The following is a 72,089-nucleotide window of genomic DNA, read 5'->3' as shown; positions in this document are numbered from 1 at the left end:
TATGAATAAACAAACAAGTAGATGAAAACTCTTCTTAAAAACTTAACTGAGACAGTATTTATTTCAGTTGTGCTCTGAATAACAGTATATCACTTGTGCTCTGAAGACAAAGCCAAGCTCTTTATCTTTGCAAAAAAACTAAGCTCCTTAAGAAAAAAATGAAATTGATCTCTTTCCTCTAATTTTATTAATTAAAATCTTAATTTCCTGTAATTAAAATTTAGGCATATAAAAACTACAGTGATAGCTTAATGAATATCATACTTCTTTAGCTGTCCATACATATGTTTTTTTGTTTTTGTTTTTAGAATTTATTTATTTATTTATGAGAGAGAGAGAGCGCGCGCACAAGCAGGGGGAGCAGCAGGCAGAGAGAAGCAGGCTCCCTGCTGAGCAAGGAGCCCGATGTGGGACTTGATCCCAGGACCCTGGGATCATGACCTGAGCCAAAGGCAGACGCTTAACTGACTGAGCCACCCAGGCGTCCCCATACATATGTGTTTTTAAGATGCACTATAGGGTCCTCTTTAAGATACCATCATAAGTTGGTTTGAAAATATTTTTCTTCATTTTAAGTTGAAAGTGGGAAAATCTCCCACAGAGAAAGGGTAGCATGTCCATAAAATAACAGAGTATTAATAGAAGGTACTTAAATAAGTTATTCTAAACTGACTTTATTCTATTATTTAGTTATTACCTTTAAAATGCAATATACAATCGGGCACCTGGGTGGCTCAGTCAGTTAAGCATCTGCCTTTGGCTCAGGTCATAATCTCAGGGTCCTGGGATGGAGCCCCGCGTGAGGCTGCCTGATCAGCGGAGAGTCTGCTTTTCTCTCTGCTTCTGGCCCTCCCCGCCTCGTGCTCTCTCGCACTTGCTCTAATAAATAAATAAAATCTTTAAAAAAATAAAATAAAACGCAATATACAAATAAACCACTTTGTTTTCATAAGGTAAAAATTTCAGGTACGCACTACTGAGTAACTTCCATTTGATTTCTTGGCAGTAAGAACAATCAATTGTTGTAAAAATTTTAGGTGAATTGCTAAACCAATATAAACCACACTTTTGTTCGTAGTGAAGGGAAGAGACTTTGAAGACCCTAGAGAAGGAAAGTGACCACTCATACACTGCTGGTGGGAATGTAAAATGGTAGTAACTCTGGAAAACATTCTAGGCATTCCATAAAGCACTAAATTTGCAACCGCCAAAAACCCAGCAATCACAATTCTACACTTCCCAGAGAAATAAAAACCTAGGTTCTTGCCAAAACCGGTACAGGAATGTTCACAGCAGCATGTTTTATAATAGCCAAAAACAGGAGGCAACCCCATCCTTTTAAAGGGGGGATGGTTAAACTGACTGGGGCAACCCATACCACAAATACTATTTAGCAAATAAAAAGGAGACAGAGTATTGACACATTGGTACCACTGGGAAACTCACTTCCCAATGCAGAACACAGGTGGTCAGAGTTTATAAAGCGGGCACGCTGAATGAATTTCCAGAGAACGATGTTGAAGGAAAAAATTAATTCCCCAGAGATATATACTCTCTAATTTCTATTTATAGAGAATTCTTGAAATGGCAGAATTCTGGAAATGGGGAATAGCTTAGTAGATGCCAGGCATTAGGGGAAAGGGGCAGGAGGGAGGTGACAGAGTGATGAAAAGGCAATCAGAGGGATCCTTGCAGTGAGGAAATGAGCTGTATGTATGGAGGTCCAGATCCTAGCTGTGACACTGTATTACAATTTTCCAGGATGTTATCCATGGGGGAAAGTGAGTAAATGGGATACGGGAATATTTCTATATAACTTCTTATAAATGCATGAGAATCCACAATGTGCTCACAAACGTGGTTTAATTAAAAGAAAAAAAAAAAAAGAGTTGAACCTTCTAGTATCTGAATAGGACCTGAGTATTCGTCTAGTCACTGCTTGGAAATCTTGGTGGTAGATCGGTCCCCACCACGATTCTCCCTTAGGAATGTCATCTCTCCCCCAGTGGAGACATTCTGCAAATGCTGCGAGTTACAGGAGATGGCTCAGGAGAACCAAGACAGCAATGAAGAAATTCTCAAGCAGAGGTGGAAATGCATACAGAAAGCAACTGCCAGACGCAAAGAGGAATCCCAAATGCAACGGTGGGCCCATTAGTGAGATACTGATAAAACAAAGAGCATGAAGTGGACTGGATGCGCCCAACAGTGCAGACTGACAGCAGGCCCAACCCGAGGTGTGTGGAAAGCACGCACGGTCTGGGATCCGTTGAATGAGAACACCGAGAGCACCCACTCTACACTTCAGCGGAGCAGGGGCCCTCTGGGGTTTTGCACCTCCCCTCCGCCAGGTGGAGCGTGTGCCGCCACAGGAGTCTCCGCGGTCCAAAGATCATGTTCTGGGCCAAGGTCAGCTTTGGCTGAGGGGGTCTTGGGGCCCCGACCCCACACCACCTCCCTTCTTGCTGCTCAGGCCCCAGTGCCATGCACAAACCCACCATGCACACTTGCCCACCCCCTGCCTCTCTCTCTGGGGCACTTCTCTTCCCCTGACGCCTCTTCCTACCTGCCCTGAGGAAAAGCAGGAACGAGGCCATCCGCCATGCCCTCATTCACCGGGGCCTATCTGCGGGCCTGCGAAGTCCTGCGGCTGCTGCACCACCAGCCTGTGGTCGTCATGGGCAACTCCGTCCGGCGGGCTGTACACAAGGACCTGTTGCCCGGGCAGCAGACGCACTATCTGCCCTCATCCAAACGGCTGAAGGCCAAGGGTGATCTGAGATTCGAGCAGGAGGTGCGGCGGGAGGCGGCAGGGGGGGCCGCAATTACACGCACTACAGCCAGGTCCTCCAGGGCTGCTCCGCCCATCACCTGGCGCTTTTCTGCTCCCTCTCGCGTCGGTACCCAGTACGTAGAGAGGACGTCCGGTCCAGCGGCAGTGCGGCGAGCACGCGGGGACGTGGGCGTCACGCACTCCTGCCTCTGGGCCCTTTCCAGGGACGGCCGGGACTCCGGAGGAGCTACCAGGAGGGTCTGGAGAGGCTGTGATCGAGGCCAATCTCTTCACCTCGGCTGAAGCCAGTGGGCACGGCTTCGACGTGCTGGACCCACGTTTCCGCTTCCGGCCTGTGGGGCGGCACCGGCAGGGAGCAGGTGCGCACTAGGACGCAAACGCACCACCGCCTCCCCCCGCTGCCGCTCGCCCATCTGGCTGACGCCTGGTGCGTGGACCTCGCCTGCGGAGCCCCCTTGGGCTGATGCATCAGGAATGGCCCCGTCCACAGACGTCCAGGCCCCGCGGGCAGGAGGCGGCCCCAGGACAGCGGAGGTGATTCAGGCAAACGGTCCTTGACCTGGCTCTCACGCACGTCCTTGTGCCTCTGTGCCCCGGGGCAACCTTCCGTGCCCTTTTCCCAGGTGCGACCTCAGTTTGCATTATGCCAGTGCCCTGGGTGACCTCCCAGCCATCTTGACAGCGTGGGCAGTTCTCCAGTGGCCCTTCCATGTGTGAAGTCAGATATACTGGAGGAGCAAGCTTGATGATTGATCTTGAGCTGTGTCTTACAGAGCCTTTACCCAGCAGCAGAGCTGAGGGTCTCCCTCCCACCCCCGCCCCCCCGCGGCGTCCCTGCAAACCATGCAGACGCCAGCAAGGGCGTACAGACAGACAGCTGGAGCACGCCTAGAGGCAAGGCCTGGATAGCCAGGCCTAGACCTAGGCTCCGCCCCAGCATAGTCGGTTAGCTGGATGGACTGCCCAGCTGCCCTCCCTCAGACCTTCCCTCAGCAACCCTGCCACGGTGAGGTTTCTTAGGCTTCTTAATCTCACCAGTGAATAGCCTCACACATTCTCCTTTGCCAGAGCCTCTACCTCATTTCTTGGTGAGAGGACCAAGCCACATCACCACCCCATTCTCCTCTTAGCATTTGTGCAGAGATGAGCTCTAAATGAGAACGTATACACACGCACAAGATTAAGCCTTATCTGAATGTCTTCCAACAGTATTCTCCATAGACATTCTTCCCCCCAAAAAAGTAAAAATTTTGATCCTTAAAACTTACCAAAACATTTCTATCAAGACTTAATTATCACTGTTAGTTTTTACATATATTTATAGAACTTAATCTCCAAAGCTTTTACCATAAGTTGTCTTGCATATTCTTTAATTAAATTCATCTGTGCGTCAACATAACATTTATTCTTTAAAAAAAGCATTCCATTCACTAACACAAGATTATTCTTTTTTCTGTTTGAAACATAATCTCTGCTCTCAAACTCATCAAATGCCTAGCACAAATTTTAAAAATAGACTTCCTTTTTAGAGAAACTTTAGATTCACAGCAAAACTGAGAGGAAAGTAAAGAATTCCCATACACAGCCTCCCACACTATCAGCATCCCACACCAAGATGGTACATTTCTTACCTTTTATGAAACTACATTGACACATCATTATCACCCGAAGTCCATTTTTAACATTTGGGTTCACTCTTGGTGTTGTATACTCTATGGGTTTTTGACAGATGCATAATGACATATATTCACCATTATAGTATCATACAGAATAGTTTCACTGCCCTAAAATTCCTCTCTGCTCCTTATCTTCATCCCTTCCCTGCCCAAGCCCTGGCAACCACCTATATCTTCATAGTTTGGCTCTTCTAGAACAGTGTAAGTTAGAATCATATAGTAAGTGGCATTTGCAGATTGGCTTTTTCACTTAGTAATATGCACTTAAGATTCTTTCATGTCTTCATGGCTTGATACCTTATTTCTTTTTAGTGTCGAATACTATTTCATTGTTTGGTGTATCACTTTTTATCCATTCACCTACTGAAAGACATCTTAATTGCTTCCAAGTTTGGGCAATTACAAATAAAGCTGCTTTAAATATACATGTGCAGGTTTTTGTGTGGATACAAGTGGGTAAATTCCAAAGAATGTGGTTGCTAGATCAAATGGTTAAGAGTACATTTAGGTTTATAAGAAACTGCGAAACTATATTCCAAAGTGGTTTTACCATTTTGCCTTCCCAACAGTAATGAATGAGAGTTCCTGTCACTCCTCATCCTTGCCATCATTTGGTGTGTAAGTGTTTTGGATATTCATCATTCTAATAGGTATGTAGTAGTATTTTGTTGTTTCAATCTGCAGTTCCCTAATGACATATGATATTAAGCATCTTTTCATATGTTTATTTGCCATCTGTAGATCTTCTTTGGTGAGGTATCTGTTCTGATCTTTTGTTCATTATTAATCAATTGTTTGTTTTCTTATTGTTGATTCTTAATGGTTCCTTATATATTTTGGATGACAGTATTTTATGAGATATGTATTTTGGAGATATTTTCTCCCAGTCTATGGCTTGTCTTATTCTGAGAGTGTCTTTTGCACAGCAGAAGTTTTCATGTAGTTTAACTTTAATGAAGTCCAACTTACCAGTTGTTTCAATAATCAGGCCTTTTTTTTTAAGATTTTTTTTATTTATTTATTTGACAGAGAGAGGGAGAGTGGGAGAGGGAGAAGCTGGCTTCCCGCAGAGCAGGGAGCCCGATGTGGGGCTCGATCCCAGGACTCTGGGATCGTGACCTGAGCCGAAGGACGACTGAGCCACCTAGGCACCCCAATAATCATGCCTTTTGTGTTGTATCCAAAAAGTTTCCACCAAACCCAAGATTCTCTCCTGTGTTATCTTCTAGGGGATTTTTTTTTGGGGGGGGGGGTTGGTTTTAGTCTTTTGGGGTTTTTTAAATTTGTTTTTTGTTGTTTTTTGTTGGTTGGTTTAGTTTTGCATTTTACATTTAGGTCTGTGAGTTAATATTTGAGTTATTATTTGTGAAAGGTGTAAAGGCTGTATCTGGATTCATTTTTTTCTCATGTGTATGTCCAGTTGTTCTAGGACCATTTGTTACCTGAAGTTGGATAGTGTCAGTCCTCTAACTTTATTCTTATCCTTCAACATTGTATTGGTGATTCTGGGACTTTTGCCTCTCCATATAAACTTTAGGATCATTTTGTCAATATCTACAAATAGCTTTCTGGGATTTTCATTGGGATTGCACTGAATCTATAGATCAAGTTGGGAAAATTGACATCTTGACAATATTGGGTCTTTTTATCCATGAACATGTCATATCTCTCCCTTTATTTAGTTCTTTGATTTCTTTCATCAGGATTTTGTAATTTTCCTTATATACATAATATCCTCTTGTATATATTTTGTTAGATTTATACCTATTTCATTTTGGTGGATGCTAATTAAATGGCATTGCATTTTTTATTTCACATCCCAGTTATTCATTGCTGGTATATAGAAAAGCAGTTGACTTTTATATGTTTACCTTGTAAACATATAAAACCTCATTATAATCACTACTGCTTCCAGGAGTATTTTTGTTGATTCTATGTAGATTTTCTACATGGACAGTCATGTCATCTGCTAACAAGTACAGTTTTATTTCTTCCTTCCCAACTGTATACCTTCTATTTCCTTTTCTTGTTTTATTACATTAGCTAGGTCTTCCAGTATAATGTTGCAAAGAAGTAGAGAGAGGACACTCTTGACTTCTTCTTGATCTAGTAAGAAAGCTTATAGTTTCTCATCATGAAGTAAGATGTTAGCTATAGGTTTTTGTATATGTTTTTTTAATCAACATTCCCCTTGATTTCTGGTTCCTAAGTTTTTATCATGAATTGGGGTTGGATTTTGTCAAAGGCATTTTCTTCATCTATTGATATAAATATGTGATTTTTCTTCTGTAGTTTGTTAATGTGATGGATTATATTAATTTGATTTTTGAATGTTGAACCAGCTTTGTATATCTGGAATAAATGTCACTTGGTCATAGTATATAATTCTTTTTATACATTGTTGGATTTGATTTGCTTATTTTTTTTCTTGAGGATTATTGCATCTATGTTCTTGAAAGATACTGGTCTGTAACTTTCTTTTCTTGTAATGTCTTTACCTGCTTTTGGTATAAGAGTAATGCTGGACTCATTGAATGAGTTAGGAATTATTCCCTTTGTTTCTGTCTTCCAGAAGAAATTATAGATAATTGGTATAATTTTTCCCTTAAATGTTTGGTAGAATTAACCAGTGAATCTGTTTTGGAAGGTTATTAGTTATTGATTCAATTCCTTTAATAAATATATATACCTATTCAGATTGTCTATTTCTTCTTTTTTTTTTTTTTCTTTTTAAAAAAGCATAGTTTACTCAACAACAGGTGTGGCAACGTACACCATTATTTTCCTATTACAATAAACTCAGATATTGTGGAATGGACTATAATATTTGCATAACTTTTCAAGGATTTCAATGAAATGTAGAATTTATAGTGGAATGCTTAGGGCTGGCTGTGCCTCCAGCCCCCAAGAACAGGCAGTTTTTCTCCTCTGCCAGTCAGGTCGATCAGCAGAAAAACAGGAAAGATGGCTTGTCTGAGGAAAGCAGAAGAAACTTCTGTGGTATGTCTTGTTCAAAAACAGCTTTGCAAAAGTATTAGGGAACCATAGGCGGATTTGGAGGGGGAGGTGTTATAAAGTAGATTTACCTTGAGAAGGATCACCCTGGCTTCAGTGTAGCTCTAAAATAATAATAATTAATAATAATAAAAACTAGGGGGCGCCTGGGTGGCTCAGTCGTTAAGCGTCTGCCTTCGGCTCAGGACATGATCTTGGGGTCCTGGGATCGAGTCCTGCATCGGGCTCCCTGCTTGGCGGGAAGCCTGCTTCTCCCTCTCCCACTCCCCCTGCCTGTGTTTCCCCTCTTGCCATGTCTTCTCTCTCTCAAATAAATAAAATCTTAAAAAAAATAAAAATAAAATAATAAAAACTAGAAGAAGAAAGGCCAGTGTGGAGGTTATTTTCATAACCCAAACCCAAGATAGTCAGCTCCCCCTTCTGTTATTCTCAAATACTTTGCACTTCTCTTGCATAATATCTGGCATTTTATTCAGTGTATGTGCTACTCACTAAACTATAAACCACACGAAAGAATAAATTGTATGTTATCTATTGCTATATCCCTGGTGCCTAGTCCTATTTATGGTATATACTAGCTGCTAAATAAATGGTTGTTAAATCAATGTACAAACAAATAGAACTAAATGGAACTGCTATGAAATTATTCTCAGAGGCCTAAAATTTTTCTTTGGAATAAACTAAAAAGATAAATATCTAACTTCATGGATGATTTTATGTTCCTTTTTATTGCTGGAATTTAAACTCATGAAATGATAGTTGTTGAGTTCATCTCAATTTTATTAAGGCCATTTTTTGGTTCTAAATTTATTATCCTTTTTACAGATGAGGGGCTGAGATGCTGAGAGAGAGGTTAAGTACCTTGCCAGGGTCACCCAGTCAGTAAAGGAAAAAGAACTTGACCCTGGGCCTGGCTAGCTGGAGCCTGTTTCCTTACTCACTCTGCTAGATTTTAGACTAAACGGGCCAACTAGAGAAAGCTCTATGCAGGTCATGGCATTTAATCTGCTTCCTCAAGGGAAGGTAAACTTCCACATAACGTTTGAGATGGAGATGGGACATTCCAATTCTAGAGGAAAAACATGAGCAGAGTCCAGTGTCTGGAGAATTCCTAGTATCCTGGGAGAAGAGTGAGCAAACCGATGTGGCTTAGGTATATAGAACTTGGAGAGAAAACAAAGAGTTAAAAGTGGGACATCCAATTAGAGACATGGGTTAGAGCCAGGTGTGGTCAGGCCAATGCAGCCCAGGAGAGAAGGAGGCACTGCAGCTTTCTAAGCAGTGAGGGGAAGACTGCTGGAGCTGAATGAATATGCATTGTTCTAGGCTGGAGCTTGTAAAGGTAACTTTGGGAAAGCTAACTCCTTTGCTTATCAGTCTCCTACCTTTAAAAGAACAGCATATTAAATCAGTCCCCTTCCTCAGCTTGTTAGGAAAGTAGCCTAGTTAATTATCACAACTTTACTGAACATAATTATTATGACAGGTTTTCCTTTCAACTTCAAATTCATCAGTGGATGTAAAAAAATAAATTGCTTTCCTCTGCTGGTTTCTCTGCTTCTGGCTTTTGTGACCTCTTACTTACTGAAGGCCAAGTATTCCGCTAGTTCATGAAATCATACGCTGGACGGATGTATCATTTGTCTCTTCATTACAAGACCAGAAAAAATGCATCTGGCCTTCTTGGTTTCTAGCCATCATTAGAATCCTTTTGGCTCAGGATTCACAATTTGTTGTGGATCTTAGTGGGAAGGTTTGAAGCTTGCTTCTGGTTCTCCAGGTCTTACAGAGTTAAAAGAAATGATGTGGGGGTAGAAGATATCTGGCTCCTTCCATTTGTTCCTCTCTCCCGTTTCCTTAATGTTAGGCGTTCACCAAGCTTGCCAAAAAGCACAGGGCAAAGAAAGCAGTGAAGCCCCAATCCAGACTCGGATGGCAGTTCCCGAGCACGCCCTCTTTCCTCCACGTTCTGAAGGAGTTGGTGTTTCCTGCCGGGGAGGATGCTGCTGTGGACCTTCAACTCTTCCTCCCCCGGGAGGAGCGGCGCGGGAGTGCACCGCACGGATCTGCTGCGTTTGGAGACTCCACGCTGGGTCGGGCGCCAGAGATAGAAACGCGCGGCCACAGGCCGGTGAGCACGGAGTGCGGCCGGAGACCGGGGAGACGGGAGTGACTGGCTGCTCCTCTTTGGGGGCTCACTGAGGAGCGGGGCCCCAAGTTCTCTATTTCTTCTTTATGAGCTTTGGCAAATAGTGTCTTTCAAGGATTTGCCCATTTTACCTAGAGTAACAAATGTGTGGGCATAGGGTGGTTCATAATGTTCCTTAATTATTATTCTTTTAATGTCCATGAAATCTGTAGTAATATCCTCTCTTTCATTTTTGATATTAGTAATTTGCATCATCTCTCTTCTTCTCTTAGTCTTCCTGGCTGTTACTGATCTTTCAAAGAACCAGCTTTTGGTTCTTTGGTTTCATTGATGTGCTCAATGGATTTTCCTGTTTTCAATTTCTTTGATTTACGCTCTAATTTTTATTATTTCTTTTCTTCTGCTTACTATAGATTTAATTTTCTTTTTTTTTTTTTCTCATTCTCTAAGCTGGAAGCTTAGATTATTGATTTTTAGATGTTCTTTCTTTCCTAATATTTATAATCAATGCTATGAATCTCCCTTTAAGCACTATTTTCACTGCATCCCACAAATTTTGATAATTTGTATTTTTATTTTCATTTAGTTAAAATATTTTTAAAATTTTTCTTGAGATTTCTTCTTGGACATACATGTTATTTAGAAATGTGATGTTTAATCTCTAAGTATTTGGGGATTTTGCTAGTATCTTTCTGTTATTGATGTCTAGAGTAGTTCTGTTGTAGTGTGAGAGCAGACATTGTATGATTTGTATTCTTTCAAATTTGTTAAGGTATATTTTATGGCCCAGAACGTGGTCTGTCTTGGTATATGTTCCATGTGAGCTTAAAAAGATTTTGTTCTGTTCTTGGATGAAGTATCCTATAGATGTCATTTATTTTAAATTTTTTTTTAAGATTTTATTTATTTAATTGAGAGAGAGAGTAAGTGAGTGAGAGAGAGAGAGCACAAGCCAGGGGGAGAGGCAGAGGAGAGGGAGAAGCAGACACCCTACTGAGCAGGGAGCTGGATGTGGGGCTCAATCCCAGGACCCTGGGATCATGACCTGAGCCAAAGGCAGATGCTTAACTGAATGAGCCACCCAGGTGACCTATAGATGTCATTTATATGCAGTTATTTGATGGTGCTGTGGAATTGAACTATGTCCTTACTGATTTTTAATTGCTGGATCTGTCCATTACTGAAAGAAGGTGTTGAAGTCTCCAACTATAATGGTAAATTCATCTGTTTCTCCTTGCAGTTCTATCAGATTTTGCCTCCTGTATTTTGATGCTCCCTTGTTAGGTGCATACATATTAAGGGTTGGTAGATCTTCTTAGAGAATTGGCCCTTTATCGTTATGTAATATCTATCTTTATTCCTGATAATTTTCCTTGCTTTGATATCAGCTTTCTTTAGAGTTGGCATGATATATATTTCTCCACCCCTTTACTTTTTTTAAAAAAGATTTTATTTATTTGAAAGAGAGAATGAGAGAGAGAGAGAGCATGGGAGGGGGGAGGGTCAGAGGGAGAAGCAGACTCCCCGCTGAGCAGGGAACCCAATGTGGGACTCGATCCCTGGACTCCAGGATCATGATCTGAGCCGAAGGCAGTCGCTTAACCAACTGAGCCACCCATGTGTCTTTATATATAAAATGGATTTCTTGTACATAATATATAGTTGTGTGTTTTGATCCATTCTGATGATCTGTCTTTTAATTTGTGTATTTAGACCATTGACATCTAATGTGATTATTTATATAATCTGATTAATACCTACCATATTTGTAACTTTTTTGTATTTATTGCCCTGTTCTTTGTTCCTATTTTTGTCTTCCACTCTTTTCCTGTTTCTTTGTGGCTTTAATTGCATATTTTGTGGACTCTATTTTTTTTTACCTTTCTTAACATTAATATTACTTCTCTTTTTTTGTTTTATACTTTTTTAAGTGGCTGCTCTAGTGTTTTCAGGATACATCACAATTGATCCAAATTTACTTTCAGATAATGCTGTACTGCTTCTTGGGTAGTGCAAGGTTAACTGTACATGTCAAACACATTGTTACTATTATTATTTTGAACGAATTTGTTATATGTTCAGTCAACTATGAATAAAACAATAAAAAGTTTTTATTTTACTTTCACTTATTCCTTCTCTTATGCTCTTCTTTATATAGATTGAGTTTCTGATGTATCATTTTCCTTTTCTCTGGAAAACTTCCTCAACATATCTGCAAAGTAAGTCTACTGGCAATAAATTCCCTCAACTTTTGTTTGTTTGAGAAAGTATGTCTCCTTCACTTTAAAAGATAATTTTATAGGATACAGAATTTTAGGTTAGTTTTTGATTTTTATTTGTTTTCCTCCCAACACTTTATGTATTTCACTTCACTCTCTTCTTGTTTGCATGATTTCTGAAGAGAAATTTGATGTAATTCTTATCCTCACTCGTCTCTAGGTAAGGTGTTGTCTCTGGCTTCTTTCGAGACTTTTTTCCTTATCTTTTATTTTCTGCAGCTTGAGTATGATATGCATGCCTAGCTATAGCTTTTTGTTTGTTTTGTTTTTGTAATTTATCTTGCTTGATATTCTCTGTGCTGCCTCAATCTGTGGTTTAGAGTCTAACATTAATTTGAGAAAATTCTCAGTCTTTATCGCTCCAAATATTTCTCTTGTTTCTTTCTGCTCCTCTAGTATTCCCATTATGCCCATATCAAACTTTCTGCAGTTGTCCACAGTTCTTGGATATTCTGCTAGTTTTTTTTTTTTTTTTTCAGCCTTTTCTCTCTTTTGTTTTAGTTCTGGAATTTCTGTTGACATATCCTCAAGCTCACTGATTCTTCCCTCAGCCATGTCAGTCTACTAATGAGCCCATCAAAGGCATTCTTCATTTTGGTTACAGTATTTTTTATTCCTACAATTCTTTTTTATTCTTTCTTGAAATTTTCATCTCTCTGCTTATATTACCCATCTGTTCTTACATGTTGTCTGTTTTTTTCCTTTAGCGCCCTTAGCATATTAATCATAGTTATTTTAAATTCCTGGTCTAAGAATTCCAACATCCCTGCCAAATATCTGAGTCTAGTTCTGATGCTGGCTCTGTCCTTGCGTTTTTTTCCCTTTTAGTATACATTGTAATTTTTTGTTGAAAGCTGGACATAAGATATTGTTTAAAAGGAACTGTGATAAAATAGCCTGGGATACATTGGGAGGCTGGAGTGTTGGGGAGGAAGCTATTCTATGGTTTTATGACTAATCTTTTATTGAGCCTGAGGCCCTGGACTGTGATCTTCATAAATGCTTTTCAGTTTCCCCCCCTTAGATGGGATAAAATGACTAGAGGGAGCTGGAATTGAATATTTCCCTCTGCCACATTGGTTGGGCTCTGGAAAACACCCAGTAGATCAGAATCTGGTAAGGCAGTTTCTCTTGAAGGCAGGCCTCATTAAGGACAGAATGATCTGGGCATCTTTCAATATTACTACTTTCCCCTTCTCCTTGCCAGAACCATGAGAGGATTTTTCTCTCATCTTCACTGTGACACCCTAGTAGGGCTCCAGGAGGTAAAAACTCAATAAAGTGTGGGGACTCTCCTAGAGTTTTTAGCTTTTAGAGTTGTCCATAATGAGCTTCTAGCAATTTGTCAATTATAGTTTAGGTTTTCCTAACCTAGCACTGGTTTCTACAGAGTTTCCTGCTGTGGGTTTCTGCTCCAGTAAGTGATGATTCTTTGTGTCTGCCTGTCTTTCCAATTCTGGGAATAGTGGTTTGTCCTATGGCCTCAATTCTCTAACAAATCTAAGACGATTTGTTGATTTTCAGGTTGTTTAGTTTCTTCCTTGTTAGAATGGAGTGATGACTTCCAAACTCCCTCCTTATATGCTGGACCAAGAACCAGAAGTCTGGTCTAGCACACTTTAAAATGTCTCAGAGAACTGAATCATATTGCAGTGTAAGCTAGAGTCCTCACTAAAGAGTCTCTCACAATTTTCTTGTGTAATGTTTTATTCTCTAACACTATCTCCTTTCATAATTAATAAATTCTTTCATCATTTGGTTAAAAAATTGGTATACTTCCATATCAACTATCCTTGGTTAGAATTTTACTAGTGATTACCCTTGCTAGAAATACTACCCCCTGTATGATGAGACAAAGTAGGGATTTATCCCAGCCTGCTCTCAATCTCTGTCTTTGCACCCTTCCCCCAGCTTAAGTGTGATTATCATCTTGGGTTAGAAACCCTTCTGTCAGGATACATGCTGCAGGATGGCAAAGTAAACAAGACAAAGTGAACAACATCACGCATTCAGCTTTATTACATGTATGGGAAATTAAGAGCAACATTTCCATCACATTTCCTCAATAATCGATGTCATGGAGTTTCAATAATGAAAGAGGGAGATTAACACACTGTGATATATAGAGTGTTTTCAGGGATATTGCTTGAAAATAAATGTGGTTGAATATTTTCTCACTGTTAAGTTTATGCTAGGCCCCCTTATGTCTCACTTGTCATAATTCTCTGTAGCAGGTTCCTTTGAAAAGGGCTCCATTCTTTTCCCATACTTTGTTAGACTCTCCCTGTGCTTCCATAGGCCATAAACTCACTAATGCATATAAGTGGCAAGGACCAAGTCTCATCTCAGTGAATCTGTGTCATAGTGCACCCATCAATCCACCATGCACAGAGAGAAGACTGCAGCCCTACAACCTCTTTACTGGGGTTTTGTGCATGCTGCTTAATTTCACTGCGTCTGTCAAGCCATTCTTTATCGGAGAGTCTAACAGCCTTTGAGTGCTCGGTGCTCTATCACTTATGTAGGGGTTATATTGATCTTTCTCGTGTGTGCTCTAAAGTGGTTGGCATCAAAAGCCAGTGAGACAGCCGGTTTGAGCAGTATGGGTCATTTACAAACTTCAGGATGAAATGCCGCAGGATGCCAGGGAAAATGTTTTTGTTTTTCCAGAGGGAACCATAGTTCATGAAATGCGGTTAACGTACCATATTTGTATACCCTTAAAATCATTTTGTAACCACACTGAGTGCCTCTAAACATTAAATATATTTTATAAGTAGGTGGTTAACTAGCTGTTGTGTGCTTTAAATAGTAAATAAAATGGAAAGGCACTAAACAGTGACTATATTTCATAGAGTAAGATGCTTTTCCAGCCACTCAATAATTCTCAATGTTAAGAAAAATTGATTTTCTAACTGCTGAGTGCCTCTAAAAATTAGCATCTTATCTTCCTAAGGGGATGCTTTTCAGTTAGCCTCCTTTCTCCCAGCTTTTGACTTAATGATCTTGAAGGTTCTTTTCTTGCTAGAAAAAATTCTATAGGTTCTATTGGGCTATTTCATTTGGGCATATATGTAGTTTACTGGGCAAAATATAAAACAAGAAAAACTCCATCTTACCGTTTTGAATGTTCATTTCAAAAGAAGTAGTTCTTCACCTGCTGACTGTTCTTAACTCCCACCACCTCCCTCTCCCACCAAGAACAGGACTATATGGAGAGACCTGGGACAATGACATAGAACTCAAAAGAACTAATTTCCAAATACCTACACACAGTGCATCTGAGCAATGGATGCTTTTTGCATTTGTGAAAGCTAATAAGGGAAAGGAATTACCTAAGAAGTGGTAACAGTCACATATCTTCATGGCTAATTAAATCATTTTCTCAGTTCTTTATAAACTCTGTCTGGCATTTAAGAAAATCAAATCGCCAATGCTGAGACCTTCCAGACAGATATAATAATGGCTCATGGCATCACAAAAGTTGAAAACTGAAATAACCAGACACCCCGCAATTTCAGGAAACAACATTAAAAGAAGATTCAATTCTTAGTATTGTCTAAAACAACCAGCTGGGTGACCCTTGGGACATCACAGAGCCTCTTTCAGTAATCTATCATAACTTTGTCAATGTAACCTCATCATTGAAATGCATGGTTTAGGTTAGATTCTAGAATTTGGCTGCTGGATAATCCCCATGGGTTCCTTTTAGATCTGATAACTGAGAACTTTTTTCTAGACCCTTACCACATTCTGAGGAACCATGTGTCTCAAATGTGCTTACCAGTTCCACAACAGTAGGTGACTGGTATGTCAAAGCCTGAGGAAGAGCAAATAAGCATCAAACTTCCTGGGACATGTGCTTAAACTTAGAAAGAATGCAAAGAGTAAATAAAATTCTTCTCAGATATACTCTCAAAATTCCCACTAATGTGACTGGGAACTATACGGGATTAGATAAAGACAGATTGCTGATTTGGGGCCAAACCCAGCAATGAGCTGGCACTTAGTTATCCACATTAGACTGATGTGGTCTCCTGGGTCACAGGTTTGAGCAAAGATGTGGCCAAGAGCAAAACATCCCCAGAAGACTGTAAGCTTTCTGGGGTGAGGGTGTTGTTTAAAATCACCATTGTTTCTACAGCATGTAGTCAATAGTATTTGCTCAGTAAACATTTGTGGAGCTAAACTGAATCCCTTAAGCAGATGCAGCCTACCAGACAGAAATGTAAAATGTTTAAAATGGAAAATCCCAAAAGACTCAAGATAGCACTCATTGTGAGCCCTCTATTCAATAGTGTTACAAGAGAAACATCATGAAAATGATAATTGTCCAAAGAATGAATCATTTTGGTGATTGAATTTAATCCAGACACTGCTTTTCCAGCCAAAAGGCAGAGTAAAGTCTCACCCGTCCTCCCATACACACACGTCCCAAAATACAGAAGAGAGAAACTGAGAACACCGATCTGAAATTTGTAGCATAAAGTGTCACCTTACTACCAAAGTAAGCAATAGTAATTAACCTTAATTGATGATGTGCTGTAGGCCAGCTACTGTTCTAAGAGCTCTGTATGTATTATCTAATTTAAATCTCACTCCAGACCTATTAGGTAGACATTATTATTACCGCTTCATAGATAAGGAAAGACAAAGCACTGATGTTTTTGAAAAACTTCAAAGTTTGGGCAATTTAGAAGACACATCACTGAATCTATAGCAATAGTCATTAGAGATAGCTCTGCATTTACAATCTGAACTTCTAGTGGTCAACCATATGCAAATAAGAATATTCTTTAAAGTAAAACTCCATGATGTGAGAAAGCATCATAGAAAAGAACAATATGAAACACAGGAAATGAGTCAGCAAACCAGAAGTCAAAAATGATGTGGCTAGGAAAAGGAGCAATTACCATAGCCACAATTGGAGAAAGATTTTATCTGTCCTATTGGGTATGATCTCAGCGAGTACAATCCCAGGAACAGGGTATGTATATATTCACACCTTTCGATGCATTAGAAAAAGAAAGAGGCCAGCACTTAGGTATACAAAAGGGCATATTTTTTCCATGACTGGCCCTAGGCAAAACTGTTGACTGTGACAGACTAATAAGTTTATGTTACAGATCTGAATACAAATTGTGGTTCTGTTACCAACTGGTCACATGACCTTGAACGAGGTCACTAAATCTCTCTCAGTCTCAGTTTCCCTCAGATAATAAAATGAAGGACATGGGCTAAACAAATGCAAAGTCTCTAACTCTAGAAGTCCATATTTGGGATGGTTGGTTTATCTTGGTGTCCACTGAGATCCGATTTCTGACCTATCTCTGACCCCATGCTTCTGCTCCTTCTTTACAGTCTCCTTACAGTTCTCTTCTCATGAAATGTGTATCAGTCAGAGTTCTAGCAGGAAACATATGGCACTTTCTTTTTTTTTTTCAAAGATAACCCAAAAAGATTTAGTAAAGGGACTAGGAACAAAGGTGTAAGGAAGGTGTACAGATGACGTGCTACAGTTTCTTGGATGAAAGAGTAGTTATCAGGATCCAAAAGGAGAAAGATGTGTAGAGATGGCCACTTTAAGAAAAGCTTGACTTTGGAATCAAGGAAATAGATAACCAAAACTCATACATCTGCCTTCTGGTATCCTGCTGGGGCTCTACCTTGGACGAATCCAACTGGACACCAGAAAAAAGGAAGCTTGTTGATGTGGTTCATATAAATGAACCTCACAGGGCACAGAACAGGGTGCAGAGTGTAAAAAATAGATCTGGAGGACAAATGGGAGATATCCAACAGACTCATTGTTAAGGAAGGCTCTGCTATTGATCCATCTATTATATTTTAGGGTAAATTATGTCAATAGGTTGAAGATGTCTCATATATCTTTTTCCTTTCTTAAAAATATCTAATGGATATACATAAAAAATAAAAGAAGCCAACAATGTCAAAGAGAATAAAAGCCTTTTTAGTAAAAATTCAGTCTTCCTCCCACACCTAACCCCAAATGCCCAGCCTGTCCTCCTCTCTCCCACACTTCTGATTTGATCACTTTAGTTCCTTTGTGAAAAGTAGAAAAACCCTTTGGGATGAGCTCCAGGACAATGCAACCCCAAGTTAGAACTTATCTAGCTAACCCTGGCAGGATTTCACTTATGCCCCCTCAGCCAACCCTTGTATGCAGGTCACGACCTGCATAGATGTCCATGGCTGTCCTAACGTATCTCCTTCCTGAAGAGTAAACATGGCTAACTAGTATATTTTAATTCTTCCTTTTTAATGTGGGATACAAACCCCTATTAATAAGATTTGGGGAAAACAGTTGTATAAGTAAAAAGAGAAGAGAAGCATGACTTTTGAGCCTCCAGTGGTAATGGCTAGTGCCGTCTACTTCACCTATGTAAAAGACCAACCACGATTACTATTTTACTCAGTGTTTAGTCAGCAAATGTTTGTTGAAACATACAGTGTGTCAGGTGCTGATCTAGGCTCTGGGGATAAATCAGTGAAAAAGTCCTCTATAAACATTGTTAGTGGAGAGACTAACAAATAAATATAGTGAAGCTCTGATAAGGGCTATGGAGAAATTTAAAGTAGGCTAAGTGGTTTGGGGGAAGGCGGGGAGAAGAGTATGGTTATAAGAGATGATCATGGAAGGCATAATGGAAATTATATTTAGCACAGAACTAAAGGAGGGGAAGGACCAAGCCCTGTAAGCATTCGGGGAGAAAGTGTGAAATACTAAAGTTCCAAGGTAGAAGCATGCTGTCATATTCAATGAGTAGCAAGGAGCAAGAATTGAGTTGGGGAGTGGTTGCTAGATAGCTCAAAGTAACCTGGAGTGATAGCCCTTGCCTTGTGGTCCATAGTAAGGTCTTTGGTTTTTATTGCAAATGAAATTAAATACCTGGGGAAATGATATGGTATCATTTAGGTTTTAAAAGGACCATTCTGTCAAAATAAATAAATAAAATCTTTTAAAAATGAAATAAAAATAAAATAAAAGGACCATTCTGCTGCTGGGTTGAAAACAGGAAGGAGGCAGGATAGAACAGGGGAAACAAGTTAGGAGATGGTTGCAAATCCAAGCTGCCTTTCCAGATTTGGGCAAAGATAGTTTTGATGGAGGTGAGGCGAAGAGATTGATTTGAGAGATTTGGGGGGGTTAAAGAAAGCCTCAGGCTTGGCTGCTGGATTGAATGCTGTAAGGAAAAGGAAGGAGGCAGGAATGACTAAGTTTTTTGCGTGAGCAACCAGAACATTGACTAAGTGATTACCATATAATCTTAGTTTTGTTTCCTCACAGTAAGTCTGTTTAACTTTCAGGGTAGTTATGGCACCACACAACTTATCAGCACACACACAAAATAAAAATCATGCTTACCGAATTGTATTTACCTGCCACTTCCTCAAATGTGTTGGGGTCATTTATAATATTAAAACCTAAATAAATCCAAATTGTTGGAATGGAAATAAAAACATGAATAGGACTGGCAGACATAAACACCTGGGAAGTAGTCTCTATTTTTGTCTCTCACTGAAAGAACAAGCAAAATTACTTGAATTACATAACTTAAAGAAATATGTTTCTTTAGATGCTCCACCCAAACTTTAATAGTTTTTAAGCCCCACCTCACAAATCCAGAATTAACACAATTTGCTGAAGAAATCCAGCACCTGCCCAAAGACACATCAGGGCAAATGCTCCAGAGTAGAGAAAAAAGTCATTTTCCAGATTTGGATCCTTAAAGAATTCTTAATTATCCACTTCCCCACCCTCAAAGTTGGCCTTTCTCCTGCCAATTCCCTTTACCACTCAGCTGCTGAGTCTCAGATTCTTAGGTAAAGTGCCCCTCCCTTTTTTCCCCAAGCCTTTCCTGATTGACAGATTTAAGTTTTTTCTCCCAACCCTTTCTCACTCAAATTAATGCACTTTCTGAGCTGAGATGAGAGTCCTTTGCATTTTGTATGACTCCTTTCTCCTTCCCGGGGACCCTTAGCATATTCCTAATATGGTGTAGAAGGAACCAGCATATCTATTCTCCCTACTTAAAGGAATGTGTGAGAGTCATTTCCTTTGAGCCCTTGCCCTGACACCTAATGTTTTTATAAGGAATAAACAAACTAACAGTTTCAAGGAGATTTCCACACTCCTCCTAAGCATCCTCAGAATTTAAAGTCACAAGCACTAAGTTTACTCCCCTTTTGAGACAGGCTCAAATATGAGCTTCCTATTTGAGCATTGAACCAGGCTGACATCCTTTGTCTTGAGTCTTTAATTATTTTAGCATAGGATTTGATGGAGCCTTAAGAGTTTCTCCTAGGAGAGGCTCAGAAAACACTATAATTTCATCAATCCTATAAGATTTCCGAAACTAGAATTAGAAGGATGGAAATACCCAAGGTTCCAGTACCCATGCCCAAATTCTCATGCATGTGGTCTAAAACTCTGGATCTGATGAGAGAGTTGAAAACATTTTGAATGAGGGAAACAAGCTAAGTCTTTTAGCCTGCTTGGTATATCACCATACTCTTAGTGAGAAAACCTAGTAAATCTTTCTATTAAGGTAGTGAGGGGAAACCTGGGTGACTCGGTGGATTAAGCATTTGCCTTTGGCTCAGGTCTTGATCTCAGAATCCTGGGATCAAGCCCAGCGTCCAGGTCCCTGATCAATGGGGAGCCTGCTTCTCCCTCCCCCCCACTCTGCCTCTTCCCCTCTCCCTCTGCTCTCTCTCTCAAATAAATAAATAAAGTCTTAAAAAAAAAGAAAAAGGTAGTGAGGAGAAGCAGAGTCCCCACATCTGGTGTTTGGAATTAATACCAGAACCAGAAGGGCCAAGATAAGCAAGGAAACCAGACATAGCCATACCTAAAATAAAAGTCAGAAAATTTAACAGTAATCTCTTGCTACCCTTCCCCTTCACATATACAAACTCTGACCTATTTGTGGGAATAAGGGGACACCTAACATCCTCCTCTGACTGAGCCACATACACTGGGATAGGAATATTTTTGATAGTGTTCTCCAGAGCTGTCCTCTAAAAGCTATACATCATTTTGATAGATTTTCCCTTAACAATAACTTCTTTGATTCATTTATTATATTCCAGGGACTTTATGATTTCTTTACTTATAGGTCATGGTAATTTAGGGAGTGCCCTTGTTTCCCTTAAGCTGCACATTCCTTATCTGCAGTAGGCTTTCCTTCACCCAATTCTAAACCTCTGCTTATCCACATTGTTCTTCAAATGTTCAGGAGTAACAACAATTGGTGATTGGTGAAGTTCAGAATACATTAGAACCTAATGAAAAGGACTTGAAGTCAACATAGCCTGGAGTTAGAGTCCTAATTTCACCTCCTAGTCATATTTAATAATGTTATAGGTTCCCTGTTGCCTCCCATATAGTTAAAGTAGATACTATCCCCGTTCTGAAGCTCAGACTGGATTAGAAAAATTGACTAGATTCCATAAGATGCCCCAGTATAGTTGTATAGGGCAGGCTACAATCCCTACTCAACAGCTCTTATGACTAGGAGACACCATGGGTGGGGCTGAAAGCCTTCTGAGAACCCAAAGACTGTGGGTGTGACAGAGACACTCCTCCCCTTCAGCTCTCTGATGTTTGAGCTGTCAAATGATGATTCCTGAAGATTCCAACTATGCTTCTCATTCAAGGACAGAAACTGTGCTTTATTCTTCTTTGTAACCTTATACCCAGCACAGGGCCTGACACGCAGAAGATGCTCAGCCATGCTTTGGGAGAGAAGGGCGGGAGTGGAAAGGGAAGGATGCATGTTTAAACACAGAACTAGACCAAAGAATATGTTGCTGAATAAATAACGCCGTGTTGTCTTTTCTGTTTTTAATCTCAAAGTAATTTTTAAATAAGATTTTTATTTTTTAACATTTTATCCTTTTAATTTTTTTTCTCTACTGGGAATAAACTATGAGAACAAAGCTTTTTCTTTTTCTTTTTCTTTTATTTTTCATGTGTACTTCATGGCAGCAAGCACAGGGTTAGCAGAGGCTTTAAAATATTTATGATTTGATGATTTATTTGCAACCAGTACCTTCCCATACTGATTTCAAATTTAAAGTAAAATTTTAGTATAAAATATTTTCTAAATTTCTAAATCCATAACTAGAAGCTTTTTTTGCTTTTTAAAAACTGTCTTCAGATTCTGAAGAATCATGTGTATTTATATATTTTTCTATTTTGTAACAATTATTTTACATAGATTTCATGTGATTTTAATCACTTTTCAAGTACTTTATCATAATACTACCTAAATTATTAACTTAAAATTCAAGTGCATACTCGAATACAGCATTCCAAAGAAGTTTCTACTACTTTCTTCTAGGATCCATTATTACACTTTTATTTATTAACAAAAGGATAAGTTGTTTTGAGTAAGCTCCGTAATTAAAAAGTTTAAAAGTATACACACACACACCCTAAAGAGCCTACAGCTTCAGTATAATCTCCCAAAATTATAGATATGCAGATTGGAATTGTTTTAATCTATTTAGTATAAATTCAAGGAACAAGACTATTCTTGATTTCCTTGCTGTATGGTCCTAGATGAAATCATTTTTAATAATAAGCAGGACAAGTCAACACTCCTTCCCTATTAACACACAGAGATCTAGATAACAGCCAAGATCAAACCAGAATTCCTCACATATTGGGAGAGGTGGAGAGAAACCAACAAGAGTTTGTTCTACAAAAAAAAGTTGTGTTTTTTTAATTGAGGTTTGGTTAAATTCTAAATTCAGTAAATTAGCATGATTGATTTGAAGTTGCTGGTTATGAAAAGTCACTTTTCAACACTGGTAGATTGTGTTCTTGAACCAAAAAAAGCCAACAAATATTTCCTAAGTGTTTACTATCCACATGGCGCTGTTAGGTGCTGGTGATGGCTACAAAGAACTATGCATTATGATTGAATATTAGTTACATGAAACTTATAATCATCTTAGGATGGAAAAAAATTATTTAGTGGTGAAAAAGTTACAATATTAACTTAGTATTCTGCAAATCAATCCATATTTCCCATGTTCTGATTCTTTTTTTAAAACCTTCAAGAAGCAACGTGTGACTTCTAGAAAAGGTGATACCGAAAACAATGTTTAAAGTCTGGCAGAAAAAAAAAATAGGCCTAAATAAATATTTAAGTTATACAACAAGCAGTTGTTAAAAATATATTTTACAGGCAGAAGAAACAATGGAAATCGTATGTATTAAAACTCAGATGATTAGAAAAACAACCAAGGGTGCTAAATAAAAGAAAGTTCAGTGTAATACTTGTGGAGGAACACAGCCTTGGTACAAAGAGAAGTGTCCGGAACCAGGAGGGCTTCGATCAGAGCCTCCTTTCTCTATGGACCCTGCAGAGTACAAAAACCCCATGGGTGCATCTTTAATCATTTCTTCACATAACACAGAAGCACAAGCAGCTTTGAAATACTAACTAAAGAATAGGACCTTAGGTATCAAATGGAGGTACACATAAAGAGGGCCTTTTCTCACTTAAGTAAGTAGAAACTGAACTATTGTGCCACCATAAAGGCTAAGGGACCAGGAGAGTCCCCAGAGTACACCATTCACTATGTGTGCAAAAATTTGTATAATAAGGTAGTAACATGGATGGATGTCTGCCTCAAAGATTACTCATCTAGAAAGCCTATTTTAAATAGGAAAAAAAAAAAAAAACCAGCAGACCAGAAGGTACTAGTAGATAATATTTTCTTATGAAAATATTTTTATAAGTGAGAAGTAGTGCACTTTTATTAGCAAGGTCACATTCACCTTCAGGAAACAATCACATTTGGGAGTTAAGTACAGAACACCTTGTGTTTGGGGTAGAAGGGAAAAATGTAGAGCAGGTAATTATCAAGTGTGATACACTTACCTCCTGTCAGAAAATATTGGAAATTGCTTTCTTATTAAATAAAAGGGGAAATAAAACAAAGACGAGGGTTGAATAGAATTCAATTTAGGAAACAGAAATAGTACAGAAAACCATAAAGATCAACAGAAATATTATTGCCGCTACAGAGCAAATGATTTGCACGATAAACATTGATAGATAGCAGAAGCAAAAAAGTTTAAGCTTTTGGACTTCAATCCATGGACAATGGAGGGTTCATTAACCTTCCTTGCAGGGCCAGGAAGGCTAAGGAATGTGGCCATTTGGAGAATATGAATAAAACTCCTTTTCAGAAAGCTTTATCTGTCAATGTGCAAAGCTCAAATCAAAGGAACAAAAAACCAGAATCCAACAAACCAATTAAGAAACTGCTATGACAACCCAGTATGATGTTATTAGGGGGTACAAAATTATAAAAATAACGTCAACAACAAACTCAGAAGTTCTGTGGACATGGAAAGAAACTTTTCTTTTGTGGGAAATATAATTCTGTTTTAGAAACACTGAGTTGGAGGTATAGGAGGGACCCCACGTGAAGATTTATAACAAGAAATTGAAATTTCAGGTCTGGAACTCAGGATAGCAGTGATGGCTGGAGGTATAGATTTGTGTCATCTACACAGAAATGGTTGAGCCATAAAGGGGAAGTGTCCTCAGAAGAAGACAAACAGGAGCAGAGGGTCCAGATTGATACCTGCATTAGGAGGACAGAGGAAGAAAGAGAGTTTAAAAAGGAAAGAAAAAGAACAGCCTGATAAATAGGAACGGAAGCAGGACAGACGCCAAGGGAGGAGGAAATTTAAATAGTTGTGGAATGAAGCAGAGAGGGCAAAGAGAATGAGGTTTGACAAAAATCTATGATGATAGTGGTGAAAGCAAGAGCACAAGGAGCTAAATGATAATGGTTGCAAGGAATGGGAGAGTAAATTACTAAAGAAGCTCAATAGTGAAAACTGAAAGAAGCTTAGGAGATCAACATCTAAAATCCAAGTGCACTATACAGGTGGCTGCCAAGTTGACCCCCTTAAGTGCAGCTTTGCATGCCATTTTCAAAGATCAGAAGCAAACAGTGGCTTTTCACCACTGACAGGATTCAGTCTGTATCTCCTTATCTCAGCATTCAAGACCCTCACTACTGTGCCTTGCCTATTTCTCTTCTACACTCATAAATCTACTCCAGTCAAACTGGGCACTGTTGCCACCTTAACCGCCATGTTTGTGGTCTCAGCACCATCGCAATTCAACCCTTCTCTTGACACTCTTCATTCTCTTTGTTAGGTCTAATATTTAATAACTCCCCCTTCCTCTATATAATGTTTTTCTAGGAAGCCATCCCTTCTTGCATTGACTCTGGGAAGGCCACTTCTGGTATCATTATGAGGGAAGAAATGCTGATAGTATTAATATCGGCCTGCTCTGCTGGTTAAATAATGTACCTATCCTGAATTCATTCTTTTATCCAATATTGGTTTCTATACCCAGACTTCAGAACTTTGCTGAATAAAGTTGCATAATTGGTTCATTTTAACATCTCCTACCAAGGCAATGTTCTTAATGTGCTGAGCAGGCCTTTGTACCTCTCCCTTAAGTCAGTCCCATCCTCCCCAACTTCTTTAAATTATCCACTTGTTCTATATCACTCTCCCCGCCCCCCACCTCAGCTTTTTTACTTAATCAGCATGAATGAGTTCCTTTGGTAGGAATTCCTTCAACTTTCCCTCCTGCCCCCAACATCTATATTCACACCAATCTTTAAGACCTTTATTTTCTCCTAATAACTTATCCTATGCTCTAGGTCTCGTCTTCACCAGTTATCCTTTCCTGGACCAACTCTCAATCCCCCTCACACCTTTACCCTCCCCACTTCCTTTCAAATAAGTTTCTTGAAAGAATAATCTGTTTTCTCTCCCTGTCTCTCTCTTCAGTTTCTCTCCTGCATTCAGTTCTCAATCCACTATAATCTGGTTTCTGTGCCTCAGTTCTCTGAGACCCCTCACCAGTGTCAGTAGCACCTCATCGTAATCAAATTTGGTGGTCATGTTAATGTCTGTGTGACGTGTAACAGTTGACCACATCTTGGCTCCTGTTCGAGAGGCCCCTATAATCCTGCAATGTGACTTTTTCTTGCACTTTCTATCTCTAGCATTGTTCTTTCACTTCTGCTCTCTCAGCCTCCTTTTTAGGCTGTCCCATCTGTGCCAATCCCTAAACTCGATGGTTTTCAATCCTGGATGACCAGTAGAATCACCTGGGCATTGTTTTAAAAATACTAATGCATGAGACCCACCTCCAGTGATTCTAGTTCAGTGGGACTGGAATGGAGCCCAGGCAACAATCTTTTTCAAGCTCCCCAGATGATTCTAACCTGTAGTTAAAAACCACTGCCTAAACTCAGGTTCCCAAATTTGTCTCTTCTGAGGAATCACCTGGCAATTGTTAAACACAAATATACCCAGATCCTGTCTCCTTGACATTCTAGCCGAATAGGCCAAAGCTCAGAAACAAAAAAGACTCTCCCTTCCACTCACCCTTCCACTCACATAACTATAGGGCAACACTTACAGTCTTTTAGAGTATCTATTTTATGCTGGATAACTCCCATTTATTTTCTAGTACAGAGTAACCCTCAAGCTAAGGGTTTCTCTCATGTTCTTTTAGCTCATTTTCCACACATCAATTCCTTGTTTGTGTCTTTACTTGACTATGAGTTTCTGCAAGGCAGAGACTGTCTTATTCATTTTTGTATGAAATTTTTATGAACCAGCAAATTGTCCTAGACATATAATTCATTCATAAACAAACAAACAAATAAATTTTGGGTGAAATAATGAATGCATAAACAAACTATTTTCATGTATATATGCCGATCCTAACACAAAATATAGATGATGTTCTAGCCTTTTTTTATTCTTGGCACTTACAGAAATTAGGCTGATGTTTATAATGATGAATGAAATTTGTCTGTAATCTGTATTTTTAACCTGTAAAATCCTATATTACTATGTAATTTGTTTCTTTTGTTTTTTTCTTTCCCAGTTTCTTCCTTTTTGGCACTGGTTCCAACTTGGTCAAATGACTTATAAATGTTATGATATATTTGGGGATTCCCCTTTGTTGGAGGTGTAGAGCACATGGACTTTGGAGTCAAATAGATTTGGACTTCTGTCTCATTTCTCCTCATCTGTATAATGGTGATAAAACATACTTGTGATTATTAAAGATAAGAGAAGCTCTGGCCAGAAATTTTATTTATTTTTTCTTTCAGAGTGTTTGTTCTTCTGAGAAAAAGTGTACAACTTATATAATTCCAGGGTGTAGTCTTTCTTTAGCTAACTTTCTCATTGGCCCTACCCCATCTTACATGTGACTATATGTTCACTAATCCTTATATTTTTTCCTCACAATCTCAGAAAATGTTGGATCTCTCTTCCAATTCAGGCGTGACTAATCTGTGTCTTTAGTCACATTGGCCCTTTCTAGAATGTGCTACATCCTTTGTCTGGAAAATTCTGATTTGTCCCTTAGAATCCTTTTGATACAGGATTAGTAATTTCCTTTTTTGTACTACCATATCTAGATACAGGCTTTTTTATCTTTGCACTTGTCATAATAGACTGTAATTTTGGTTTACAAGTTTTGCCCAGTAGGTTTTGAGCTCATCTAGGACAAAGATCAAGTTTTATTAATGCCCCAGGACTGGGTACATGCTAAAGTATGGATACTTGATATTTGTGAAGTTGAGTTTGTGGAAACAAACTTTCATTCAGTCCACCTTTACTCTCGAATCTTCCAAATTTTCATACCATCACCTTTTTTTTTTTTAAAGGTTTTATTTATTTGACAGAGAGAGATACAGCGAGAGAGGGAACACAAGCAGGGGGAGTGGGAGAGGGAGAAGCAGGCTTCCGCGGAGCGGGGAGCCTGATGCGGGGCTCAATCCCAGGACCCTGGGATTATGACCTGAGCTGAAGGCAGATGCTTAACAACTGAGCCACCCAGGCGCCCCATACCATCACCTTTTTAAAAAATTTTAATATGTTATGTCAGTCACCATACAATACATCACCAGTTTTCCATGCAGTGATCCATGATTCATTGTTTTCATACAACACCCAGTGCTCCATGCAGTATGTGCCCTCCTTAATACCCATCACTGGGCTAACCCATCCGCCCACCCCTCTCCCCTCTAAAACCCCAAGTTTGTTTCTCAGAGTCCATAGTCTCTCATGGTTCATCTCTCCCTCCGATTCCCTCCCCTTCATTTTTCCCTTCCTTCTCCTAATATCCTCCATGCTATTCCTTATGTTCCACAAATAAGTGAAACCATATGATAATTGACTTTCTCTGCTTGACTTATTTCACTTAGCATAATCTCCTCCAGTCCCGTTCATGTGGATGCAAAAGTTGGGTATTCATCCTTTCTGATGGTTGAGTAATATTCCATTGTGATATGGACCACATCTTCTTTATCCATTCATCTGTTGAAGGGCATCTCAGCTCTTTCCACAGTTTGGCTATTACGGACATTGCTGCTATGAACATTGGGGTGCATATGGCCCTTCTTTTCACTACATCTCTGTCTTTGGGGTAAATACCCAGTAGTACAATTGCTGGGTCATAGGGTAGCTCTATTTTTAAATTTTTGAGGCACCTCCACACTGTTTTCCAAAGTGGCTGTACCAACTTGCATTCCCACCAACGGTGTAAGAGGGTTCCCCTTTCTCCATAACCTCTCCAACATTTGTTGTTTCTTGCCTTGTCAATTTTTGTCATTCTAACTGGTATAAGGTGGTATCTCAATGTGGTTTTGATTTGAATTTCCCTGATGGCTAATGATGATGAACATTTTTTCATGTGTCTGTTAGCCATTTGTATGTCTTCTTTGGAGAAGTGTCTGTTCATGCCTTCTGCCCATTCTTTGACTTGATTATTTGTTTTTTGGGTGTTGAGTTTGAAAAGTTCTTTATAGATCTTGGATACCAGCCCTTTATCTGTAGTGTCATTTGCAAATATCTTCTCCCATTCTGTGGGTTGCCTCTTTGTTTTGTTGGCTGTTTCCTTTGCTGTGCAGAAGCTTTTTATCTTGATGAAGTCCCAAAAGTTCATTTTCCCTTTTGTCTCACTTGCCTTTGTAGATGTATCTTGAAAGAAGTTGCCATGGCCGATGTCGAAGAGGTTACTGCCTATGTTCTCCTCTAGGATTTTGATGGATTCCTGTCTCACATTGAGGTCTATCATCCATTTTGAGTTTATCTTTGTGTATGGTGTTAGAGAATGGTCGAGTTTCATTCTTCTGCATGTGGCTGTCCAATTTTCCCAGCACCATTTATTGAAGAGACTGTCTTTTTTCCATTGCATATTTTTTCCTGCTTTGTCAAAGATTATTTGACCATAGAGTTGAGGGTCCCTATCTGGGCTCTCTATTCTGTTCCATTGGTCTGTATGTCTGTTTTTGTGCCAGTACCATGCTGTCTTGGTGATCACGGCTTTGTAATATAGCTTGAAATGAGACAATGTGATGCCCCCAGCTTTGTTTTTCTTTTTCAACATTTCTTTGGCGATTTGGGGTCTTTTCTGATTCCATACAAATTTTAGGATTGTTTGTTCCAGCATTTTGAAAAATGTCATTGGAATTTTGATCAGGATGGCATTGAAGATATAGATTGCTCTGGGGAGCATAGACATTTTAACAATGTTTATTCTTCCGATCCATGAGCATGGAATGTTTTTCCATCTTTTTGTGTTTTCTTCAATTTCTTTCATGAGCATTCTGTAGTTCCTAGAGTATAGATCCTTTACCTCTTTGGTTAGGTTTATTCCGAGGTATCTCATGGTTTTTGGTAGAAATTGACAACCTGAACAGACCAATAACCAGTAACGAGATTGAAGCAGTGATCAAAAACCTCCCCAAAAGACAAGAGTCCAGGGCCTGATGGATTCCCTGGGGAATTCTACCAAACATTCAAAGAAGAAATAATACCTCTCCTGAAGCTGTTTCAAAAAATAGAAACAGAAGGAAAGCTTCCAGACTCATTCTCTGAGGCCAGCATTACCTTAATCCCCAAACCAGGCAAAGAGCCCATCAAAAAGGAGAATTTCAGACCAATATCCCTGATTAATATGGATTACAAAATCCTCAACAAAATCCTAGCTAATAGGATCCAACAATACATTAAAATCCACCACGACCAAGTGGAATTTATCCCTGGGATGCAAGGGTGGTTCAACATACGCAAATCAATCAGTGTGATAGAACACATTAATAAGAGGAGGGAGAAGAACCATATGGTCCTCTCAATTGATGCAGAAAAAGCATTTGACAAAATACAGCATCCTTTCCTGATTAAAACTCTTCAGAATATAGGGATAGAGGGAACATTCCTCAAGTTCATAAAATCCATCTGTGAAAAACCCACAGCGAATATCATCGTCAATGGGGAAAAGCTGAGAGCCTTTCCCTTAAGATCAGGAACACATCAAGGATGCCCACTCTTGCCACTATTGTTCAACATAGTACTAGAAGTCCTAACAACAGCAATCAGACAACAAAAAGATATAAAAGGTATTCAAATTGGCAAAGAAGAAGTCACACTCTCTCTTTTTGCAGACGACATGATACTTCATGTGGAAAACCCAAAAGATTCCACCCCCAAATTACTAGAACTCATGCAGCAATTCAGTAATGTGGCAGGATACAAAATCAATGCACAGAAATCAGTTGCTTTCTTATACACTAACAATGCAACTGTAGAAAGAGAAATTAGAGAAATGATTCCATTTACAATAGCACCAAAAATCATACCCTCACCATTAACTTCAACATTAACTTTGGAGTCAGAGAACTCTAAGTTCAAATCTTTCTTGACCCTTGTTTTTGTTTTGTTTTGTTTAACTGTGAAATGGAGATTATTAGACTTACTTACAGTGTTGTTTATAAAATTTAGACCTACTTACAGTGTTGTTTATAAAATTAAATAGTAGTACTCAGTAATTGCTGATAATGCAGTGGTCATCATAATTCTGGTATAGTCTTGTTTTGTTTATTTTTGATTTTGTTTTTTAGGGTTGTTTGTTTGCCACTCACTACAAGATTCTACTAGTAAATAGTAGTACTGAAAATGCAGCTCTCTAAGTCATCAGGCATGTTGAGTAAATCTAAATTTTTCTTGTTTGGCATTTCTATCACAAACTCTTAAATCCCTCTTTTCACCTTTTTTGACTACTTCCCAAAATATTGAGGGGGCTGAATAATCCTTTCTGCAGTTAACAAAATCTTGTTTCTGGACCACAAGTCATTTCTCATTATACTTGAACTCTCATCCTCATGGATTTTGACGTACTCTAATCCAGAGCAATCTTCTACTCCTCTCTTTTCTCTCAAGTCCTTCCAGTGTGCCCTCTGGAATTCCTGATAACTCATCAACTTAATCTTCAGGATTCTCAAATTCTTTAAATGTTTCTTTCACTTTGCTGCTCTAACTAAAATGTGATTGCCCTTGCAGATACTATAGTCCCTGTAGCCTCCAAAAAGCCAATTTTTTTTTCCTCCTACATTCCATGAATCTAGAGGGTGGGGTAGATGTTCTCCTTTGTTTCCTGCTGGTACTTTCAAGCCAGCACTACCTCTTTCCTTCAAAACAAATCAAAACAAAACAAAAATTCCAGCTTCTTTGAAGTTCATGCCATATGACAACCTCCTGTCATAGCCCCCTTCCTGTTCCAGTCTTGTGCAGACACCAAGGTCATTCCTCCTCATTCAGTGAAAATTTAGTAAATAGCTCACTGAGTGTCCACCACTACTCTTCAATCATCCTTGGTGATTTTAATATCCATCTAACTCATACTGTGGAAAATCCTCTCAATATCTTGGCTCTCTGTACCTTGATCTCCTCATGCCCAGTGATCTTGTTCTCACCTCCCTCAGCCACCCACAACCAGGTCATATCCCAGGTCCTGTTGTGGCCATCAACCACAGATCTCAAAAACTTCCATTTGAAATACCCCACTTTGTGATCACATTTTCAGTTAATTCCTTTCATATACCATACAGAGATTCTTCAGTTCCATGGGGTGGGGGTGGGGGTGGGTTGATCTTATCAACTTTTTTAAAAATTTAAATTCAATTAGCCAAGATATAGTACATCATTAGCTTTTGATGTAGTGTTCAATGATTCATTAGTTGCGTGTAACATCCTGTGCTCATCACATCACATGCCCTCCTTAATGCCCATTACCCAGTTACCCCATCCCCCACCCATCTCCCTTTCCACAACCCTCAGTTTGTTTCCTGGAGTCAAGACTCTCTCATGGTTTATCTCCCTCTCTGATTTCTTCCCATTCAGTGTTACTTCCCTTACCCTACCATCCTCTGCACTATTTCTTATATTCCACATGTGAGTGAAATCATACGATAATTGTCTTTCTCTGATTGACTTATTTCACTTAGCATAATACCTTCCAGTTCCATCCATGTTGATGTAAATGGTAGGTATTCATCCTTTCTGATGGCTGAGTAATATTCCATTGTATATATGAACCACATTCTCTTTATCCATTCATCTGTTGAAGGACATCTTGGCTCCTTCCACAGTTTGGCTATTGTGGACATTGCTGCCATGAACATTGGGGTGCAGGTGCCCCTTTGGATCACTACATCTGTATCTTTGGGGTAAATGCCCAGTAGTGCAATTCCTGGGTCACAGGGTAGCTCTATTTTCAACTTTTTGAGGAACCTCCATACTGTTTTCCAGAGTGACTGCACCAGCTTGCATTCCCACCAACAGTGTAGGAGGGTTCCCTTTCTCCACATCCTCACCGTCTGTCATTTCCTGACTTGTTAATTTTAGCCATTCTGACTGGTGTGAGGTGGTATCTCATTGTGGTTTTGATTTGTATTTCCCTGGTGCCGAGTGATGTTGAGCACTTTTCCATGTGTCTGTTGACCATTTGAATGTCTTCTTTAGAGAAGTGTCTGTTCATGTCTTCTGCCCATTTCTTGACTGGATTATTTGTTCTTTGGGTGTTGAGTTTGAGAAGTTCTTTTTTTTTTTTCCTAAAGATTTTATTTATTTATTTGACAGAGAGAGACACAGAGAGAGAGGGAACACAACCAGGGGGAGTGGAAGAGGGAGAAGCAGGCTTCCTGCCGAGCAGGGAGCCCAATATGGGGCTCGATCCCAGGACCCTGGGATCATGACCTGAGCCGAAGGCAGATGCTTAACAACTGAGCCACCCAGGCACCCCGAGAAGTTCTTTATAGATCTTGGACACTAGCCCTTTATCTGTTATGTCACTTGCAAATATCTTCTCCCATTTGGTAGGTTGCCTTTTAGTTTTGCTGATGATCCTATCAACTTTTGCCCATCTTTCATCTTCTTCACATCCTCTCTTCCCTCCTTACCCAGAATAAAAGATATGGGCCATGATTATAATCACTCCTCACATAATCCCTTGACAACATTGTTTCCTCTCTTCCTTTACTGTATAACTATACAGTAAAACTCTGACAAAACTCTACCCTGGCTAAATCCAACTTTTGCCTATTCTGTGTTTCACTCTGAGAAACTGGACATGATTTGACAAAACATAACCTGTCTCACTTAAAATGTATGACTACCACCCACAGTGCACCCATGCTGCTCCTAGCAATCCTTTATAATAGGATTACCTGTCCCAATTCAGTTTACCTTCCCACTTAACAAAATGATTATTTCATCATTTATCCTTTCTCCTTGGTATCTATAACACCCTCTCTGCTCTTCTTTACTTCAGATGTTGCCCTTACTACATATTTCCTTGCTAAAATAGCAGCAATCAGAAAAGAATATCTGCATGTTTCCACCACCCAATGTATACTTCACTTTTTCTACCAGGTACTTTGCCTTCCTTTCTGTTGAAATGAATGTACTCCTATCTAATGTCAACCAATCATCTCATACCTGTTAGAATGGCTGTTATCAAAAAGACAAGTGATTAACAGTGTTGGAGAGCATGTGGAGAAAAGGGAACACTTGTGTACTGTTGATGAGAATGTAAATTGGGACAGCCATTATGGCAAACAGTATGTAAATTACTCAAAATGTTAAAAATAGAACTACCATATGATCCAGCAATTCCACTCTGGGTGTGTATCCAAAAGAAATAAAAGTAGTTAATTCAAAGAGCTGTATGTACCCTTTGTTCATTGCAACATTATTCCCAATAGCCAAGATATGGAAACCATTTAAGTGTCTGTCTACAGATGAATGGATAAAAAAAAGTTACACACACACACACACACACATCATCAGCCATTAAAAAAGGAAAGAAATCTTGACATTTGTGATAGCCTGGATGAACCTGGAGGACATTATGCTAAGTGAAATAAGCCAGACACAAAAGACAAATACTGCAGGGTCTCACTTACACATAGAATCTAAAATAATTGAACTCATACAAACAGAGTAGATGGTGGTTTCCAGGAGTTGGGGGAAATGGGAGATGTTGGTCAAAGGGTACAAAGTTTTGATGGTGAAAGATGAATAAGTTTTACAGACCTTATATACAGTATGGTGACTATAGTTAATAATACTATATTGTTAATACTATATTGTATGCTTGAAATTTGCCAAGAGAGTAGATCTTAAGTGTTCTTATTACACACAGAACAACAATAACTATGTGAGGTGATAGATATGTTAACCAGCTTGATTGTGGTGATCATTTCACAGTGTCTAAATATATCAAAACATTAAGTTGTACACCTGAAATATATACAATTTTTATTTGTCAATTATACCCCAATAAAGCTGAAAAAAAAGATAAAGTCAACTCCTCCATACAACCTTGCCAGGGTGTATGCACTAGACCCCATTCCCACTTGCCTTACTCAAGGGCTTTGTTTTATAAATGTCCCCAGCCTCTCTTGAATCATCACTTACCCCTTATCTAATGGGGTAATCAATACACGAACATGCTCTAACTCCCATCTTAAAACAAACAAATCAAAGCAAACTTTCCTTGATTTTATTTCTATTTTAGATCCCATCTTCTATTTCTCCATTCACTTTTTCATTTCTGCTCTTTTACACAAAACTGATAAAAAAAAATTTGTCTATATTAATGTCTCCACTTCCTCCCCTCCCAGTCTGTCCTGAAAGCACTCCAAGCAGTCTTTCTACCCCAGCTCTGTGGAAACAGTCCTTGTCAACACCATGTTTTTCCATGTTGCCAAATCCAGTGGACAAACTTACTTGCCTTCGTAGCAGCATTTAACATAGTTGACCACTGCTTCCTTCTCTACACATTTTATATTGTCAGCATCTAAGATAGCTATTTCCATCCTGCTCCCATATCAATGTCCTCCTAACTTCTGTGTTTTTCCTGATATTCTCAATACAGCAGCCAAATTGATTTGGTTAAATCATCGATCAGATTATTTCACTGCTTTGCTCAACAAAACTCCATGGCATCCTATAATTACTCGGCGGGGGGCGGGGGGGGGGGCAGGGACCATCCTTTCAGTGATTTCTAAGGCACTACCCTGATTTGTTTATTGCCAAATTAGTCACCACTCCCTTCTTTGGTCACTCTGCTCCAGCCACATAGACTCCTTACTGTCGTTGAATATGCCAGGCACACTCTTGCCTCAGGACCTTTGTACTTGCTGGTCTCTCTCTCTGAAAAGATACTCTCTAAATATCAGAGTGACTGGCTCCCTATTTCATTTAGGTCTCTTCCCAAATGTCATATTCTTAGAAGAGGACATCTTAAAAATGGCTACATGCTCTTCCCCTTCTTGGCAATCACTATTAATCCACTAACCTCCTGTATTTTTCTTTATAGAGCTTAGTGCCACGGGAGAGGCACATATTATTTGTTTGTTTGCTTATTTGCTTATTGTTTCTCTTCCCCACATAAAATTAAAGCCACATGAGAACAGGAACAGTATCTGTTTTTTTCTTTTCACCGCTGTATCACCAGCCGCTAGCAGTATTTATTGTGCAATAAATATTTGTTGAATGACTAAATAAAACCCTTCTTTTGATGTCTGAATTCCTGTGATCATCATCTGCATATGCTTTCCTAAAATCATTAAACATCTTTATCCACAACTTAAACCAAATCCCTAGCACAGTAAATTGAGAATTTCGGCAAATAGGTTGGCCATAACCCTCTATTGAATGTGTTTCCTCTGTCCTAGCACTAAATTTATTGACTCACTCTTAAAACTCTTTCCATTTCCCACAAAATGCACCGTGGTTGAAGTCCAAAATCAATAAAAATAAGAATGCTTAGAGCAGGAAAGAAGAAAAAACAGATAATAAAAGAAGAAAAAAATTAAAGGAACTCATACACATCTTAGAATTGTGTTTGGGAAACAAAATCATGCAGAAGAATTTTAGAAGAAAAACACTTCTAAAAGCTGTGTCCTCTCTCTTCCTCCCCTTTCTCTGTAATAGATTCTAATATAATTCTTGCTTAGACTGGACTGTGCCCTGTCATGCAGAACAAAGGACAAGCCTTTGGCCTCAGCTTCTAGTTATCTGAGCCTAGATAAAGGCAAATGGGATAGGCCCAAGGCAAAACTGTCAAGTGAAAACACTTGGCCTGTGTCTGGAAATTCCCCTTTCTCTGCTATCTCCCAACTTGGAGATATCCCCCTTTGACCTCAAGTGCCCAGTAAACTCTTACTTCTGAAATCTTCCCTCTATCAAAAAATAAAAACATGTCTTACGATATGTACATTTGCAGCAGGTTGTCATTTCACTTTTACTGCATTTAAGTAGTAAAAACTATACAAATTTTGAATTTTCCTAGTAACTGATCTGCTCTTCCACTGGATAGCAAGGAAAAATATTAGACTTAATCCAGTTCAGGAAGCTCAAGTGAACCCAGTATCTTCAATAAGTATTTGCACATAAATACTTAGCATCTCTAGGTAAAATGCCCAGTGTCATATTTTCCTCCCTTTTGGTGTGTAGATGTGTATGACCCCATGCCAGAAGAGGGGAAGAGATGCCCGATCTCTTCTGCATTTTCTTCTGCATTTTCACAAGTTCTGACTTCAGAGTAATTAATTTATTCTGTTTCTTGGATTGGTGATTGTTCAGTTTCAAAGACCTGTCTGCCTCTTCTTGGTGGGGGTGACAGGCGGTACCCACTGCTCGCCTCTCTGTCTCAACTTTCCAGCCTGTTGCTTCTCTTTGCTCTAAGATTAGCCCTCTGCAGATTCATCAGCCCTCTTGGAAGCTCTGTGGTTTCTCAGTTGAGAATGTAGAAACTTCTGAACGTAGAAAATGAAGAAGCCCAAATGCTGCCTCGGGCTTCTCTATCTCCTACCACCGTTTCAGCTCCCTAGCTACTGGGCCATGCTGGGTGTGAGGATTCTCCTAGATATTGGCAACTCAGGGAAGCATGCCACTGACACAGTGATGTGAAGCTCCCCCACCCATCTGGATGTTTCTATGACACACTGGGCTGAAAACGTGAGCCCCAAAGTGGAGGGAAATCAAGGACTCTATCTGGCATCTGCTTCCTTACTCTGTGCTGCTTTCTCATACCCAGGCTCCAAGGGCTGCAGTCATTCTCATCCAATCAGATGCAATATACCCTTTCAATAATAAATAATTTGTGCCACTGCCTTTGCTCTTCTGAAATGAAAATCATAGATAATGTAACTCTCTTCACATAACTTCAAAGAAATCAATATTATATCCTAACTATAATAAAAAGAGAAATAAAGCAAAAGTAGTTTATCCTCTATGTATTTCAAAATGTGAACAAGTGCTTAGTCATAATTACAAGGAAAGACCTACTGAATCAGTCCATTGGTTCAGTCTATATGCAGAATCACCTGCATGTGATTATTATAAATTCTGTACTGGAGACTCAAATTCCATGAGAACTTTGTTGATGATATTCTGAAACACTGACCAAGTCACAGTAAAGTTGCAAGTGAAACAAAGTATGATTTTTCCTACTTTTTCTTTAGGTTGTAACACTTTTAGAAAGTTCAGTATGTATTAAAATAGCACAAAAAATACTTTGTCTTTAATGTCAGATGGAATTAGGTTCCAGGCTCAAGATGACTTTAAACAAGTGTTCTACCCACACGAATGTCTGTCTGTGGCTTAGGGTACTACTTTATTTCAAAGGATTGGGCCACTCACTCTAGCTGTCTAGAATCCCTGGACTCTACTCATTATATATATAAGATGCTGCCTCCAAGCATTGTGTGACAACAGTAACGAAAGAGCCCCACAGTTTTCCAAAATGCCCCCTCAGGGGTGATGTTCTACCTCATAAGAATTACTTCTCTGCATCATATCCTCCTTCCTCACTTAAGAAGCAAGGCTTATGGTGCAGTGGTCATTGTGGAGGGGTATCTGCTTCTCTCTCACCATAAAAAGAATCACCGATAATTTCCAGGTATGGCTCTTGATATGGAAACCCACTGGATAATTGCAGGCAGAGATTTCTGAGGATTAAAATCATTGATTTGATATCACCAAAAGGTCATCCTTATTATACATTGAACCTCATTCCAATTGTTAAATTCCCCAGATATTAGCACCTTAAACCTTCTTATTGTAATTTATTAACTTGATGTTTTCCAAATTGCAGAAGCAATACACAACTCTGGTAACAAGTTAAACAATATAAAGATAATTTCTCTGTTCTCTTATTTAATTTCCTGTCCTATATATAGACACACGCACCCACTTACATAAATGCACACACTCCCATACACACACGTATATCACACGTACACACAGGGCTTTGATTTTTCTCTTTTTATTTTTTATTTTATTTTATTTTTTTGACAAATAGCAACCCCTAGGTTAAGTGGCAGGTTGTTTTTTGTTTTGTTTTGTTTTTTTAATTTTATTATGTTATGTTAGTCACCATACAATACCTCATTAGTTTTTGATGTGGTGATCCACTATCCATTGTTTTCGTATAACACCCAGTGCTTCAGGCAGTACCTGCCCTCCTTAATACCCATCACCAGGCTAACCAATCCCCCCTTCCCGGTCCCCTCTAAAACCCTGTTTGTTTCTCAGAGTCCATAGTCTCTCATGGTTCATCTCTCCCTCCAATTCCCCCTCCCCTTCATTTTTCCCTTCCATCTCCTAGGTATTCCTTATGTTCCACAAATAAGTGAAACCATATGATAATTGACTTTCTGTGCTTGACTTATTTCACTTAGCATAATCTCCTCCAGTCCCGTTCATGTTGATGCAAAAGTTGGGTATTCATCCTTTCTGATGGTTGAGTAATATTCCATTGTATATAGGGACCACATCTTCTTTATCCATTCATCTGTTGAAGGGCATCTCAGCTCTTTCCAGAGTTTGGCTATTACGGACATTGCTGCTATGAACATTGGGGTGCATATGGCCCTTCTTTTCACTACATCTCTGTCTTTGGGGTAAATACCCAGTAGTGCAATTGCTGGGTCATAGGGTAGCTCTATTTTTAATTTTTTGAGGAATCTCCACACTGTTTTCCAAAGTGGCTGTACCAACTTGCATTCCCACCAACGGTGTAAGAGGGTTCCCCTTTCTCCACAACCCCTCCAACATTTGTTGTTTCTTTCCCTGTCCATTTTTGCCATTCTAACTGGTGTAAGGTGGTATCTCAATGTGGTTTTGATTTGAATTTCCCTGACGGCTAATGATGATGAACATTTTTTCATGTGTCTGTTAGCCATTTATATGTCTCCTTCAGAGAAGTGTCTTTTCATATCTTCTGCCCACTTTTTGACTTGATTATTTGTTTTTTGGGTGTTGAGTTTGAGAAGTTCTTTATAGATCTTGGATACCAACCCTTTATCTGTAGTGTCATTTGCAAATATCTTCTCCCATTCTGTGGGTTGCCTCTTTGTTTTGTTGATTGTTTCCTTTGCTGTGCAGAAGCTTTTTATCTTGATGAAGTCCCAAAAGTTCAGATTTTTCTCTTTTTAAATCAAAATAGCATCATATTCTACATGTTACCCTAGGTGTTCTTTTTTTTCCACTTATGGCCACCCCCAAACGCTATAGAAATTAACTTTTTCTATTAAATAATACATATACACAAAATAGTATACACTCACATGCAGTCACATATTAAATGATCTTTGAGTAGGATTTATCATACCACTTTCCAAGGCAGTCTTTTTCTTTGTCCTTCACCCACTCTCCCACTCTCTCATCTCTACCTGTGCACTGCTCCATCCTCCTCTAAACTGCATCTTTCCTTCCTTTTCTACTTCTCTTTCTATAATGACCATTATTTAATGAGGGAATCACTAGTAGCAGTTCTATAATGATTTTGCTTTTTATCCCAGCAATCTTTTTCCTCATGATTTTAATCAGAATTTTTTGCTCTGTGCTTTATGATATTTCTCACCTTTGATCTTCAAGGTCACAAATTTAGATTTCAATGTTCTTCAGATCCTGCACTGAGATATATATATATATATATATATATTTTTTTTTTTTAGGTTGCCTATCTTTTTTTTTAAGTGGAAAGCCTTCATTATACTGTATTAATCTCCTTAAATGCTGTTGTGTGCTTTATAATTGTTCACATTGCTATTCGTCCTTTCTATCATTTTTTTTCCCCAAGAGTTTTCATCAAGACACCTATCCTAAGTTTCTCTCATTCTTCTCATCCCTGGAATCTGGGTTCCCATAGGCATTTTTTTATGTCCGTGTGTCTGCTCATGGGGGCTCAAGCAAGCTTTGGAGAACTTTCAGATGCTCCAATCCCGTGTATTGTCTAAAACACAATTGTTGCTGCCCTCGTGGGCCCACAGTGTAGCCAAAAAGGTTGCTGATCCCCCACTGAGACACTAGGAAGAAGATGCACAGCTTCCCAGTATCTTCATGCCCTCCTGACCCAAGGGAGAATGTGAACTCAGTCACTTGTTTAGCTGGTCCCCAATTCCATGACATTTCAGGAGACCACACTCACTCAAACAAGTTGATATCAAATTTCATCTCAGGAGTTCTCAGAACCCTGCAGCCCAGCTCCTCCTCAGAATCCAATATATTCTTGCAGGCCAATCTCCAGGCCCCCATCCAGCCTCTAGCAGTGAAAGTACACCATTAGTTCTGTCAGAACACTGATGGACTGCAGCCTCAATTGCACTGTGAAGACCACCTCTGCAGACCTATAAGCCTCACCATTAGTTTGGCTCAGAAGGGGAGAATGGGAATGGTGAGATATGCCATGTTTCAAGAAAAGCATGCCATTTTCCAAGAATCTCCCAAAGTTGTAATTTCTGGTCATAAGAATTAGGAAGCATTTGAGAGGAAGAAATAGGTCATATTTATCTTTTCAATCCTCTTTGAGCTCAGTTTCTTCATTTTTGGAATAGAGATAATACTACCTATTGTGTAAATTACAGAGAATGGCACTTGTTTTAAGGGGTAAACGAGTTAGTATATATTATGTCCCTGGCATGGTGCTTGGCCCATGGTGGTCAATCAGTAAAAATTTATGTCCTTCCTACTTTGAGTGCCTGATACAATGCCTGGTACACAGTGAGCACTCCAAAATAGTCATGGACTGAGGGATTGTTACTATTAAACCCAAAGTAAAACTTGAACAAAGGTGATCTTTAAAATAGTATGATAGTAAAAAAATAATTTTATTCTTTTGCCTACATTCATGAATTCCATGTTTTTTATTATCCATAATGCCATAATAATAGCATATTAGAAGTTACACAAATGGCATCAGATACCGGTATTTTTCAAATTCGTTCTGGAGTCAAAACTTTAAAATGTAGTATAGGAATCATGTTGGAACCATCTCAATATTACCACAAATACAAAAGTGCAAAATTGTAGCTGTAAAATGAATGAAACCACCATGTAAAATTCCATGTGTGCTTCAGTATTCCATGAGATTCCTTAAAAATAAAGAAAGCAAACCAACAGAATATTTTGGAAACAGGAGTCTGTAATACATTTCAAGTTTTTCATTGTGCATTAGCATGCCCATCTCCTAGAGGGTCCAATTAATCAGGAAAATAGTTACTCCTCATGGCAACAAGTTGCCTCCTTATGGGCTGTGGAGGGACAAAGTAATAATACAAAATGTAGCTTAAGTTTTATTTTCCCTGGAATGAGAAGAGAATAAATTGCTCTCAGAGTTTCTTTGGGTCTGTGCACTATTACTCATTATGTCCTGACATTATTTTATCTCAATTTTATCTTCATTAGTAGGGGTTCTACAAAATTAGCCCATTCACTATTCAGAGCATTAAGTGGGTGGGCCCAGTGCATTGGAGTGAACAGCTATCTCATGCAGAAGCAGGAGAGAAAACAGGAGGAAGGGAGCAGCACAAAAACAACAGCTACCCAGGATGATTGCCCTGTGCTCCTCTGAAGAGGGATAGGCAAGGATCACAGTTTAGATAACTCCCAGTAGGGTGATTCCCATTTTACTGTCCCAACACATCTTCCTCTTTAATTTGCCTACTCTTCCAAGTAAGTTCTTTCATTCAGCAGTTATTTGAGTGTGCACCTGTTATGTGCTATATACCATTCTATGCTGTAGGGATTGGATTAAAATGCATAACTCTTGTTCTTTTGAGTCTTCAAGTGTTCTTAGAAAGAGTCAGAAAACAACAGCAAATAATATGGCACAGGGGCGCCTGGGTGGCTTGGTCAGTTAAGCGTCCACCTCTTGATTTAGGCTCAGGTCATGATCTCAGGGTCGTGAGATGGAGCCCTGCATCGGGCTCTACACTGGGTGTGGAGCCTGCTTAAGATTCTCTCTCTCCCTCTCCTTCTACCCCTCCCAGCTTGCACTCTCTCTAAAAAAACTAAAAATAAAAAATTATATATATATATATGTACACACACATATGACACAATAAGAACTCTTCTTAGAGAAGTTCAGTGGAAACATAACAGAAGGAGTATTTAAGGGCCAGTGCATATCAGGGACCCAATAAATATTGAACCCTCTCCCCCTGCTTGTGTTCCCTCTCTTGCTGTGTCTCTGTCAAATGAATAAATAACATCTTTAAAAAAAAGCATAAATGATTGAGTAAGTAAATGAATTAAAGACCTTCGATGTCAGGGAAGTTTTCACAGAAAAAAATAACATTTGAACTGAAACTTGAGAAAAGCAAGAGTTTTATGGGAATGTAGAAGGAGAGGATCCTAAGAAGAAGGGAAAACAGGTACAGATTCAGAGGGTAGAGAGCATGGCAAGTTCAGGAAACCACACATCATTTAGATGGCTGGAGGTTAAAGATCCAAACTACTGGGAGGGCCTGGAGCTAAGGAATTTAGGTTGGGTAGTTGGCAGAAGACATCATCAAGATCCTTGAGAATCTTATGAAGGATTATAGATTTTGTCCTGTAGGTGAAAGGTTGTTGAAGAATGTTGAACTGGGAAGTAAAATGCCAAATTTACCTTTGATGAAGAGTACTTCCTATTGCTCTATGCAGGAAGACTTTGAAAAGGAAGAGAAAAGAAACAAAATTATAAATGCCCACATCATAGTCTCAGGGGAAGACAGAGTCTACACCTGGGTTGTGGAAACCAGGATGAGAGATGCTTAGAATAGTCATGAGAAAAAATTAACAGGTCTAATGGGTATGGAGAGTGATAAATAGGGAGAAAGAAAAACCTAGACTCGCCTTAAATGCCAATGTTTAGGCAGTACATGAATCAAGACTAACAGAAAATGCATCTTAAAGAGAGGGGGTTACAGACCTAAGAATGGATTGGAGTGGAGACTAGAGGCTGAGAGACGAAAAGACTGCTGAGAGACTAGAAGACTGCTAACAGGGTGTTTTCTGTAAATGTAGAGGCTTCCCTATACATGCACTGCAACTCTGTGGGTGAGTTTAAGCTTCCCAGGGGCTGGCAGACTAAGTCTTCTAGGCTATAGACTGGAATCTGAGCTTCATTGCAGCATCAGAGAGCCTAAAACTCTCCCTCTCTCTTATTCCCCCTTCGCCTGGGTGTCCATGGCTATACAGAGAAGGGAGTTTCTTTTGAGGCCTTCTTAGCCCAGACTTCGCTACAATTTTCCTTTAAAGTCTGTGGAATACGTCCAATGTACTGTCCCCATTGGCTTTAGTGACTTGGTTCATGAAAACTACTTGCATTGGAAAATTCATGACTGAGAAACTAAAGACCTTCAGGAAAAATTAAAGCCAGGCCACAAGGTCATAAATGAAGTTATGAAAACTGTTAGTGTTTTTTTTTTTTTTTACTGTAATTAAAATAAAACAGTATGAACGGCTATTTAAGTTCCATATACTATCTAACAATTATTGAGGACTTCCTCTGAGCCTAGCACTGCACATCATCATCTCATTATATCTTCACAGCAGTCCTACAAGTGAGATGCTATTATTATTCCTGGTTATTAATAATAATAATAAGCACTGTACAGTTAATTTTCATTTGCATTTTATTCTTCATGATAAACATTTAAGAATTTACTTTTTCTTCCCTGCAATTTCAACCAGACACTCATTGATTAACTTTTTTGTCTTATTGTAATATGAAAGCTAAAATTTACTCTCTATACCTAATCCTTCAACTAAATGTTTAATATTTTTCTGATTTTATGATTTATAATTATTTATTTTACCTCCTACATTTCACCACAATCCCAGAGACAGAGTAACTTTGATGCTTGTGATGGAAGAACCTTAGTTGAGCTGCTAAATTTATCAACTCTCTCTTAATACATAGGGAGGCATAAGATGTTGATTTTATCCAAGATAAAGTCACCCCAAGGCAGATATCATCCGTCCTCTTGACACACCACGTGTAACTGAAGTTGGAAGATCTCTAATGCAGAATTTATCATTTCTTATGTTTCCTGAGTTTATCCTAAACAGTTCTATTCCTGTTCTATAGCTCACTTTGTCTCCATTTTCTATGCTGATATTTAGTTCTCTTTCTGATTCTTGCCAAGAGAAATGACTGGAAATCCAGGCTTATGTTAGGACCTAAATAAGCCCAAATATGGTAAAGTTAAACTGAAGTAAACTAGCATAAAATAGAATTTCATGCCAATAAAGTGAGATGTTGGTGAGCGATTACTGTATTTCTCTGTTACTTAAAAAAAAGTCCAGATACCTATATTCCTTTTCTTCTGTGTGGCTAACCTCTATCTCCCTTTCTTCTAGTAACAGGAACAATACCTCTTCTACTTCCCCACCATGAGTTTAGAGTGGAAATGACTCAAGTCCTCAGCCTCAGGAGTGGATGGATGCCCTTTAAAATGAAATTTGGCCAAGTTGTACCCTAGGGGCAATAGCGGAGTACAGTTGACCTATTGAAATGAACTTGCCCAAACTCAAGTGGTCTTTCAGAGCACTCCATAGCCTTGGCCTTGGTAATTACTCAGGGATGGGTACATGGCATAAAAGGAGCCAATGGTAGCCATTCCAGAAACTTTAACTGAAGTGACAAGGACAGAGGCACTTTTATTCTTATGATGTTTCTAAATTAAACACAGAATATTTACAGTCATTGCCACTATTTAAATGTTGTCTGCCTGAGAATTTAGAAAACATAGAAAAAGCAAATCTGGGAGCTGAAATGAGGCAAGTTCCTGACAACAGCATTGATCATCTGGATCCAGGCATACCTAGTGGCAAATACTCCCCAAAATTTATATTTACAGGAATTAATAAATTCATTTTGTGTTTAAACTCTTTTGAATTTCTGTCACTTACAACCAGGAGTACTAAAATGACAAATATGGCAATAATTCTGTAAGCTACATTTCAGGCTACCTATTCCCTACCCTAAATTCCTATGCCTTTGGGTTGGGTAGGGAATTGGGGGAAGTGCATCTTCTAGCTGTGGTTTATAACTGGTATTATTGCATGCTTCCAAAATAAGTGAAATAAATTAGGTAAATTATTTGTGAACATCTCTGAACATGAAAAATTAGTGCTTTATAAGGCATTAAAAAAACACTTTGGAATCCATGTAGTCAGCATAATGCATTATGATTGCTAGACCACTCAAGTCTGGCAATTTCATTTTAATAGATCAATTCTGCCCCACTATTGTTCCTAGGCTACAGTTTGGCCAAATTTCACTTTAAAGGGCATTTTATGGCAAAGATCCAAGCTCTTTCACAGCAAAAGCTGAATGCTAATGGAATTGTTGTGATTTAAAACTGTGAAACACAATCTATTTTTCAATGGAGGAAACAAAAACCATGACCACAAATATTTCCAGTTTCTTAACTCAACCTTGAAGGATATTTTTGCATTTTTATTCATTATTTAATGATGAGGGATACTGTAAAAGAGTATCAGATAGTGTCAGAGCATCAGGTTAGGAGACCTGGGTTTAAGTTTTGGCAATGCTATCTACTAGCTGAGTGACCTAGAGCAATTTACTTAACATCTTGTAGGACTAGTATTAAATTGGACCTTGGATATTAAATGAGAAGATACTTGTAAAATGTTTTGGTGTGAGCCTGGCACATAGAGTATTCAATAAATGGCTGTTGTTGCTGTTATTATTATTGGTACTAATGCTGGGAAAGGTAGTATTATTACCAGTAAAGTATTAATCTTTCACTTTGGTTTCAGTGATGGGGAGTTTTTACATGCATTCATTTCTTTCCTCTCTCCATCCACCTATCCCTCCTTCCCTCCCACCCTTCCTTCCTTTCTTCCTTCCTTCCTTCCAACCTTTTTTCCTTCCTTTCTTCTTTATTTTTCTTCCTTTATTCCTTTCTTATCAGTTGAAACACCAGAAATAAAACTGCTATAGTTCATAATATAATAATCTTAGGTCTGATAGAAAAAGATGGCACCTGTTTCACAGAGAATAAAGACAAGACAAATTTTAAATACCAAAGGATTCTTCAGAAATATAATTATGTAAAATGACTCACACATCTAAGAATCTAAAGTGAATTTCCCAACTCATAGTCATTGATGCATAAGCTACAAAATCTTCAAAATTTACTAAGAAAATGCATATTCATTTTTAGAATGCACCTTGAATTTTGGAAATAAAGGTAGTGAAGTTGCCTTCTAGTGTAAAAAAAAAAAAAAAGACAATAATATTTCCTGATTAGAAAACAAAGACTTTTTGCTAGATAATGAAGAAATTCAATCTCTAAGATTATCTCTAACTTTCATTGCACACTTACTGGGTATTATAACTTTAAAAAATATTTTATGGCATCATCCAACAAAAATAACATTAGAAAAGCCTCAGGATTCTCATAAAACCAACACAAGTTTGCAACAGAAGGGAGGTGAGAATTGTTCTGGTTGTATAAAGAGCAGACACTAAAGGGCCAAATTAGAGGAAGGGAGACAATTTAGGAATTTCATGGGGTCACCCATGCAAGACATGATGATGGCTTGGACCAGGATCCTAACAGTGGAGAGTATGAAAAGTGGTTGGATTTAAGATACAGTTTGGAGGTGAGGTGACTTACTGAAGGATTAGATATGGAGTATGACATAGAGAGAGAAGTAGAGGATAACTCCTAGGTTTAGGGGTTGAATGATTAGAAGAACTATGATGTCACTTATTAAAATTGGAAAACTTTGTATTGCAAGTTAAGTAGATATTTGCTAAGCAGTCTGGAGAAAAATGGTATTCCAAACAAAAACAACATCACGTGCCAAGGCGTAAAGGTTATAAAAAGCCTGGCAGATCCATGGAAAGAAAACATGTTGGTTATATTATTGGAGAAATGGAAGACATGGATAGTACTGGATAGGATAGCATAGGTTGACATGGGGCTAAAGATGTTGCCAAGAATTAGTTTCCTGAGATTGGATTTGATCCTTTAGGTTGGAGAGGGATTATGAGCCATGAAGGGGTTTAAAGCAACTAGCCTTCTATAAAATAAATCAAAATTAGAAATAAAGAATCTATAGCAAAATAATTTGCTATGCATATTGAATTAATTTATACGTAGATCTCAAAGCTAAAAAACTGGTAAAATTAAGTTTACAAAACAGAATATGAAAATGATACAAATATGATAAATGAAAAAAAATATGACCAGCAAGAGTCAAATCAAAGGATTTTGAAGGGCAAAAGTGAGTTATAGTATGTAACACTTGCTCACTAGTTTTTCTTTAGCTTTCTAGGGACTCAATCCTCACAAAGCACTTTTGAGGTATCTGTTATTATCCTTGCTTTATAATACAGTTGGGGAAACTGAAGCATGGAGAGCTTAAGAAATGTGCCCAAATTTTTACACCTTTGAGTGATAAAGGTAGAATTTTAATTTCGCATTGCATTTCAGAGTTCACAACTTTTAATTATGCAAAGGGCTAGTCTCTGAAAAGGATGAAAATCTTTTAAAACAAGGATTCAATTTATACTGAGTGAAATTGAAGCATGATCTTAAAAGACCTTCTTAATGCTTTCTTTACAAAGCCATGTTTATCTGAAGTTCAATAACTACTACAGTTTTAATCTGATTTCCTTTTTTTAATTGAATTCCTTTCAATTACAGTTAAATCAAATACATTTTACTTAAATATTCCATTGTTATAAAGTTATTTTGACAAATCTCCTTTCTCTCAATATATCTCCTTTCTCTATATATACATGAGGTATACCTGGAATTTCGTTTACAAAATGGTAACAGTAGTACATTTGTGTTTTGGCGTGTATAATGACTTGTTGCTCTTTTTCTTTATACTTTTCTGTATTGATTGATTTCAAATTATGGCATTTGTATCATTTCAATAAACTATAAATTCATTATTATAATAAAAGATAAAATGGTGAAGTGGGGATGGGAATGAGAAGATCATATCATTCATTTGATTCATTTGTTCTGTTCTTAAAATTGTTTAAAAGAAAAGAAGACTTGTCATCTCCAACCCAGAACAAATTTTTTTTCTAGGTTATACATATTAATTCCATATGTAAAAATAATAACGGTCTACTTTTATTTTCACTACTTGTGAAAATTTAAAACTTCATCATTCACTAGTGGGGCATACAGATATTGGGACAATAATTGTAAAACACTTTATACAAATAGTGAACTAGGGAATGAATTTGCTATAGTCTTGTGGCTACTGAATTATTTAAAGAAGTACAGTTAAGTCCCTTGAGTAAAAATATGGTCATTTGTGTAACGAAGAGAAAAGAATAATGGTCTGTAATGAGAGATAATTGTGTAGCAGAAATAACACTGAGAATTAGTGATTTGGAGTCTAGTCCTAATTCTGTAACTGAACTTACAATGACGTGGCCAAACTATTTTTCTGGGATTTTGTGTTCTTACAAAATAAATGGTGAAACCAAATATTCTCAATTTTTAATCTAAAACTTTGGGTTAAACCTTGGGGATTGAGTACATTCATTTATTTCTGCTTTTTCCCCAAAATGAATGATATGAAGTAGGCATATGCCCTCATATAATACAGGAGAAGAAAGTATAGAAAACATCAGAAGTCAAAATTTTGGGAAGTGAATGGATGAATGGTAATTGACTTAGCAAAATACAAGGAGGGGACAGTCAAGGTGAACAAGAAGTAAGCTGATACCCCTTGCAGAATGTTGGAAAGGCTTAGGAATTTCCCACTTCAGGTCCTTCTAAAACTACAGGGTATACTGGAAAATAGGATTGGTTGACATTTTTAAATAGTTACATCTCTGGTCCTCTTCCTTCCTTCCTTTGTTTATATTCTCAGGCTACTAACCCAGTTTTAGTCCAACAGTAGACTTGAGATTTGCTTTCTGGAAAAGTTGCACAAGACAGGATCTGTATTCAATGAATCAGACACTAAGGGTGGAAGTAAGGTGACAAAAAATATTAAATAAAAGCTACATACTAAATGATCAAACTCTCAACACCCCCTCCACTCTAAATGTAGGGCTTTCAGCTTTTTAAGAGCTTACTTTTTTTTAAAGATTTCATTTATTTGAGAGAGAAAGCAAGAGAGAGAGAGAACATGCAGGGGAAAGGGCAGAGGGAGAGCAAGAAGCAGACTCCCCACTGAGCAGGGATCCTAACGTGGGGCTCAATCCTAGGACCCCAGGATCATGACCTGAGCTGAAGGAAGATACTTAACTGACTGAGCCACCCAGGCACCCAGAGCTTACTTTTAATAAACCTTATGAAATTACCAATATTCAACCATTTCTAACCTACAAAAATAGCAATTTCATATGAATCAACTTAACACAAACAAATACCAAAGGATCATTAGACCTTTGAGAAAAGTCTCAAAAAAGTCCAAAACAAAAAGAAAAAAAAAAAAAACAGATAAAACAGAATCAAAACAAAACATATAGAAAAAATTATTAGCTATTACATTCAGGAAATGAGAATAAGACCTATAATTTTTTAAAAGCAAAACCAGAGATCATAAAATAAATATTGAAAATGAAAAAAACAGGGAGACAAACCATAAGAGACTCAGTCTCAGGAAACAAACTGAGGGTTGCTGGAGTGGAGGGGGGTGGGAGGAATGGGATGGCTGGGTGATGGACATTGGGGAGGGTATGTGCTATGGTGAGTGCTGTGAATTGTGTAAGACTGATGAATCACAGACCTGTACCCCTGAAACAAATAACACATTATATGTTAATTAACAAAAAGAGAGAAATATATATATAAAAGCAGAAATTCAAATTTCATGAAAATAAAGTTGGGGGAAAAGTGAGACAATTGTATAGGAAGTCTAGGAGACATAAGTTTCAAAACTGGGAATTTTGATGAGAGAGAATAAATTAAAACTGTACAAAATTTCCCAGAGCTAAATAATGCCAATTCCCAGATTGAAATCACTTTCAAGATTCCACAAAATGATTTAGAAAAGATTTATACTAAGGGATTCCTGTGTAATGTCAGAAAATCATGGATAAAGAGAAAATCTTAAAAACTTTTGGAGACAGAAAAAAAAATCAGAACATATGAACATAAAACTTAGTAACAGCAACATTGAAAATTGGAAGGTAATAGCACAATCTCTTCAATGTTTTGAGGAAAAATTATCTCCTATCTGTAAATCTATACTCACACCAACTATTAATCAAGGATGAGAGTAGAATAAAAGCATTTTTTAGACATGAACTCAAGATATTTATCTCATGAATAATTCTCAGGAAGTTATTGGATGGTATTTTCCACCAAAATGAGAGTGACAACCAAGAAAAAGGTGAAGGAATGTATGAGGATGTTCTTTAAGGGAAGCCTTGGGATGCTACTGTCATTGAAGGCCTAGAGATGTAAAGTCCAGATTGTAACTGGATAAAACAAGTGTCCAAAAGGTATAAATTAAAGAATAAAATGATATTTCATTTTTACAATATGTTAAGTGGAGAATTTAGCTTTGTTAGAAAGTTAGGAGATAAATTAATGGTTGGTATATAGAAAAGTAAACACAAAGGCAAATATAAACTTCAGGAAAAATAAAAAGTTCTATAAAAATGCAATTATCACTATATTGATCATCTCTAAATTATATTTATATAATAATAATTTTGATAATATGAGCTCTGAATATTTATTTAACTCCAAATGGTGAAATATCTCAATTGAAGAACAGGAAAAAGTGAAGAAGGTGTAAATATGAATTGGAGGAAGGGTGGCAAGTGTGACAGAATAGGGGTGTACAGAGCTAAATTCTTGTCTTTTGTAACAGGAAGTTCATAGATAGTGTCTAAAATTTAAAAATCAAGAATAGTAATAAAGCATGTTACTTGGAAATATAGAATTAAATACCAGAATATATAGCTAAAAATGTTGCTGATAGTTGCCTTAGAGTACAGGGAAATAGAATAGGAATGGATGTGTCAGGGTTCTGCTCTTTTTATTATGAACTCAGTAGTTTATAATATGACTTTTGAAACCTTATATGCACACATATAAGATACCTTCTAGCGTGCATATTTTACTTAAGAAATATTCATATATCCATGTAAGCAATAGCACCTCTAAAAATGTGCCAGAAAAACGTGATCTTTGGATGCAAAAAAACCCTCATTCTTATGATATATCTTCAAAGCAAGAAAAGAAACATATTTTTGAAAATGGAGTGATCAAATAGAAGTTAGATCAGCAAGCATCTAGCCTTTTTTTTTTTTTTAACTATTCACCAGATAAAGTCTGAGTCACTAGGAAATCTTGAAACTAGTTCTTGAACTATACTAGCAGCAATCTCAACTCATCCCTTGTTTCCTCAGTAATCCAGTTTGGTGAAATTTAACTGGGGTTGGAATCTGCTATCTGTTCGAAAATGATGATTTATTTATACTTATTATAGGACTATTGCCTTATTCACTGATAAGCCAAGTTGCAAGTGACAATTTGGTAATAAGTTATTTGGATATCTAATCCTTCGGTGCCTCTCCCCATGGTACCGCCTCATATGACCTCCTTTGGTCTAAGTGGGCCTTCATTGATGAACTCATAAGAAAAGCTACTATTTAATGACACTAAGGTTCTCAAAATTCTTTCCTCTGTTGGAAGAGCACCATATACACACATATCCTAGAAATATGTCAAAATGAAAGTAACTCATAATGGAACATATGGCCTCTATATCTTTTCGTTTTGTCTCTATCACCAACAGGTTACTTATGCCATTAATGCTTATAAAACTGTTTAATCCTTTAAGCCCAGTTAAATTATTTGTTATAATTATTTTCCTACATGAGTGATTTTTGTACATTATTTAATACTATCAAACACATTTACTCTTGGTACTTTTAAGTTAATTCATAGGCAACTTCATCAAGTTTTCTCTTTCCCTTTTATTTAATTGAGAAAGATTAAAAATAATGTATCCTGAAAGAGTTTTTTAATTCATTTTTACCTCACAGTTAAATGAAACCTTGGCAATATAATCATCACCTAGTAAATATTCAAAGTTTAATCTGTATTAAAGAGACATTCTTAACTACCTAAACCACTACTATACAGGTTATCTTAGAATATTGTGACCTTCAAAGATAATGCTTCCTCACAGGAACCACCCTCCTCCCAAAGGAGGTAATTACTATTTCTTGCATCATATCTATTTTTCTCTACATGGACCCAGTGTTATAAGTTTTCACAAAAAGAGCTACCAAACTGATATTTCCTATCTTTTGCAAATTCAGATTTTATTGAAATTTGGATTACTATAAACAGAAATTATATCAAAATGTAGCCACTAGACCAAGGTGTTCACAAGGGGATTAGATTGAGGACTCAGGGTCCAGCTGCTGGAATGTAAGAAGAAAGACAGACAATAGCTATGGATTATCAAAATACTCTGAAGATTTAATGATTCCTCTACTAGCTCTTAATGTACATTAATCTGTGTTAAGACAGGGAAGTTCTAACACAACCTAAGCTATTGTCATAAACTTTTAAAAGAATATTTTATGATTATGAAAGGCAAAGAGAAAAAAAACTGTGTAGTCAGATAAATCAGTTATGATAAGTAGAAATTCAAGAACTGTGCTTTAGCAGGTATACAGGATCTTTGCTTAAAAAAGGAAGAGAACAAGAGAAGATGTAAAGCAGTAAAGGAAAAGGGTTCATCAGGAGGCTTTTGGATGAAAAATAAGATGGGGACAGATGGCTTACTTATTACAAGTGTATATGCTTAAGAGACTATGGAGCATAATATCTGAAATAAGAATACTCATATAGCTTTGACAAAATCATCAGAATATTAGACTACCATAGTTCAGAGGCCAAAGTGTCCCTTTATGTAGTATTTTTTTTCTTATGTGTGTTAAGAGAGATCTTACATCAAAATCCCACAATTTATTTGGTTTGGAATATTCCCTTTGCAATTTACTTTACAAAATAAATATTGGTTTGTTTTGTTTAATTTTAATATATTGTACTTATATTTCCCCTAAGGAGTGTACCCTATATTCTATGAGAGCAACAAAAATTACTGGTATAGTGACTTCTTAAAGAAAGTATTGCCAGTTCTAATAAACTCTGATATGTCATTATTTTATGCAAGTTTCATTTTCCCATATTTATCCTTAATATCTACAGAGGTAGAGATTATCAGAATTCCCATAACACATCTAATATGGCATAAGTTTCACTTTTGCATTTCCTATTAAACCATAAATTAGCAGGGTGCAAAAAATCAGAGAAGACACATTACAATTTGAAAAAAGAAACCAAAATTGTTAAACTATTTTTTATCACAGCGTAATATGTAATGATGACTGAGACAAAATAAAAGGTAACTAACTGCCTTAGAGGACTGAGAAAAATACAACACTACATTGCAAGCAGAGGCATAAATATAGACAGGCTGACGGGAAATGAAAGCCCACCTTCTACTTAGTAGCTCTGTCATGCTCTTAACTGAGTTCTAGTTAAGACCACAGCTCCCTGATTGCCAGAGAGAAGAGCTACACACAGACCCATCATATAGTGAGGCACCATCTGTTGACAGAATGAATAAAAACCGCAGATAGGGCTGATTAAATCTGCATGAATTCCATACCCAAAGATGAGGGAGGAGGAAGCAGGGAATCAAGGTAAAGGCAGTTACACTCCCTCCTGTTTTCTCTCTCTGGCACTCTCACATTTAATTCTAACTGTCTTCCAAATTAACTTTCTTCCTATCACCAGACTTATGGAATATCCAAGTGAAGAAAAATCAGATTTGTTTACTTTTTTGCAAGAGAAGTAAATACATTTTGAGTGAGCCTTTAAAGAAGCTTGGAATACATCTCAAGATGCCTTCACTATCTCTTAGAACTCAAGAAGTCATTATTTCCCCTTTGTTAAAAAAAGAAAAAAATTAAGTGTTTTAAGATTTTACCACCTGGAGCTAGAACTTGGTTCATAGCCTCTTTATTATTTAATTTTAGATTGCCTATATATCCTTAACGAAGTATAAAGAAAGATGCTTATAAAGTCAAAGAAAGGTAATGAAAGGCTGTTGGAGAAATAATTAACTGAGGATCAAACTACTTTTCAAACATGCCAAGTACAGTCATGAGTACAGCATAGGTAAGTTCACCACAAATTCTATTCTATCAACATGAAGCAAGGGTAAGAAAAACCTTTTCGGTTTTGGTTTGGTTTGATTTGGTTGTTAGTGCAACTTGTCTCACTCTCCTATTGGTACTTAAGTATTTGTTGTTACAGTAAAAGAACAATGATGTCTGTGCTTCAAAAGAGGCTTTTTGCTTGGTGTTCTGTCCCTTTAAAGTCAAGAGCTTTTCTAAATTCTCTGGCCAAACCTAAATAAAAAATTCTGAAGTAGGTGCTCCTAACTCTTCAGAAATCCATTAGGCTACAGGACTGAGCTAATCCTGTAATGTAAGTGTTTTACTGCACAGCAGAAGTATGGTGGCTTTGGTGGATTATGGTCTTAACGCCCTAGTGAAATTTCTCTGAGCTGAGTGGGGGTGAGGGAAGTGTTCTCTGCGCCCTCTCCCTAAGAAATTATTGCTCTAAAATCTAGGGAATATGATGATTTTTGTTTTCCTAAACAAACTCTTTCACCTATTTCAGTTAACTCGTACATTACTAGAAAAGCATGAGGGTACACAGAGGTAAAAGTAACCTGATTTTATTCATTCATTCATTCATTCACTTAGTCAACTATTTTTTGAACCAATACGAAGTGTCAGGTACTTTGCTAGATAATAGACAACACATGGAAGGGAGGAAGGAAGGAAGGAAGGAAGGGAGGGAGGGAGGGAGGGAGGGAGGGAGGGAGGGAGGGAGGGAGGGAGGAAGGAAAGGAAGGGAGGGAAAGGAAAGGAGGGAGGAAGGGTGGGAGGAAGGAAAGAGATTTGGGAGGGAGGAATGGAAGGAGGGAAAGAAGGAAGGAATGAAGGAAGGAAGAAAGGAAGATGTGTTCTCTGCTATCCTAAAGTCTATAACCCAGAGATTGAGGCAGACACCAAACATTGTACAAATATACCTCAGTTCATTATTTTTGAGTTGGATTAAGGTCTAAGAGAGGAAAGTACTGGGTGAGAAGAAAATATATAAAACAGGACCCAGGGTGCCTGGGTGGCTCAGTCGGTTACGTGTCTGCCTTTGGCCCAGGTCATGATACCAGAGTTCTGGGATCGAGTCCCACGTAGGGCTCCCTGCTCAGCGGGGAGTCTGCTTCTCCCTCTGCCTCTCCTCCCACCCTGCTGGTGTGCTCTTTTGCTCTCTCTCTCAAAAATAAATAAATAAGATCTTTAAGGACCCGATATGGTATCATCTTTCATTTTTATGCAGTTTATGAAATGCCTTCCCATGTGAAATCTCATTAAGTACAAAGGACAACCCTGTGAAGAAGGGAGAGTGGTTATTAACATCACTGCCTAGATGAAGGACCAGAGACTCTAAGGCTAAGTGTATTTCACAAGGTCATGTAGCTAGGGGAACATGGGGGCAGGAGCAGGGCTCAGGTCTCTCAAAACTCCTTTCCTTATATCACACTGCCTATCATTTTCATGTAGCCATTTTTAAAAATGAAACATTTGAGGAAGCTGTTGGTTTTGTTAGCTGTCCCATACAAGAGTCTCCAGTAGAGAAACAGCACCTCTTAACATAGGTTTTTGTATTTAAGCCACTTGCCCAGAGTTACCCAGCTCTTTTCAACCTAAAAAATAATGGCAATTTGGGTATAAGAGTGTCCCTACTTCAAAATTTTTAAAAAGCTCCAGAACTAACACTTTAGTAAGAAATAACTCCTTCTGAGTTTTTCTGCTCTTTTCTTTCCCCCAAACGGAAAAACATGGAAATAATCATATCGGTTAAGTATTATGAGTAGAATTGAAAATTTTCTTTGTGTAAGATTTGGGCTTGGAACAGTCAGTTTTATTTTCCCCTTTTTAAATTTATATATTATAGAAGTCATAAATATATACCTGATTTTTTGGTAATAAATTCAAACAATGGAAAAGAATGTGAGAAAAACATAGTTGTCTTACCTGGACTACTTTCTTCACCACAGGTAAACACTGGTAAGCTTCATGAACAGGTAAACACTCTTTGGTGCAGATTACTCCAAAAGTTCATTTTATGTGTTAATTTTATTTTACAATTTCTTGATATTATAAACAGTCCCATAACAAATATCTTTTTGTTCATATTTTTTGTGCACATACATAAGAATTACTGCACAATAGATGTCTAAGTTTAAAACTGCACATCAATATTTTTGTACATATTGAATACTAAAATTGCCCTCCCAAAAGTATGTACCACTTTATACTGCCTCTTGCATGTGACTATCATCCTTTTTTTCCCCAGCTTTATTGAGGTATAAGGGACAAATAAATGTGTAAGATATTTAAAGTGTATGATGTGATGATTTGATATACATATGCACTATGAAAGGATCCCCCCATCTAGTTAAATAACACATCCATCACATCACATATTTACCTCTTTTTTTTTTTTTTTGGTGAGAACATTTAAGCAAATTTCAAATATATGATACAGAAAAATATAGTCTCCATGTTATAATGAGATCCTCAGACCTTATTAATCTTATAACTGAAGGTTTGTACCCTTTTATTCAGCCTCTCCCTATTTTCCCCGTTTTCCAGTCCTGGCAACCACTTTTTAACTCTCTGTTTTTGAGTTCAACTTTTTTTTTTTTAAATTCCACATATCAGTAATACCATGCAGTATTTGTCTTGTCTTATTTAATATTCCATTTTGTGTGTGTGTGTATATATATATATATATATGTATTTATATTGTGTGTGTATATATGTGTGTGTAACATATACATATTATGTTACATTTTCTTTATGCATTTATTTGTTGATGGACATTTAGGTTGCTTTCATACCTTGGCTATTGTGAATAATGCTGCAATGAAAGTGAGGATGTCATCCTTTTTAATGTTTGTAATCTAATGGCAAAAAAAATTGTCATTTAATTTGCATCCACCTGATTGGTAGTGACATTAAGTCTTCCATCACAGGATTCTTATTTCTATATTTTTTCTTCTTTGTATCCTTTGCTACCTTTTCTACTTTTTGGTTGTTGTGGATGATTTTTGTTTCTTATTTGAAGGGCCTCTTTATAAATTATGGATTGTATATATCTGTGTGTGTATAAGGTGTATGTTGAAAATATTTTCTTCCTGTCAATTGTATTTTAATTTCATTATATTGTTTTTGAACCATAGCTATGCTGTACGTTTTTAGGCAGCTGTGTTGGATATTTCTTGGTTTTGTGTGGTTGCTTTTGGCTGTCTAACATTCATTCCACATATTTTAGGAAAACAGCTTGGGTTTTCTCTTCCCCATTTGATCATCTGATGGCACCATTGATCAAGATTCCCTGCCCTCATATAACCTATGTGCTGATATGAGACTTAAATTCTCTACTAGACAAAATCCATTTGCTTTGTAGCAATGAACAGGACTCTTTTGCTTCAACATGGCCATGAAACATCTGCATCATCATCAGCCTTCCACAAGCTAATGCCCATCTCTACAAAACTGTTGCATAGACCGACAAAAGACCATCAAATGTTCACACTTCCTTAGAATCAGACAATTTCCAGAGAGCCTGCAAGATAACTCTCAGTATTCTACTGAAAGGACACTCGGTAATCTTTTTCTTGCCCATTTCAAGTCTTTCACAGTAATAATCCTTTCACCATCTACACTGGCCACTAGAGTTAGATGGATTCTGTGAAAATACATATTCATCATGAAAATAGTGAAATAAGTGATTCTTAATCTATTCTTCACAGATGCATTAATTCATACATTTTACAAATTCAGCCATGTGCAAGACAAATCAAAATTAGTTTTTATAATATCTTTTAAGAAGCATAAATGGAAAAATTGTTTTATTCATATATAAAAATATATACTTTGGACAAGTAACCTGATTTATTTTTTCTCTACTTTATTTAAAAAATGAAATAATCACCCTGATTACCTCAGAGAGTTATTGAAAAGATTACTTAAGATAACATATGTGACATGTTTCAGTGTATAAATTACTTTACAAAGGCAAGTTATTTTCATTGCAATGAAGCCATATATACTAAAGAAGACAAGGCAGGGGGCTAGGAGCCAAGAGGCTTGAATTCTATTATTTTTTTCTTCCATAAACTAATTGTTTAAATATGAGTAAGTACTAAATCTCTGCTTATCTGTAAAATAAGAGAATTAAAATCTCTGATTCTTTCCAGCCCCAAATTAATTGCACTTTTAGCACATTAGTAGACAATAGAAAGGAAAAATACAAAAATAATTAAAAAAAAATCAACAAACATTTACTAACTGCCTAGCCCTGTGATCTAACAATGAATAACACCTAGATCTTGTCCTAGAGGAGTTTACCCTATTCTTAAATCTGTGCCTAGGAATAAAATAGGCATTTGGGAAGAAGAAAGAGAATCTGAGTGGGGCAAGGTAAGGACAACCTGGAACCTCCTAGCATCTCTGCATCTGTTCTTTTTTGCATTTAAGCAATGACCTAAGGAGTATAATAGCTGCTTCACTGCTGCCAACCAAATTTCACACAAAATGTCTATCTAGTAACCAATCTTAATCTGAGAAATATAGAAAAGATACTTTTTTAATTTTTTTAAATTTTATTTATTTTTTATTATTAACATATAATGTATTATTTGTTTCAAGGGTACAGGTCTGTAATTCATCAGTCTTACACAGTACACATCACTCACCACAACACACACCCTCCCCAATGTCCATCATCCAACCACCCCATTCCCCCAACCCCCTCCCCTCCAGCATCCCTCAGTTTGTGTCCTATAGTTAAGAGTCTCTTATGGTTTGTCTCCTTCTCTGGTTTTGTCTTGTTTCATTTTTTCCTCTCTTCCCCTATGATCCTCTGCCTTGTTTCTTAAATTCCACATATCAGTGAGATCATATGATAACTTTTTTTGCTTAGCATAATACCCTCTAGTTCTATCCACATTGTTGCCAATGTCAAGATTTCATTTTTGATGGCTGCGTAGTACTCCACATTTTTATCCATTCATTGGTCGATGGAAATCTGGGCTCTTTCCATAGTTGGCTATTGTGGACATTGCTGCTATAAACATTGGGGTGCAGGTGCCCCTTCAGATCACTACATTTGTATCTTTGGGGTAAATACCCAGTAGTGCAATTGCTAGGCATAGGTTAGCTCTATTTTCAACTTTCTGAGGAACCTCTATACTGTTTTCCAGAGTGGCTGCCCCAGCTTGCATTCCCACCAACAGTGTAGGAGGGTTCCCCTTTCTCTGCATCCTCGCCAACATCTATCGTTTCCTGATGTTAATTTTAGCCATTCTGACTGGTGTGAGGTGGTATCTCATTGTGGTTTTGATTTGTATTTCCCTGATGCCAAGTGATATTGAGCACTTTTTCATGTGTCTGTTGGCCATTTGGATGTCTTCTTTGCAGAAGTGTCTGTTCATGTCTTCTGCCCATTTCTTGACTGGATTATTCGTTCTTTGGGTGTTGAGTTTGATAAGTTCTTTATAGATTTTGGATACTAGCCCTTTATCTGATATGTCATTTATAAATATCTTCTCCCATTCTGTCAGCTGTCTTTTGGTTTTGATATCTTGTGCTTTAAATTGATAAACTGATATATAGTGTTAAATCATATTAACATATCTTATTTGGTAGGGAAATGAGAGGGGAGGTGGGTCTGGGCTATGAGCAGTCTTGTTTGTATTATGGGTTGCTATATTTTTTCATTAATTTTTTATCATAGAATGGAAGTGCTAAAGGACTCCACAAGGGATCTCCTGAATTCCAGACATTCTCCTTACCCACCTTGTGTAGCCACAGCCCACTTTCCCTTGATAGTCATGATCAGTCCCTCCAGCCAGGAGAGAAAAACCAGATTTTTTTGCTTTTTTGTTCACTGACATGAAAATTCCAAGATAGAAAAGTGACATGTTCAACTTCTAATGTAATGAAAACATTTCTCCATTCCCTAGTGAAAGCATTTCTCCCTTGGGAACAAAGATCTCTAGACCAACAAACCCCAAGGTTGTGGAGATGGAGCAAAAATTCTGCTAGTGAATCATTAGAGTAAGAGTGAGAGGAGCTATTTCCCTTTCTACCCCTTAGTTCCCAAAGCCAAGAATCCTGGCTATGGGAGAAGTAGCAATATTTTTCAGTGATTTAGAATATATACTACACCTTGAAAGACATTTCCATAGCCTCACGGTGTGCCATTAGCTGGTGGTATAGCTGAGCCATCAAAAGACCTCTCCACCATTCTATCAAGTCAGCTGCTTCAGGGTGATTGGGAACATGGTAAGGCATGAACCCATTGCTGCACTTCATTTAGTATAAAACGAGGTTTTTGGTAAGAAGCAATGCTGTGTGAAATGTCATGGTTATAATTTATGCATCCTGTAAGTACATGGATGGTGGTTTTAGCTGAAGTACTGGAGACAGGAAAGGTAAATCCGTATCTAGAGAAGTGGATATTCCATTCCATAATGGAAGTAATCCAGTGTAATCTACCTGCTACCATGTGACTGGATGATTTCTCTGAGGAATGATGCCATGTCAAAGCTCAATATTGGTTTCTGCTCTTGGCTGGCTGGACATTTAGCAGTGACAACAGCCAGATTAGCCTTGGTGAATGGAAGTTCATGTTGCTGAGTCCATGCATAGCATTCATCCTGCTGCTGTGGTCACTTTGTTCATGAGCCCACTGGGCAAGGATAGAGATGGCTGGAAAGAGGCTGACTGATATTTACAGAACAAGTCATTTTGTCCACCGTCCTCTGGAACGCTGCTCATTGGTGAGCATTCTCATTTGACATAAATATCTTCACACCTTGTGCCCATTCAGAGAAGTCTATCCACATATACTTTTCCCAGTCCTCCTAATCTCCAGTTTTCAAAGTTCTTGCATTGTATTCCTTCCAAATCCATGACCATTCAACTAAAATATTGGCCTCTATTCATGAAGCAATGTTGATCCACATCTCTGGCTATCTCTCCTTCTAGGCAAAATTAACAACCAGGAACACTGGTCAGTGCTCAGCCCACTGGGAGGATTTCTCTTCTCTACTGTCCTTCACAGTTCATCCCAGACAAGGCAGTAGTGCTCCAGCTATCCATTTTCAGAGAATTCTAGTATATTGTATAGAACCATCTGTAAACTGGTCTTCACTTTTCTTTCTTTGTCAACTGGTCATAGGGAACTCCACATGAGATCATAGGTGTAAATTGAGAGGAAAGGCAATGTAGCCAGTGTAGGGGCCATGGGCATCTACCACTTACTCATGCAATTTATTCAGTCAGGACCTACTTGAGGCTTATATTGTATATATCACCTCTATATCATGATGTGTGCTACTGTACACACTCAAGTGAGTGCTTGCTGGCTGAGTCACAAAACACACAGTTTAGTTTATATGGTGACTTAGTGGCTCTTGGTCCTCTAAGTGGCTCAAATGTCCAGTCTCTACTAAGGCTCAAATCAAACTAGAAGTTGTTTCTCAAAAGAATATCTATCTACAGAGGGTGGTACACCTTTCTTCCAAAATCCTAAAGGTCTGCACTATGATACATCTATACAGGCTTACTAAAGACCATACCTGCCACAGACATTTCAGACACCACTGGATCTGCTGGTCAGATAGACCAAGTCACAGAACAGCTCACACAGTATCCTGGACACATGGCAAATACTTCTTTTGTTCTGCACCCCATTCAAAACTGGCAACCTTTCAGGTTTCTTACTAAATGGGTTAAAGTAACATACCCAAATAGGCCTACCAGATATTGTACCTCTTTCTTATTGGTAGGAGATGCTAAATATAGCAACTGTCCTTCACCTTGAGATGGATATATGGATATGCTCCAGACCAACGGATCCCTAGAAATTTCTCCAAGATGGCAGGGTTTTGAATTTTTGTAGGATTTCCCATGTTCTGGCACACATGTGTCTTACCAAGGGGTCATAAATAGCTCATGCAAAGCATCTTAAGTACTTCATACTTTCCAGGTCCTAACAGTGTGATATTCTCAATGTAATGAATAGTATTATATCTCCTAGAATTGAAAGCTAATCAAAGTCTGACGGTGAAGTTATGAACAAGAATTATAGAGTTGATACAGCCCTAAGATAGGACGGTAACAGTGTATTGTTGGCTATGCCCATTGAATGCAAACTGCTTCATTCTGATGGTAGCAAAATGTATCTTCAGAGAATATAGCATTTGCCTGATTGATATCTATATATAGGTGCCAGGGGATGTGAATGCTTGCTCCAACAGCAGCTACCATTGGGGTCACCAGCTAATTAAATTTGTTATAATCCACTGATTCCTCCAGATATATCTGTCTTCTGCATAAGACAAGTTGAATGGGGATATGGTAGGAATCACCACCTCTGCATCTTTCAAGTACCTGGTGGTGTCACTAATCTCTGCAATCTCTCCAAGAATGCAATATTGCTTTTGGTTTACTATCTTTTTATACAGAGCCAGTTGCAATGGCTTCCACATGGCCTTTCTTGCCTTCATAGCCAATATAAGGATTCCAAAGGTTGCTGAGTATATCCATTCTGACTATATATTCTGAACCTGGGAGGAAACCTCACAGGGAGCATTTGAGAGAAGCTTTTTAGGTTTCTCAGTAAATGGGTTAAAATGCTGGGCTCATTGCACTAGGGACACTGTGAGCCCAAGCCAATACTCTATCAATTACCTGACTTCCCTAAATCCCTATTCTGAGTGATAGAACATTGGGTTTCCTGGAATTAATGTCATTTCAGAGACAGTGTCTAGTAATCCCCAAACAATCTGATTATTTACCCTTCTCCAGTGAATATTCATACAAGTAAGTATCCTTAGTTCCCTTTAGGGAAGGCTAGGAGGCTGAACATCCTATAAATTTTGGCTGTATAGCAGTGGTTCTTCCTTTAGGGGATCTAATCCTCCCTTTGTTCAAGATAATGAGTCTTAATCAGCTCAAATCTGGGAATTGGCTGAAGGGTTAATCATTCTTCCCTCTTGTGGTGACTCAAGTCAGACTTTTGGTCACAATATTTAGAGCTTTTCCACTTTATTAAGTAAGACTTTAGTAAACTTCCAATTGATTTCAGTCCTAGGAACATTATCATCATCTAGTCAATGCCAAAGACCTCTGTTGGTTAAGTCATCGTAATTACTACCCTAGCTCTGCTACCCATTATGATCATCATATCCACACTGTCTTTGATGATTATGTTGCCACTTACCTGTTGCCATCTAGGAACTCCCATTATCTCCACCGAATTCCAGAAGTTCAGTTTTATTGCGAGAATTCCCTTATCATTCCTGGCCTATAGAGAATATCCAACACAGAGCTCTTCATGGATTCCAGAGCTCTTCTCATGAGTATAATTGCAGCCTTGGACAACCTTGATAGAGGGAGTGTCCTCTGTACCTTCCCAAGTTAAGGGGTGTATGAGGAGGTCTTATATAATAAATTCATTTTAGCTTTCCAATCTTCCTAAGCGTTTAGTATCTTTCTCTACAGTTCACAAAGAAAGCTCTAGTATTACAATTTTATTTAGTGTAAGTTAACTTTGGGTCTAGTTTTCAGTCAACCAATTAACCCAATTGTTAGACTCCATCTTCACTGTTCAAGGTATAACCATGAACCCAGAATTTCTTACACAGTACGCTCTTAGCAACAAATTCAGCTTGATTCAATAGTATTTCCTTCTACCCTAATCCAATTTGCTTAGCTGGGAACTTAAAATTTCAACCACATCATTTTCTTTTTCCAAGTTTTGCACTGCACTTAAGAGCAAGCACTCTATCCCATTATGTACCTCATTTTCACTAACATATTCCATAGCAGAAACTTGATCACCATAAAGCCTTGCCTCCTATAGCCACTTGACTATAGATGTCAAAAGTGAACATTTAAATAACTGTTTGTCAATGGATTACTGTCATTCCTTTTAGTAAAAGCCCACAGTAACACTGATGCCTTTATTTATTTGTTTTAATTTTATTTTATTATGCTATGTTAGTTACCATACAGCACATCATTAGTTTTTGATGTAGTGTTCCATGATTCATTGTTTGTGTATAACACCCAGTGCTCCATGCAGTACATGCCCTCCTTAATACCCATCACCAGGCTAACCCATCTCCCCACTCCCCTCCCCTCTAAAACCGTCAGTTTGTTTCTCGGAGTCCATAGGCTCTCATGGTTCATCTCCCCCTCCAATTTCCCCCCCTTCATTTTCCCCTTCCTTCTCCTAATATCCTCCATGCTATTCCTTATGTTCCACAAATAAGTGAAACCATACGGTAATTGACTTTCTCTGCTTGACTTACTTCACTTAGCATAATCTCCTCCAGTCCCATCCATGTTGATGCAAAAGTTGGGTATTCATCCTTTCTGATGGTTGAGTAATATTCCACTGTATATATAGACCACATCTTCTTTATCCATTCATCTGTTGAAGGGCATCTCAGCTCTTTCCACAGTTTGGCTATTGCGGACATTGCTGCTATGAACACTGGGATGCATATGGCCCTTCTTTTCACTACATCTGTGTCTTTGGGGTAAATACCCAGTAGTGCAATTGCCGGGTCATAGGGTAGCTCTATTTTTAATTTTTTGAGGCACCTCCACACTGTTTTCCAAAGTGGCTGTACCTACTTGCATTCCCACCAACAGTGTAAGAGGGTCCCCCTTTCTCCACAACCTCTCCAACATTTGTTGTTTCTTGCCTTGTCAATTTTTGTCATTCTAACTGGTATAAGGTAGCATCTCAGTGTGGTTTTGATTTGAATTTCCCTGATGGCTAATGATGATGAACATTTTTTCATGTGTCTGTTAGCCATTTGTATGTCTTCTTTGGAGAAGTGTCTGTTCATGTCTTCTGCCCGTTCTTTGACTTGATTATTTGTTTTTTGGGTGTTGAGTTTGAGAAGTTCTTTATAGATCTTGGATACCAGCCCTTTATCTGTAGTGTCATTTGCAAAACTCTTCTCCCATTCTTTGGTTGCCTCTTTGTTTTGTTGACTGTTTCCTTTGCTGTGCAGAAGCTTTTTATCTTGATGAAGTCCCAAAAGTTCATTTTCCCTTTTGTTTCCCTTGCCTTTGGGGACGTGTCTTGAAAGAAGTTGCTGTGGCTGATGTCGAAGAGGTTACTGCCTATGTTCTCTTCTAGGATTTTGATGGATTCCTGTCTCACATTGAGGTCTATCATCCATTTTGAGTTTATCTTTGTGTATGGTGTTAGAGAATAGTCGAGTTTCATTCTTCTGCATGTGGCTGTCCAATTTTCCCAGCACCATTTATTGAAGAGACTGTCTTTTTTCCATTGCATATTTTTTCCTGCTTTGTCAAAGATTATTTGACCATAGAGTTGAGGGTCCCTATCTGAGCTCTCTATTCTGTTCCATTGGTCTATATGTCTGTTTTTGTGCCAGTACCATGCTGTCTTGGTGATCACGGCTTTGTAATATAGCTTGAAATGAGGCAACGTGATGCCCCCAGCTTTGTTTTTCTTTTTCAACATTTCTTTGGCAATTTGGGGTCTTTTCTGATTCCATACAAATTTTAGGATTGTTTGTTCCAGCATTTTGAAAAATGTCATTGGAATTTTGATCGGGATGGCATTGAAGGTATAGATTGCTCTGGGGAGCATAGACATTTTAACAATGTTTATTCTTCCGATCCATGAATATGGAATGCTTTTCCATCTTTTTGTGTCTTCTTCAATTTCTTTCATGAGTTTTCTGTAGTTCCTAAAGTATAGATCCTTTACCTTTTTGGTTAGGTTTGTTCCAAGGTATCTTATGGTTTTTGGTGCTATTGTAAGTGGAATAGATTCTCTAATTTCTCTTTCTACAGTTACATTGTTAGTGTATAAGAAAGCAACTGATTTCTGTGCATTGATTTTGTATCCTGCCATATTACTGAATTGCTGCATGAGTTCTAGTAGTTTGGGGGTGGAGTCTTTTGGGTTTTCCACATAAAGTATTATGTCATCTGTGAAGAGAGAGTTTGACTTCTTCTTTGCCAATTTGAATACCTTTTATTTCTTTTTGTTGTCTGATTGCTGTTGTTAGGACTTCTAGTACTATGTTGAACAATAGTGGCGAGAGTGGGCATCCTTGATGTGTTCCTGATGTTAAGGGAAAGGCTCTCAGCTTTTCCCCATTAATGATGATATTCGCTGTGGGTTTTTCATAGATGGATTTTATGAACTTGAGGACTGTTCCTTCTATTCCTATACTCTGAAGAGTTTTAATCAGGAAAGGATGCTGTATTTTGTCAAATGCTTTTTCTGCATCAATTGAGAGGACCATATGGTTCTTCTCTCTCCTCTTATTAATGTGTTCTATCACACTGATTGATTTGCGTATGTTGAACCACCCTTGCATCCCAGGGATAGATCCCACTTGGTCATGGTGGATGATCCTTTTAATGTATTGTTGGATCCTATTAGCTAGGATTTTGTTGAGGATTTTGTAATCCATATTAATCAGGGATATTGGTCTGAAATTCTCCTTTTTGATGGGCTCTTTGCCTGGTTTGGGGATTAAGGTAATGCTGGCCTCATAGAATGAGTCTGGAAGCTTTCCTTCTGTTTCTGTTTTTTGAAACAGCTTCAGGAGAATAGGTATTATTTCTTCTTTGAATGTTTGGTGGAATTCCTCATGGAATCCATCAGGCTCTGACTCCTATTTTTGGGGAGGTTTTTGATCACTGCTTCAATCTCATTACTGGTTATTGGTCTATTCAGGTTGTCTATTTCTTCCTGTTTCAGTCTTGGTAGTTTATAGGTTTCCAGGAAGGCATCCATTTCTTCCAGGTTGCTTAATTTATTGGCATATAGTTGTTGATAATAATTTCTAATAATTTTTTCTATTTCCTTGGTGTTAGTCGTGATCTCTCCCCTTTCATTCATAATTTTATTAATTTGGGTCCTTTCTCTTTTCTTTTGGATAAGTCTGGCCCGTGGTTTATTGATCTTATTAATTCTTTCAAAGAACCAGTTTCTAGTTTCATTGATCTGCTCTACTGTATTTCTGGTTTCTAATTCATTGATCTCTGCTCTAATCTTAATTATTTCTCTTCTAATGCGTGACTTAGGCATCATTTGTTGTTTTTTCTCCAGTTCTTTAAGTTGTAAAGATAGTTGATAAATTTGGCATTTTTCTATTTTTTTGAGTGAGGCTTGGATGGCTATGTATTTCCCCCGTAGGACCGCCTTTGCAGTATCCCATAGGTTTTGGATCAATGTGTTTTCATTCTCATTGGTTTCCATGAATTGTTTAAGTTCTTCTTTGATTTTCTGGTTGACCCAAACATTCTTAAGCAGAGTGGTCTTTGGCTTCCAAGTGTTTGAATTTCTTCCAAATTTTTTCTTGTGATTGAGTTCCAGTTTTAAAACATTATGGTCTGAGAAAATGCAGGGAATAATCTCAATCTTTTGGTGTTGGTTGAAACCTGATTTGTGACCCAGTATGTGGTCTATTCTGGAGAAAGTTCCATGTGCGCTCAAGAAGAATGAGTTTTCTGTTTTTTTAGGGTGGAATGTTCTCTATATATCTATGAGGTCCATCTGGTCCAGTGTGTCATTCAAAGCTCTTGTTTCTTTGTTGATTTTCTGCTTAGATGATCTGTCTATTGCTGAGAGTGAAGTATTGAGGTCTCCTACAATTAACATATTATCAATATGACTCTTTATTTTGGTTAACAGTTGGCTTGTGTAGTTGGGTGCTCCCATGTTGGGAGCATAGATATTTACAATTGTTAGATCTTCTTGTTGGATAGACCCTTTAAGAATGATATAGTGTCCTTCTGTGTCTCTAACTACAGTCTTTAGTTTAAAATCTAATTTTTCTGATATGAGAATTGCTACCCCAGCTTTCTTTTGAGGTCCGTTGGCATGGAAGATGGATCTCCATTCCTTCACCTTCAGTTTGGATGTATCTTTAGGTTCAAAATGAGTCTCTTGTAGACAGCATATGGATGGGTCCTGTCTTTTTATCCAGTCTGCAACCCTGTGCCATTTTATGGGAGCATTTAGGCCATTCACGTTGAGAGTGATTATTGAAAGATATGAATTTATTGTCATCATGTTGCCTGTGAAGTCCTTGTTTCTATAGATTGTCTCTGTAAATTTCTGTTCTATATCACTCTTGGCATCTTTCTCTTTTTATAGAACCCCCTTAATATTTCTTGCAGGGCCGGCTTAGTGGTCACATATTCTTTCAGTTTCTGCTGGTCCTGGAAGCTCTGCATCTCTCCATCCATTCTAAATGGCAAGGCCCACGGACCCCACCCCACCCCCTCATGGGGACGGAGGGGCGCCGGGGTCCTCCCACTTATTCTACACCTCTCATGTCTCTTCACTGTGCCAGACTAGAGTCAAGCTCAACAGGGTCGTCTTTCCCACTGATTCTGCCAAACCCATTCCCTTGGCTGTGGTTTCACTGGATAGTAGGTAGGGATAGTGGGAATCTTGTTCATCCATTCATACACGTCACTAATTAGACGATGAGGCATTTGGCTCTCTTAAGAGAGTCAGTTACTCCCACTGTTTACCCACGCTTCATTGAATTTCTTCACTTTGACATTTAGAACACTGGACAGAAATCACATCGCATCAACACCTGCCGCGGGCCTTCGCGAACACTGATGCCTTTAAATCCAGTAAGATCAGAGAACCAATTCTAGATACTCATCTTTAGAGTTCTGTTGCCCTGGAACCTTAAAGTTTTCATAACCAATGACTTCAGCATTTAATGTGTAATTAGGGAAGCAGAACAACTTTGATATTACAGATAAAAATTTATTATAGTAATTACACCTTATACGTTGTGGAAGAAGCTGAGGAATAAAGGTCTGCAAAAGACCAGAAAAAATGTCACTGAATACCCCTGGCATGAGTGAACCAATTGAGTTTTTAGGAGGCATGCCCACCTGCTGCTGTGGACCACAAAGTAGGCTGGTGCAAACATCCGTGGGAGGTTTGTGGTCCTTTATGGCCATTGCTTTTGTACTTTCACAACAAAGCATCTGGTGGTGGGCCTGGCATAGCTCTTGATCAGTAGTGGCAAGAGTTGGGAAGAACTTGACACAGAAGGGGAAAAGGCAAGAACACAATGAAAAAAGTGTGTGTAAAATTCCCAAGGTAGGAAAACAGTTTTTGGCTTATTTAAGACAGTGAAGAAGAGCAGTGGAGTTGGAAATAGAAAAAAGAGTAAAAGATTAATTCAAGATGAGATTGGAAAGATAGAAATGAGTCAAATCATATATGGCCTAAAAAAATTGGAAGTTATTGAAAGTATTCTAATAATGGGAAACCATTAAAGGGATTCTTAAATGTGACCATTATCACTATCATCATATTTACTTACTTTGTACCAGGGACTATGGTAAACATTTTATATAATTATTCACCTAACATTTATTGAGCATCTGCTATGCTCTAGATACTATGCTATGTACAGATTCAACAGTGAATAATACTGTTGAACATAGATGTTCTTTTCAAGAAGTTTGTAATCTAGTACGCATTGCTGCTTTTAATCCTCACAATAACCCTAACTGGTAGGAAAGTGAGGCATGGGAGGGAAGTATTAAGTTAACCCAACTTAATTAGGTTAACCTTAACTGAGGTTATCCAGCTAGAAATTTATAAGGCCAGTATTTGGACCTTTCTCAGTCATATTTCCAAGACTATTTTTAAGCAGTAGTCTATCCGCCTCCTATGCTGTTATGTAAACACTCAGATAAACCCAAGAAATAAATCACCAGGATATGATTAATTTCTTAATCTCTTCATGGTCCTCAGATCTGTATTCCTGTGTCAATGTGTTCATCTTAGGTTATAAATTTCACTTGAGCAAGGAAATGAGACAACCTTGAGTATGTGAAGTGTCCTTTGCAGAATTCAGAACAATTAAGTTTGCCAGCTCTCTCGATTTTTTATGTGCATGGTATGCACACAGCAGGTGCTTGGCTGTCCATCATGAGACTTGAGGTTTCACATTATATTGGACTGGGCATGCTGACTGGAATGACACATCCAATTTGGTGGCTTCTTCTCGGAATCACATCATTTTGTCATGTTCTTTTTCCTAAAACAGGAAGTGAAATCCTATGTACTTTTGTTTGTTTTAAAAAGTTTTTCACTGAGTCTAAGGGAAAAAAAAGAGTTAATTTAATGCTGAATACATTGAACCAGCATCGGGTAGATAAAAATCTAAATTTGATTGTCATAACTGTCAGACCATTTAGAAACCAAATAACTCACATCCTGCTAATTGCTTTTATGTTCATTTATCCAAGAGACATGAGTCATCTCTCACAGAATCCTAATTATGAATGACTTACACCTTGTTGATGACAGAGCTCTGTGTTATTCTTACAGAAACTTTCCAAGATGTATTTCTTTATAAATAATTTTAACTTTCTCTGATTTTAGTTTATCTGATAAACCTGCATTTCTTTCTCAGAAATATGTGACCTCGGGGCTTAAGCTTGCCTGCCTTTCTTTCCTGGAGCCAATGGGTTGCTCAAAAGCAAGGAAAACTGAGTTCCTAAACTTTTTGCTATAAAGAGTGTTGATGCTGTGATGACAGATTAAACCAGGCCCGTGATTCCTGATGATCTATTTTAGAAGCACTCGGTTTTAGTAGGGAATCCAAAAATACCGTGAAAGACAATAGAGACATAAAAATCATGTAGTGCATATTTGAGTCTATTAAAACAAGGGTCACCACATGCTAGAGCAATCAAGTATTAAGAATCTAGGTATACTTTTCTTAAATACTATGGGGAATTATTCCAAGATTGATGAGGGAGAATCAATATGAATGTAACTCACAGAAATAATTTACACAAAAAGTCCGCTGATTCAGATTCCAATGTCATCAACTCACACACGTGCATGAACACACACATGTGCATACTCGAGAATTCAGTAGCAAAAATGTTTGACCCTTTGATTTTTCTATATTTTTATAGCACTGGAAATGTCAACTTTAATTAACCCCTACCATGCTAATATTTCTCCCCATCTTCATGCTTAAATCAATCCTAGCAAGTGGAAGCTCAAAACCTGCAACAAGTATAGTTTAGGCCTATTTTTGACAAATATTTCTTTGCTTTAAGTTTCTTTTATACCATCAGCTGTCCGTTCATGTTAAGCTGTCAATGTGAAAGGCTAGGCAAAAGGACAGCTTTCCAAAATTTAAGCTATAAGGACTAATCCTTGATTCTTCTAAAATAACTCTCAAAGACTTTCTATCCTACATATCTGGGAATTTCACATAAGGAAAGATTGATGTGTGATTAAAACAGAGTTCATATATTGATTCAGCA

Source organism: Mirounga leonina, unplaced genomic scaffold, assembly GCF_011800145.1.
Source record: "Mirounga leonina isolate KUSES-001 unplaced genomic scaffold, KU_Mleo_1.0 Mir_151, whole genome shotgun sequence".
Classification (NCBI taxonomy): Eukaryota; Metazoa; Chordata; class Mammalia; order Carnivora; family Phocidae; genus Mirounga; species Mirounga leonina.
The sequence above is the reverse complement of the archived record's forward strand: the minus strand, read 5'-3'. Positions refer to the sequence as shown.